At 38.0% G+C, this 71496-nt stretch overlaps 7 protein-coding genes across 8 annotated transcripts; 4 read left to right on the top strand and 3 right to left on the bottom strand.

Moving 5' to 3' along the window:
• Nucleotides 1-7869: 7869 nt before the first annotated feature.
• Nucleotides 7870-11424, top strand: LOC147851036 (jasmonate-induced oxygenase 2-like). 2 transcript variants are annotated; one of them, XM_087335583.1, is made up of 4 exons: nucleotides 7870-8320; nucleotides 8363-8870; nucleotides 9435-9807; nucleotides 10817-11424. In XM_087335583.1, exons 1-4 carry the CDS (start codon nucleotides 7957-7959, stop codon nucleotides 11099-11101), a joined length of 1530 nt encoding a protein of 509 aa, XP_087191709.1. In that variant the 5' UTR covers nucleotides 7870-7956; the 3' UTR covers nucleotides 11102-11424. The 2 variants fall into 2 exon arrangements, with proteins under 2 accessions (XP_087191709.1, XP_087191708.1); XM_087335582.1 differs by having other exon boundaries at nucleotides 7870-8870.
• A 20393-nt stretch (nucleotides 11425-31817) lies between these two features.
• Nucleotides 31818-34473, bottom strand: LOC147851035 (large ribosomal subunit protein eL31-like). The gene is made up of 2 exons (XM_087335832.1): nucleotides 34312-34473; nucleotides 31818-32201 (listed from the first exon to the last, which is right to left on the bottom strand). Exons 1-2 carry the CDS (start codon nucleotides 34392-34394, stop codon nucleotides 31925-31927), a joined length of 360 nt encoding a protein of 119 aa, XP_087191958.1. The 5' UTR covers nucleotides 34395-34473; the 3' UTR covers nucleotides 31818-31924.
• A 3487-nt stretch (nucleotides 34474-37960) lies between these two features.
• FDC2 (2Fe-2S ferredoxin-like superfamily protein) lies at nucleotides 37961-42253 on the top strand. The gene is made up of 6 exons (XM_087335930.1): nucleotides 37961-38304; nucleotides 39679-39742; nucleotides 40058-40146; nucleotides 41644-41712; nucleotides 41818-41862; nucleotides 41946-42253. The coding sequence occupies exons 1-6, from the start codon at nucleotides 38011-38013 to the stop codon at nucleotides 41988-41990; spliced, it is 606 nt and encodes a 201-aa protein (XP_087192056.1). The 5' UTR covers nucleotides 37961-38010; the 3' UTR covers nucleotides 41991-42253.
• A 760-nt stretch (nucleotides 42254-43013) lies between these two features.
• On the bottom strand, nucleotides 43014-46058 carry LOC147851033 (pentatricopeptide repeat-containing protein At3g09040, mitochondrial-like). The gene has a single exon (XM_087335676.1). The coding sequence runs from the start codon at nucleotides 46054-46056 to the stop codon at nucleotides 43471-43473; it is 2586 nt and encodes an 861-aa protein (XP_087191802.1). The 5' UTR covers nucleotides 46057-46058; the 3' UTR covers nucleotides 43014-43470.
• Nucleotides 46059-46247: 189 nt separating this feature from the next.
• LOC147851032 (protein OSB2, chloroplastic-like) lies at nucleotides 46248-46759 on the bottom strand. The gene is made up of 2 exons (XM_087335677.1): nucleotides 46558-46759; nucleotides 46248-46412 (listed from the first exon to the last, which is right to left on the bottom strand). Exons 1-2 carry the CDS (start codon nucleotides 46672-46674, stop codon nucleotides 46251-46253), a joined length of 279 nt encoding a protein of 92 aa, XP_087191803.1. The 5' UTR covers nucleotides 46675-46759; the 3' UTR covers nucleotides 46248-46250.
• Nucleotides 46760-50357: 3598 nt separating this feature from the next.
• LOC147851031 (uncharacterized) lies at nucleotides 50358-59684 on the top strand. The gene is made up of 7 exons (XM_087335920.1): nucleotides 50358-50595; nucleotides 56450-56518; nucleotides 56626-56727; nucleotides 56969-57109; nucleotides 57470-57580; nucleotides 58218-58361; nucleotides 59232-59684. Exons 1-7 carry the CDS (start codon nucleotides 50380-50382, stop codon nucleotides 59406-59408), a joined length of 960 nt encoding a protein of 319 aa, XP_087192046.1. The 5' UTR covers nucleotides 50358-50379; the 3' UTR covers nucleotides 59409-59684.
• A 3790-nt stretch (nucleotides 59685-63474) lies between these two features.
• Nucleotides 63475-70820, top strand: LOC147851030 (pre-mRNA-splicing factor of RES complex protein). The gene is made up of 9 exons (XM_087335772.1): nucleotides 63475-63688; nucleotides 64988-65125; nucleotides 66276-67125; nucleotides 67495-67559; nucleotides 67689-67753; nucleotides 68721-68824; nucleotides 69290-69362; nucleotides 69837-70020; nucleotides 70456-70820. Exons 1-9 carry the CDS (start codon nucleotides 63493-63495, stop codon nucleotides 70539-70541), a joined length of 1761 nt encoding a protein of 586 aa, XP_087191898.1. The 5' UTR covers nucleotides 63475-63492; the 3' UTR covers nucleotides 70542-70820.
• The last annotated feature ends 676 nt before the right edge of the window (nucleotides 70821-71496 follow it).

Below are 71496 nucleotides of genomic sequence, written 5' to 3'. Positions count from 1 at the left end.
CCACCGGTACTCCCCATCACACAAAAGAAAAGAGGTCGGCAGGAGACGACGCCGAAAAAGGTCACAAAGCGCCGACAGATCTTGGAGAAACACACCCCCGGATGGACCCCGCAAGAAGCAGAACAGCAGGGGGAAGGACCATCCCGACAGCAACAGGAACCGGCAACAAAGGCAAAACCGGCAGGTAAAGGCAAAGGGAAAGCGGCCGAGGAGGAACCGGTAGCGCGCAAACCAATCCATATAACGCTGCGACGGCCGGAACCGGAACCAGAGGTCTCTAAACAAAAGGTCCGTCTGGAAACCGCACCGGAGGAGGAAACTGAAATAGAAGACTCATCCGAACCACTGGTAAGACTCCCAGCAAGACAAGGTCGGGAGAAACGGGCGAAAGGACCGGCTCCACCAGTGGACAGAATTCAGCAGAGGGCGCAAGGACCATCTCCAGTAGCCGAGGCGGAAACAGCACCGGAACCCGTACCCAGGGAAGCAGCACCGACACCGGTTGGGCCGGACTTCAGAAAACCGGTCATCCCAGAGAAGAAGAAGGAACGAGCGCTAGAGCCAGAGCCAGAGAAGAGGCCGGAAAATCAGCCTGGCTTAAGTGAGCAAGGCCACCCCGAAATCGGAAGAACAAAGCCACAATGGCTGAGATGGCTTTCGGAGCAGTTATCGGGAGTAGCGGACCAGTTAGAGAAAGAAGAAACGTGTCGGCAACAGCTGACGCATACAACAACTCAGGAGTTGGTCGCGCTCCGAACACAGATCGAGGAAATGCAAGGGGAGTTGTTGCAGGCAAGGGAAGGAATTCAACAAGCACAAGCTGTCACCGAGCCGGTCGGGACAACAAGGAAGCAACCAGAACCGGAACCGGAACCGGTAGCCTTGCAAACCGGCCCTGAGACCGAAAAAATAATAGAAACCTTACGAGAGGAGTTACAAGCTCAGGATGCATTAAGGGAAAGAGAAAGGGAGCAGCAGAAAGCGGTGGAGGATGACAGACGAAAAATGGAAGAAGGCCTCCGGAAAGGTCGAGCCGCTAATGACCGACTGCAAGAAGAAAAAGAGAAGCTGCAGAAGGAGAAAGACCGACTACGTCGACATGCCGAACAAGAGATAGAACGACTGTAGGAAGAACTCCGACAACAGAAGGACCGGGACGATCGGTTAAGAGCTCAGGCAACCCGACGCCTGAAGCAGAAGACGGAGGACTTCGACCGTCTCTACCGAGATCACAAGCAGGCCGAGTCGGACAACAAAAAACGAGCAGCAGACTACGACCGGCAAATAGAGAAGCTGAAAGAGCAGCTCAAAGAGACCCGATTAGACCTAGCTAAGGCGATGGATGAGGTCAGTGCCAACAAGGAAGCATTGTCGGCGGAAATAGCCCAAGCAACAGAGAGAAGGAAGGAATTAGAGGCGCTAAGGCGGGAAAAGCTGGACCTGACCAAGATCAGGAATGAAGAAAAGGAAAAATCGACCTTCACGATCAGCAAACTGCAGAGTACCTATGAAAAGCAGAAAGCAGATTACGAGGCCCAGGCTCAGATAATGGCCGACATTATAAAATGGGCAAGGAAGGAAAAGCAGGAAGCTTATGCGCATGCTAAGGCAGGAGTTGACCGGATCAAGCTCATCATGTCAGGATGGAGTACCCGAGCTCAGGCAAGTATCAACGAAAGTACGGAAAAGCTATGGAAGGAGTGGTCACAACAGGCAGCCGAGCTGCAGACACTCCGAGCGGATGCCAAGAATCGGAAGAAGACCGGCGACAGGTTCTACAAGATGGATGAAGAAAGTATCGTCGCCATTCGGGAGGAATTGTCGGAGGATTTCTACACTTTAGCAGAAGAACACCTCAAAGAAATCCGAGGGTTGGTAGAGAGGTTGGATGACGGGCAGCTCGCAACTCAGTTGGAGTTGGAGAGATACGAGCAGGACCGGTTACGACAGGAAGCTAAGGGAAGAACGACGCCAACCACTATTGGTGAGGGAACGCGACCGGCTGAAGATGAACCAACCGACACCGAACAACCCCGACGAGGAATACCTGAAGACGAACTTGAAGAAGAGCAGGAGCGGACCGATGCCGGAGAAGAAGAAGAGCTGAGACCGGAAGACACCAGGGCAGAGGAAGGAGGCATATCAAGTCGACCAGTCGAGACCGGAGAAAGCCACACCGGTAACAGAACAGAGCCAGGAACGGAGGGAGAACAGGAAGAACCCGGACGAAGCGGTGAGGAAGCACCGGCACCACGGAATCAAGCAGAGCCGGAGCAGGAAATTTTTACGGAACAGCCTACCCAACAGGAGGTCGGAGACCAGGCAAGCAAGGAACAGGAACAGGAGGAAGAAGCACCACTTGACACTATCGAGCAAAGTGTGCTCAATATTTTGGAGGAAGACTGAGGCCGGGAGTGGATTCGAAGTGCAAGGCACTTTCCCACGGGCGTGCCATGTGTTGGCCGGTCAGAAGAGCAAGGACAAGTGGGAAGGCGGAATCGGATCGGATAATAGGAAGTAATAGTAGAATTATTATTTGGGACGGATTCGGTACAGTTGTACCGATCCGGATCCGAACCGATTCGGATGTCGGTTGCCTAAGCGCACCGATTGTAACCTTGCCGGATGCCTATAAAAGGATCCGATGATTTGTAAAGTTTTGGACGGAAGTAATACAATAGTAATTATTGTGTATTTATCTGTATCTCGTATTGTTTGCCGTCCGTGCTTAATTATAATCATCTTATGCGTGTAACCTAGCATCCAATCCTTACCACCCCTTTGGAGAAATGTCGGGTAGACACCTGTGTTGAGGCTAGTCCAGCCAGACAGACAACAAATACATTGAGTAGCGAGGATAGGGGCCTAAATTCTTATTAACCATACAACCTCATAAAATGAGTGATTTCTACAACATAAAAGTGATCGTACACAAAACTTGAGGATGATACTTATCCCGCACAATCACTACCACACTTGAGTAATGCTATTAAGATCACATGCATAGAATGAGGAATATCCATGCAAATGGATTATGGTTCCTGCTAACTTATGATAATTCTACACTACAACACATCATATAGACCATTCTCTACTTAATAAAGTTTCCCATAATATATATATGTCTAATGAAGAACCCCCGTCATATTTGATGTTGCCAATTTCATCCAATCAACTATCTTATGGGATCCCTTGCTCATTCCAAAAAATGATGTCATGGAACTGTTCAAAGCATGTTTCAACACTACATATGGGTTTTCATGCACCACATCCCTCCATCACTAACCTTTTGTTTTGGTCCTCCAACATGACAATCGAGGATTTGGATTGACTTACAACCCGACCAACTAAATTAAATTGAAGTTGAAGGGGCAATCGTGTATTTCTAAATTCTCACTACCAAGGAGCTTTTGAAGACCCCTCCCTTGTTCCTAGACTACCTTGTGAATTAGTATCATGAATAGCATGCAAGACATTCGTTGCATATTCACTGATTTCCCCTTTGTCTTATCTTTAACATAATGTTAAGCTTATCAATTCTTTGTTTACCCTTATCCATTAGACTTGGACTTAACTTTAGCAAATCAACTAATTGGTTTCCTTATCCTTGATCTCAGGACTTCAAAGTGAGATATCATTCCCACCTCTAAATGATGTTCCTTCACCCATAACCATCACAACATCAAAGAGTCCAACATCTCTCCTAAATCCTTATTTACTAACCCCTTCATTAGGGATTTCTAAATACAAAGGAGGACGATGTTGGCAATTGGCCATAAAGTGACCCCATTCACCACATCCAAAGCAAAGACCCACAAATGTGTCCCACTTTAATTTTAAAAAAAGTTATTTCATACCAACTGTGTCCATACAAACTCATCCTTGCATTTTACAAGTTGTATCCCATAACATACGAAAATTGCACTTGTTTGATGCATTTGCATATGGTGATACCAACACTTTACACATTTGACTGATCAACTCTTGTCAAAAAACAAGTCACAAAAATATGTGCTTGCAATCCATTGTCCCCCAAATCAAGCTCTCATTTTTTTAACAAAGCTTGATAATCCACGTGACATAGAACCAATACATTACATGTGCCAACAATTTATAAAAAAGCTCAAGAACATTATGCAACAACGCACTTGGATGTTCATGGAACCAGAATACAACATCAAAAACCCCTTGTGGGTCTACATTATGTTCTTAGCACAAGTCAACAATACAATTGTGTCCAACAATTGTTTAATCCAATTTATGAATGGGATTTTCCTTATAGAAATAAGATAATCACATGATTATAGAATGTATTGAAAGATTACCAAACGTTCTTAACATTGACGCCCACGTCATGCGCATCTTCATCAATGCTTTCATTTTCTTCATTTTCATTTTCCTTTTCCTTTACACAAAGTATTGGCAATCTTCCATAAATGATACCGATTAGGATCATCCTTGTGACACTCATCTACATGTATGTTCTCAACATATATCAATTTCCTCAACACATTTTAAGTTGTTTGGCACTTCCCAATTCTTCAATGATTACAATCTAGCATAATATTGCTCATTTTCGTAGCAATTGTTCCCACATCAATGTCCCCATGGATTGTGAGGAATTCATGTTCATGTCCTCTATCCTTGACGTCATATAGGACCAAGATAAAAGAGATTTTTCATGAATAAGAGAGAAATTTAATAAGAACTTACCAACTTCAAGAGAGAATTATGACAACAATGTGCTTCAATATTAAAGTCAAAATTTTGCTTTTGTGTCCTTCGAAATGTTTAATTGCTTTCTAACCGTAACATGATATACCCTTATTTTCAGTCTTCATAAACATAACCTTTAATTTAGACCTCTTAACCCTCCACTTACTATGCTTGCAAATATTTTCTATTATGTATGTATATATATTTATCAACATTGAGGTTGGGTCCTAGACAACCTAGGCATTAACCAATTTGTGAATCTAAATGATGGTGTGTTCTTGCCAAATTTGTTTCTAGCTCCACTACTATCAATCTAAGTATTTCGTTTGTAAGGTGGAGGACATGTGGAATCCTGTAATAGGATAAACGCTAATACAAATCTAGGCCAACTAACACAAGAAAACTAAAGAACATACTCTAAATAGCATGAAAGCCATGAAGACAAAATATGGTATAAAAATGAGTAATTACTAGATCAAGCAATCAATGGATTTGGGTGATGGTGTTAGAGTGACAAAATGAGAAGCCCAAAGCTAGCCTCTCATAAGACTTAAAGAACATAAGTTAAAGTACTTAGAATAACCCTTCCCAAAAGGGAAAGCTAAGGAATGAATGCAAACTTTGACCAAATTAATAGGAGCAAAAGAATATAAACAAGGAACCTAAGACATGATAATATTGTGGCGGTCACATGGGCCACACCCAAATTAGGCCCCTACCAAGCCCCCATAATTAGAAGAGCTAATTGGAGCGGGAGAACACCCTCCACGCTAAGAGCAGTCTATAAAATGTAACTTGGAACGTAATGGAAAGAAAGGAGGCTATTCTTGAGAGCATTTCACATCTTGAGCATTTCACATCTTTGGGTGTGGTCCATGTGACCGCCACAATATGATACCTAAAGGTAAGTTTGTAAATCACAAGGTACCATGAGTGTTGAACTTGTGGATGCACATGGATCCATGGACACTCAACATATGAAAAACCCAAGAGCAAGTATGGTGAACTCACCATATAAATGATCTAGGAACGCATTTAGTGATTAACATATTAGAAACACTAGGAAAATACCTTAATATAAAATATCTAGGAGCACATCTAGTGAATTAACATAATAGAAACACTAGGAAAATACCTTAATATAAAAGATCTAGGAACACATCCAGTGAATTAACATATTAGAAACACTAGGAAAATACCTTACATAGAAATCTTGAGTGTGTGTTACTACAATCATAGGCATCGAGAGACAAGGGTAAAAGAGTAAATAAAGAAAAATATGGAAAACATGAAAGTTCCCAGAGAATCTAAAGTGAATCATTTATGAAAATTATGGGACATAAGAATGCTTCTACAAAAATACAAATAAATGTGGGGAGTTGAAAGCTTCGTGGATGTATTAAAATGAAAAAGTTGAATATGCATCACCGTAAAGGGGACACATGGAGAATGAATAATCAAACAACACCACACATAGCTATATAGTAAGTCACAAATGGAATTGGTTGGCTAAAATACAACATGGGAAAGAGCCAGGATGCTTGATAGTACAACTTTGTGAATAGCACCAAGGACATCACACAAAAAAAAGTGCAAATGAATCATCACTCCAATTAGGAACAATGTGAATATGTCGATGCCTATACATCAAATTTTCTTGCCAAAAGTTTCAAGTTGGATGACTTATTAGATCCGCCTTCTAGTAGACATTTGGTGGATTGGTTTGTTGCTAAGCCTTACATCACATTTCCTTTTCATAATTGCCATATTTTTGGGTGTAGGAGTTATTTTTGGATGACATTAATTGAAGTCAATTTAAGATGTTTACGCTCTTATCTACAAAATATGAAGTTTCGGAGCAATGATTTACTAGACCGCGCAACGTGGCGTGCTACACATCATAATTGTTCCAAGTAAGAAGAAAGGTCTAAGAGCTAAGGAAACTCCATTGTTCATTCACTATCAACATCTATTTCATGAACCACAAGGAGAAATAATTATTCATATGAACTTCTACCTTTTTTAAAATATTTCTTTTTCAATGAAGTCTAGGGGGGGGGGGGATAGATAAGTTGTTAGTTTAGTCTTTCCAAACATTAATATTGAAATAGAAAAGCCGAATGATACAAAGAAAGGCGTGTACACTGTCAGTTACTTGTGTTGACAAAAAGATGCAAAAAGTTTGTGAGTGTTTTGGTCACATCAAGTGAGTACATAAAGAAAAGAACATATATCTTTTATGTATGTGATGATCAAATGTAAGGGTGGGGACTACGTCAAAATAGTGCGGCTGCTGGGAAACAGGCAAAGGCTGGTAGTAGTAGTAGCAACAACAACAGTGGTGGTGGTGGTGGTGGTGGTGGTGGTGGGGCATAAGCTTGACAAACAAGCAAACGAGGAACATATACTTTTTTCGCATTTGGCAGTTCCTTTCTGCGAATGAGTTGGCACACAAAAAGAGTACATACATATGCACATACGTACACACAGACAGACATATGAAATTAGCCGAATAGACAAAACAATATGAAGTTCGCCTGAAACAAACAACAGATAGATGAAATTTTAAGTCCCTCAAAAAAACAAACACGTCGATCGTCTGGCCCCCCAAGATTAGAAGTGAACGACACACTACTACATTTTTATTCACCGGCCAAAACCTTGGGGAACGATAATAATAATAATAATAATAATAATAAACGTTTTGCCGTGTGTGAACCCAATCTTGACTAGCTCCTTCAAAAATTTCATTTAGTATCTCATTTAATTAATTAATTAATTAATTAAAAATTATTAATATTATTAATATTATTTGAATATTATAATTGGGGCACGCAATAATTGGTGGAATTTTGGGTTTGAAGAAGAAGATTTTATTTTATTTATGGAAAAAAGAAGAAGATATATATATATATATATATATATATATATACATATATATTGTATGTATGTATGTATGTATATTATAGATAAGACAAAAGAATAAAGTAATAAATAAATAGAGAATTAAATTATATTCTTGTACACGTTGTGGACGCGCGCATTTAGCACGTGTTCAAAATCAAGGCAAACCCTTTCTCTATAAATAGTTTAGGGTTTTCCTCATTTAGCTATGTCCCATTTTTTTAATTCACTCAAAAAAATCAAAAGATCAAAAGATCTCTCTGCAGATTCTTCTTCTTCTTCTTCTTCTTCCATTGCATTTCCATTCCATTCCATCCTTTAAAAAAAAAAATTAACATGAAATCCTCCCCCTCCTCACCAATTCCATGCTGCAATCACCACCATAGCAGCCATGATGAGCAATCCATGATCAACACCCTTTCATCATCGCCTTGCGAATCCCCATCTTCGACCCTCGATTATAATGTCATTTCCGCTTCCGATCGATCATGCCGAGGATTCGACAAGATCACCTCCTCCGATCATCACGATCATGTCCACCGCATCATCGTCGATGCCAATGATTCATGTGCAGCTCGCGAATCCCCGATCGATCAAAATCAATGGCCCGAGCCTGTCCAAAGAGTCCAAATCCTCTCCGAGAGCGGGATCTCCACCATCCCTCCTCAATACATTAGGCCACTCTCAGAGAGACCTAACCCTAACCCTAACCCTAACCCTAACCCTAATTCCAATTCCCAACTTACCCAAAACCCTAACCTTATCCAAAACCTAAACCTAAACCCCAATGTGAACCAGAAGCCTAAGCTCTCTATCAAGCGGAGACCGACGAGCGTAGTAAACCCTAATTTCAACCAAATCCCTCATAATGACACCCCCAGCATCCCCATCCTTGACATGTCGGCGTTTCGGCAAGGCGGCGGTAGCGCGGAGTGCATTCAAAGGCACCATGCCTTCCTCTCGGAGCTTCGCCATGCATGCCAGACATGGGGTTTCTTCCAAATTGTCAACCATGGGGTCCCTACTTCCATCCTGCACGACATGTCGGCATTGTCACGCGGCTTCTTCCACCTCCCCATGTCCGAGAAGCAGGTGTACTCGAACAACCCGATTAGCTACGAGGGCTACGGTAGCCGTGTGGGTGTCCGTAAAGACGCGGTCCTCGACTGGGGCGACTACTATTTCCTCAAGGTCTTCCCGACCAATGACCGAGACCATAGCAAATGGCCCTCTAACCCACACCATTGGAGGTATATTGTTGGCTAACATATATATTATAATCTAATTAAGATGAATTGATCATGGTAATTAGTTTCTGAATCATTAATCCCATCCTATCTCTTGATAGTAGATTCACATTTCTTTTTGTTTAGTGATCCCACCTACAAAAAGCTTCTAGACATGGGACAAAATGTTTCATGACTTTTTAAGTCAAAAGGACGGAAAGAAGTCAAAAAAGTAGAGAATATTCCATTCCATCATCAATGATTTTAACTCAATTATGCAAAACATAAAAACTTTTAGGCCCACTTGACAAGTTTTCCTGAATGTTTATGCTTTGGCTTCCCCATCCATAATTATGGATGTGATATCCACAATGAGTCAAAAATATTTGATCCCAATGCACATAGCTAGTGATGTATTGACATTGTACCAATATTTTTAAACTATTTGATCTATGTACATTGATCTAAATGATTTAAAATTCTCCACATGCACAGTTATAAAAGATGTTAAGTCATCATTTGTAGAAGTGCATACAAATATTGATTAGTTCAAGTCATTGTCATTTCTAAAATCAAATCCTCATGTAGGGAGACGATGGAGGAATATTCGGAGAAGATGTTGGAGGTGGGGAAAGAGGTGCTCACGGCAATGTCCATGAGCTTAGGGTTGAAGAATGAACGAGAATTGGAAGAAAGGCTCGGGGACGAAATAGACGTTGGATTGCGTGTCAACTTCTATCCACCTTGTCCACAACCAGATCTCACCCTCGGTCTTTCTTCTCATTCTGACCCCGGTGCCCTCACTCTTTTGCTCCCCGATGATCAACAAATCGCGGGGCTTCAAATTCGAGCTCCGGTCTCTACTAATGAGTATTCCACACAAGGGCGACTCCAAGGTGATTGGGTTACAGTACAACCACAACCTGATGCTATTATCGTAAACCTCGGTGACCAACTACAGGTAGTTATAACCCTCTATATAATCACTATCAACATCAACATCAACATTACAAGTCCTTAAGATAAACAATTCCCACTTTGACATTTGTTAGCTCACCAACACACATAACATGGCCAAATTACTAGATGTGATAATTGTTTTGGTTCTACATTACTACACAAAACAAATTTCCTAAATAGGGGAACCAATGCCTTTCCACTAAGTAAAGACATGGTGACAACTAGGGGAGGGGAGGTTGGTCCAAGATTGTCCTTCCATGAGGTTATGGCTTGCTATTATATAAACGAGTAAACAATGTTTTTCTATAAACAAGAAACAATTGTTATTGGACCACTAGACTTGATTTAATTAAGAAATCCAAGTTCATCGTGTGTAGCCCTAGAGCAAGGTATGCAAGTGTACATATTAGACTACATAAGAAAAAAACAACTAGACTTATAATAGGGCTAAATAGCCTATGGTTACAGAAACAAGCTAGATGTATACGGCTAAATAGGCTATGGTTGCGCAAACAAACTAGACTGACTTATAGGACTAAATAGGCTATGGTTTTACCAGTAGATAGACTACAAGTATGGATCATTTACACTTAGCTTAATGTCACTTTTTCTCTAGCTGCAATAATAATAATTGAAATTGGAAAGTGAAGGAAAAATTGCAACCAAACTACTAGCCTCTACCCGTAAAACGAACTCACAAAGTTATAGAAATACACCAATGCCTAGATTTTGTAAAGTTGTGGAGGGAAAATTGCAATCAAACTACCTTGGCTCTACAAGTGAAAGGAACTCACAAAGTTATGAAAAATAAGTCAATGCCAAGATTTCGTAAAGTCATGCGTTGAATTAAAAAAAGTTTACTCACTCACCATTACTATTGTAGAAATGTTATGCCCACATTAAATGCTTTAATTCATGTACAACTTTCAATACATTAATTTATGCAGTTCATGATTTGACTTTAGATCGGATAAATGTAAACAAACTTGTTCTTGTCCTGTTTCTTACAGATTCTTACAAATGGGTGTTACAAGAGTGTCGAACACAGAGTAGTGGTCAACAATAAACATGAGAGACTATCTGTGGCATGTTTCATAAGTCCGACTAATGACACACTTGTGGCACCATTACCCGAGCTACTTGAATCAAAGAATAATGGATGTGCAATTGAGCCAGCCTATATCCCCATGACCTTTCGAGAGTATAGGTCCTTCATTCGTAAAAGTGGCACTAATGGAAAAGGGCATCTCAACTTTGTAACTTCGCCGAGTACTACCTCTCCTAAGGTCAACTAATCATGATAGAAATATACCTTACTCATTTGTCCCTCCACAAATTCCTCTTATATATGAGATTATAAATTCAACATTACATACAATATTGCAGTCGAGCACCAAATAAAGTGATGAACCACATTCCTATATTCAACGTTCAACACACAAAGACATTGTTAATGACCATGTTCAAGCACCAAAGCATACTATTACATGTAATTTATAAGAGCATAAGAACACGATGTGAGTTAAAGGCAATGGTTTGTCCTTGCCTAAATTTTTTTATGAGCCAAGATAATGCAAAATGGCATCATAGCAATATGAACTTATCATGTTTTTTGTTACTATGTAGTAAAATCCCCACTAATCCCCGTCATTAAGAACAAACCTAAATGGAAAGTGTTGCAAAACAAGCTAAAGAGTCACCTAACAAAGCGATTTGTTGCAAAAATGTCTTTAAATTTTAAATTTGTTTGCTTAGTGTGTATCCTACCAATCAAGAGACTCTTATTGGCAAAGAGATCCATTAATGACAAACAGACTCGCCTAGGTACTAAATAAAGAGTTCATCATGAAAGGATGCTTTATCAATGAAGAGATAGTTTACCAACGAAAAAAGAGCAACAACAGTCGATGAAGAGACTCATGTTGACAAAGAGACCAATTAAAAGTAAAAAGATGTTGGATTCACTATTAGAAAACATACCGTTACAAAAATTCTAAACACTTACTCGTGGTCAAGTTTCCATATATCAAGTGAACCCATTGTGAGCGAATTATAAAATACTCTTGTAACAAGAGAGGCCCCAAATGGGAAAAGTGAGAAAAAATGATTAAAACAAGCCCCATTTTGATTAATTGGGTGATTTAATCAATCTCAAGATAATGTAGTTCGAACCAAGGGAGACCTAGAACAACTAGATGATTAGGACTACTAATAATGTTGAAGAAGATTACACATGCAGAACTACCTAGTACCAAAAAACTTACTTAGATTCATCAACAATATATATTGATGCAATGCTTAAAGTTCAACGTCTAGTACGAAATTTCATTTGGGGGAACACTATTACAGACAATTCTGTAACAAAGGTAGCTTGGTCGGTTCTTATACAATCTAAACAGAAAGGAGGTCTAGGTTTGATTGATTCTTTTATGCAAAGTAAAACCTTAATTGTTAAACAAGTTGTTAGGAGTTTATTGCCAGGAGATGAGTTATGGAAAAAGCTATGGATTCGGCACTTACATAAGGTCAAGCCCTCAGTAGGAGGGCAATGGCATGATAGTCTTAGGTGGTTTTTTAATTCAGATTTTCCATTACCTAAGTCCAATGTTGGATCATTACGTTTCTTTAGTGGAATTTTTCGGGCATGGGAAAGTCTTCAGCAAGCACTTGTTTTCTTGCCACCAAAAAATTATCATCAATTCATGCGTCAACCTTTGATATGGAATCCTTTATTTACTAACAAAGCTGCATGTGTTTTGGGTTTAAGACCGAGGTTATCTTGGGCGGAAATGGATAGTGGGCCAGCCCGTACAGTTGCGGATTGGATAAAGTTTTTATAAACTTCAGCACACGATCAAAAGAATATGTTGTCTAATTTAAGACGGACAAGGATAATGTTCTCTCAATTGCCCATGGTGTATCAGGTCACAATACCAACTTTGCAGTTGGATCATTTTCAAAGTTGGTACGGTATGTTTTCGACAATTAATATACTTATAGGATCTCGTTTATATCATCATAATGACAATTTTTATTTTTATGAAGTTTTGGACAATGATAGATTGATATTAGTGGCGGAGGAGTCTCCAATTATGTCCGATGCAAAGCAGTTGCCAGTGAGAGTAATTGCTAGATTAGATAATAAAAAATTGATCGATCCTAGTCCGTTAATTGCTAACTATGCATCTCATATTTGGGTTTTACACTCTAGGCCACTCGTCAATCTGCAGTGGAACCCATCAAATTATGGTTGGAAATTGCCCATGTTTGACACAGCGAATAAGGTCCTTCCATTCTTCTCATATTCGGTGGCGTTTGGTAGAAACTTTATGTTGAATCAGACCGAGTCGGTCCCAGCAGGAAAAAAGTATTGGGAGGAAGATAATGTCTCATCATCTCATATGCGGATGTTTTGGAAACGGTTTTGGGCAACTAAATGTATGAATAAGATATTGCATTTTAGATGGTTGATGATTCATTATGCATTGCCAGTAGGTGAACTATTGAGGGGATCAGTGCGTGATCGGTCATGTGTTATGTGTAGGTCTGCATCTAAGTCATTGCATCATGTATTTTGGGAATGTGTTTTCGCTAAAAGGTTTTGGTTTCGAATTCTTCGACTTTTAGGTCGTAAGTATACCTCAGCTATCTTCACGTGGGGTGCAGTCTTTTGGGGAATGTTGGATCAACAAACGGCCTTTTATCATTGTCAACATTCTTCTTTGTCTTTACATGTGAGAAGTTTTCAAGTATATGCTATTTCAAGTTCCTTGCAGGGAATCAAGTTCTTCTCGCAAAGTTATGTTTGGCAAATTGTTTCCTCTTTGGGTTTATGGGTTCTTTTGAAAGCTAGGTGTTCCAAGATATACAATGATGAAAATACTCATGTTGTAGAACAAGTTAAGTCTTTTTGGGACTTATTGGTACATACGGTTAAAGGTGATTACGACAGTTGTAAGGAATCAGGAAACACAACTAGTCGAAAAAGAAGGAGAATTCGAAGAGTTTGGTCATCTATTCCTATCATGTTGGATGCAGAGGCTAATGTCAAGTGGAATTACATACCACCTCGTTGGTTGTTCCCACCACCAGCACCGTCCTTAGAGCAGACAACATGAATCAACATGGAAGAGGTGATTGTGGCACATAGCAAGAGTCTTTTCATAAAAGAAGCTTTTGGCGGTAATCTCCTATATGCTTGTTGCGGATAGTAAAGCAGATGCTTTACCTTAGATAGGGATGACTGATAATTATTGTCGGTGGTTGAGAAAATGTTCATAAGGAGAGGAGAGTGTGCATTCATGTTTGCTTCTGTAGGTTTAAGCTAATGGGTATACTCGATGACAACGAGCTAATTGATGTGGCCTTGAGGAAGTTGATTTTTCCGTTTTTTATTATGATGAGTGATTATGGTGTGGGAACGGAAGCATATTTTCATGACTAAGTGAGAAATTGTTTTTTTTAAACTCATTTGTTGTGTTGTCCATACAGGATTTCGTTGATAATCAGCAACATGGAGAGATGGTTGATGTCGATTGAATGAAGCAGGTTTTATTTTTCATTACGATGATTGATGATGGCGGTGGGGATTGAAGCATGTTTCCATGAAGAGAGGATAAGTGAAGATGGTGCGACGGCCGAAGCATATCATGAGGAGATGTGGAAATTGTTTACACTTAATTTGTTGTTGTTTTTCACAGGCCCTTGATGGTAATCGGTGAGATGTTTGATGCGAACTGAATGAAGCAGTTTTTTCTTTTGAGATAAGGATGAGTGGGAAGCATATTTTTGTTGACTATCATGAGTGGGTGAGGAAACTTTTAGACTGATTTTTTGTTGTTAATACAGGATTTTCGTGGACATTGGCAAGATGCTAATCGGTGAGATGGCTGATGTGAACTGAATGAAGAAATTTTTTCTATGATAAGGATGTGTGAAGATGGTTGGGGGGTCGAAGCCGACTATCATGAATGGGTGAGGAAACTTTTAGACTAATTTTTTGTTGTTAATACAAGATTTTCGTTGACATTGGCAAGATGCTAATCGGCGAGATGGCTGATGTGGATTGAATGAGGAAATTTTTTCTGTGATAAGGATGTGTGAAGATGGTGGGGGGGTCGAAGCCGGCTATCATGAGTGGGTGAGGAAACTTTTAGACTAATTTTTTGTTGTTAATACAAGATTTTCGTGGACATTGGCAATATGCTAATAGGCGAGATGGCTGATGTGGACTGAATGAAGAAATTGTTTCTGTGATAAGGATGAGTGAAGATGGTGGGGAGGTCGAAGCCGACTATCATGAGTGGGTGAGGAAACGTTTAGACTAATTTTTTGTTGTTAATACAGGATTTTCATGGACATTGGCAAGATGCCAAGATGGTATACAAAGAGTCTGACAGATCATCCCTAGATGAACGTATGTTGTTGCTATTGGAACATGCCATGGCCGTAAATGGAACTGTTGATTTACATGTTAAGGCATCGAATGGACTTCTGGTTGTTGTTGCTCAGTCACCAAAGAAATTTGCAGAAATGTGTATGTTGGGAGAGTAAGCTGGTTAAGAAAAGTACACGTGAGATAACAGGAAATCCTCTCCTATCAGGAACTGTAGTGGAAGCAGTTGGCCATATTGATCTACGGAGTTGTTTACCTCTATTTTCTGATGGTGATGAACAGTATATAGGTGTAGAAACAATATTCTCTGGGCATATCTACCATGGTGGCCCTAAAAATATACTTTTGGAAGCAGCGTTGAATGCGATATTTGCATTGAGCAGCACTATGGTGGAGGAGGTGTTGCTTTCTGTAGGTGAAGCTATTTGTTTTATATGGGGTGGTCATGATTAGGCCAAAATCTTGAGCCTAGTGTTGTTGAGACTCTTAGAGTTGCACAAGTGTTCAATAGTTTTCTAGTTAATTATGTCGCATTTTTCTTTGTAATACTGGACTTTTTTGTATATTGCCTTTGGCCACTTTATGTTAATACCAATGGAGGATCATTTTTATGGAATATATATATATTGATGCAATGGAACGCCCATCAATTATTGTGACAAGGGATGGCGTGTATTGATGCAATGGAACGTTCATCAATTATTGTGGTAAAGAAACTTTTTCTAGAGGCCTTGTAACTATGTTTAATGAAAAGTCTCAACCCATGAAACAAGAGTTTGTTCCTAAATTTAAGATATTTGAGGCAAGGACTTGATGAGACCTAGGAAAGAATAGTGGGGGTTGTCACAGACACACCAAGCGCAGACTAGGACGGAGCACAGATGATGGGGCTACGAGCGACGGATGAACTTGGAGCTAGATGTGACGAGGCTAGGAACTCTAGATGTTGTGAGCAACATGAGGGCATGAAGACAGAAATAAAGATCAAAGAGACAAAGATGAGGTGAAAGAGTGATTGACATGCATAGAAAATCACATTGAAATTATGAGTAAGAGGTTGTTATAAGACAATATTGAGCTTGGGAATGCTTTGTTAGATATGTATGCTATATGTGCCAATCTTGAAAAAACACAAAAAACAGTTGATGATATTTCAGTTCGAGATGTAAATGATATTCTTGCAAAAAAACATGTTCTCTTGTGAAATGCATCTATTACAAGATATGTTGAGCATGGATCAACGAAGATTGGTACTGTAAAGGTGGAGCAATAATTGAAGCATGAGCACAGTTTGAGAATTTATTGCTACTGGAAAGAAATGGGTGATCCTTAGGATGTTCACGAAAGTAATGCTAATAGGAAGGATCAAGGTTTTCATTTCCAACGAGGAGTGGATGTGGCAGAACAATGTAATTTAAAGAATGTTCTGCATGCTATGGTTCTCCGAAGTTGTGTGAGCATACAAGTGGTTCATTGTCTTCTTGTATACGGGGTAGTTTCAAGAGAATGGAGGGAATATAGAACCAGGTTGGAAGCTTGTTTACTCAGGATATATAAGACGTTGTGAAGCAATGGTTGAAGCTTCGATTGGACCTACGGTTTTAAGATGATAGCATACATGTTGGAGCAATCATGAATAATTATACTTGCAAAGTCTTATGTAATGAAGGCAAGTTGAGGGTCGCCATTTATCACATATGATTCGAGGAGATATTATACAACGGCTTGCCATGTTATTGGGATATATTGAGTCAGATAAGAATGAGGATGTTATACAATTCTATCCTTGAAGACCAATGTAAGGTGTCTAATTACTATGATGTCATTTTTTGGTATGATGAAAGTAGGCGGCAGGATCCATGGCTAGTCATTGGGATAGTCCTTTTTCCTCTTCTTTTTCATCTCTTTTGTAGTTTGTACTTGATAGATTTTTTAAAACTAATGGAAGGATATTTGGTTTTTAAAAACAAAAAAAAAGATGAGGCGAAACGAGAATACTAGATTGATGTGTCAATGATTAATGTGGTGTTGAATCCCTTGAAAGGGACCAAGGAGGTTACAAGTATTTATACATGTTTCGAGATTGAATATCTCTAGAATATACTCATCTAGAATATGTTGTACAATATTTCTAGAATATTCTAATTTTGAAATGTATTATACGCTAGACTATAGAATACTAAACCATTATGTACAAATGCATGCTCATATCAAAATGGTTAAACATGATATGTTGTAGGTGTGAGGGTGCAGGTTCAATCCTCACTAATTACATATTTAATAGATTCGTTGTGTCGTGACATTATCCTCCCCTTTACGGCCGCCTTTTCAAAAGCGTGGTGTAGAGGTGGATGGGAATTGGAACATGAATAGCAACAGGCATGAGCAACCATGTCGGTCCTCGCCAGGATCCGGAACAAAAACAATAGTTGGAGTGAGCGACCATGTGCGGTCCTCACAGGGAACACGAACACCAACAAGCATGAGAGACAATGTCAGTCCTCGCCGATAGTTGGAACACAAAGACCAACGGGCGTGAGCGACCATGTGGTCCTCACCAAGAACTGAACACGAACGGGCGTGAGTGACCATGTGGCCCGCACCAAAAACTGGAACACGAACGGACTTGAGCAACCATGTGTGACCCTCATCGAGAACTGGAACGTGAGCGACCATGTGCGGTTCTCATCAAAAACATGAAAGGGCATGAGTGACCATGCGGCCCTCACCGAGAACTAAACATGAATGGGCGTGAGAGACCATGCGGCCTTCACCGAGAACAGAACACGAACGGACATGAGAGACCATACGGCTCACCGAGAACTAGAACACGAACGAACGTGAGTGACCATGCAGCCCTCACTGAGAACTAGAACAACAACGGGGAAAGAGTGCAAGTGAAGTGGTCGACTCGACTTCTTCAATTGTGAGAGGGTAAATAGTCGAGGTTGACCCAAGACACGGCACAAACGGTAGTAGTAGCGAGAAACCCACGCAATCCCCACCAGGAAAGTGAGTTGTTGTGACCCCCACCGAAACTAGAAGGTGAGCGATCGAAATTGGTCCTCGCCAACGGAAAGTGGCGCGAGACTTGAACTATAACGAAAATGCAGTGCAAGCAAGCAATGATATGATCCCCACCAGGAAAGTGAGTGGTTCTGACCCCACCGGAACTAGGAAGGTGAGCGATCGAAAGCACTCCTAACCAAAACTGTGATGCAAAATGATACCCAAAAATGATGACAAGTAACTATGTTGATGACGACGATGGTTGGGCAAAGAGGTGCTGAAAATGATGACATCAAAGACAAGGATGTTGATGATGGTAACTCCGGAATCAAGGACGGTGATGATGGTAACTCTAGAAGCAAAGATGATGACGAAGACGGGTGGTGCTTCCAATTGGAAGGGATTCAAACTGTCACGAACACGCCTAGGACGGAGCACAGATGATGGGGCTACGAGCGACGGATGAACTTGGAGCTAGATGTGACGAGGCTAGGAACTCTAGATGTTGTGAGCGACATGAGGGCATGAAGACAGAAATAAAGATCAAAGAGACAAAGATGAGGCGAAACGAGAATACTAGATTGATGTGTCAATGATTAGTGTGGTGTTGAATCCCTTGAAAGGAACCAAGGAGGTTACAAGTATTTATACATGTTCCAAGATTGACTATCTCTAGAATATATTCGAGAAATATCTCTAGAATATACTCGTCTAGAATATGTCGTACAATATTTCTAGAATATACTACTGACTAGAATATTCTGATTCTGAAATGTATTATATGCTAGACTATAGAATACTAAACAATTATATACAAACGCATGCTCATATCAAAATGGCTGAGCATGACATCTTGTAGCCGTGAGGTTGCATCAGGTTCAATCCTCACTAATTACGTATTTAATAGATTCGTTGTGTTGTGACAGGGGCTAACACTAATTGTTCTAGATTTTCCAACAAAATGGCTTTAGTGATCCTTGACATCATTCTAAGATTGTGCCAAAACTAATCCATCAATGCCTCCCCATCAAATAGGATACTAAATGCAAGAACACGAAAATCCGTGGCATAAGATGAGGTTTAAATAAATTATCTCCTCATGTCAATCTTCTGATCTTGTTGATCATTGTTCTAACATTAATTGAATCTCGAAAGCATGCTTGAAACGCAGCCTGCTATTATAGTCTTCCAATAATAGCAATCCTTTCTCTAGCAATGATGCAAACGACGAAGTGTTATCGTTATTACCAACATTATGATCAATCCAACTCGAGCAAATTGGTTGGTTTATCAAGTAGGGTACATTTGAATCATTTAGCACACCTTATTAAAAAAAAATCGAAACTATGAAGATGGGAGATTGAGCTTTGGTTCTTTTGGAGGGTTTGGAGGTGCCTCTAAAGCTTTTCGTCATAGAAAAAGAAATTCTCGTTTTAGTTTGTAACCTAATTGAGATAACCCCTTTTGTTTTTGTTATGGAAAGAATGCTTGCCAAAGTTCATGAGAAAAAGGAAAGACAAAAAGAGAATTGTGGTCCCAATTGTCTAGACCAAAACTTGAATGAATAAAAAAAAACAATCAAGAAGAACAGAGAATAAGAAGAAAAGGAAATGTTGTTATGAACAAAGAAGAGGCACAAGATTTACTCGAATGGGTTGAAGATTATAATAAAAAAATAGCCTTCTTTATATATAATGCACTGTCATGTTACTCATGGTCACCACTTCACCTCATGCCTAGCTTCTACTTGGCTACCTTGCATGCACACCATTTCGCAGTCACGCATATCTTAGCAGTGTCATAGCAAGTTGTAACTATAACATAAGATGGAGTTCATGGTTTCAAGCCCCCTTACCCCAAAACTATGCCCTCTTATAACGTCATGACAATCGTCGCTACTTGTGAATCTATATGGCTCAAGTGGATCCATAGGGATTTCGATATTTATATTGATCGCCCAATTCAAGTATATTACAACCACCTTAATGGTATTTTATTTGCAAGTAACACAGTGTTGTTCCATATGCAAAAGAAACACGTTAAGGTGTACTATCACTGCATTCGAGAGTGAATCATATTCGGGGACATCAATCTTCAATATATTAGGACCAACAAAAATCAATGGATATCTTTGCTTAAGTGCTTTGTGTGGAGAAGAGTGGAAAATTTTCGAGGACCCTCTATCTATAATTACTAGATCTACAAAGCTTGAGGGGAAGTACAAAAACGATAAAAGTGATCCAAGCTCTTCTACCATTCGACAATACAATACGCTTGAGCTTCAAGGGTCATGTTGACATATCAAACTCGATTATGTGATATGTGTGTGTGATCCCACAAGTATTGGGTGTGTCGGTGTACAATGAAATCCACTCTCCCTTGTAAAGGATATAAAACCTTGCAACTCTAAGTGATATAATTCCTTTGTCACATATATAATTTGAATGGATATTTTATATCCTCACTAAATCCACGATGACAAGAAGAGAGTGATTGCAAACTAGTGAGACGGTAATTCTATACCCCTTCATTACAAACTCTTGTAAATGCTTGTTCATCGTATATTCATATTGTTAATGTAAACTCTTGTCTTTGTTATACATACTCATGTTAATCTCTCTCTTTCTTTCTCTTGTTTTTTAATCATAACTAGCCAACATTGTGACCAAGCCATACATCAAAGCCGATGTGAATAAAAATTCATGCTAAATTGCACGCTAGATCTCACCACCATGATAGCTCCAACTATTCTTTAAATTACTTTACCTTTGTGATAAATATCTCCAAAGGGTCTTCCGGTACATGATGCAACTTCTCCTCTTTCAAATTTCTCTTGATATAAGAGTTAATTATACAACTTGATTATCATATCATGCAATAGACCTTATGATAGGAATAGTCTTACAATTTTACATCACTATTACAATAATTTCATTTTTAAAGATAAGAACTTACAATATCGATAATCAAAGCACAAAAGTAACCATGACGATTTTGTAGCCTAGTCTTCAATTTTATATCTCGTGTGAACATGAAATGGTGACTAACTAAAATAAACAAAATTTGGCTCAATTTCTTCTTCATCGTCATCTACATTACTCCCTCTATTGATTCTTGATCTACATCAATTAATGAATTTCTCAATACTTTCATACATGTCATAAAGTTTGAGAGGGCTTTTCCAAAAAGGTCTAAGGAGCCCAACATGAGATGATTGACTTGTTCTTTCAATAACAATTAAGGCACCCCCATGTTATTGATGGTCACCAATGCTTGGTTTGCCTTGGAACTTCCCAAAGTCGGAGCTCTAGAAGCTCTTCCAAAAATGCATTATTGGAAAACTTTAGTGTATTGATGTCCCATCACACTTGGTATGGTTTGTGTACACATGTAAATTTTATTGCCAATTGTATTAAAGGATGCCTTGTGTCATGCTCTACATACCAAATGCATTAGTATCATGTATGGCGTCGTCTTAAGGTTAAAATCGTACATAACTTGAAATGCTTACATTGGCATCTTAGCATGCAAATTGCACCTATGATATTGCAAAGTCTACCAAAGAACTTTGTACGATACTTTTCTTATAGGAAGTTACTTGTTGTCTTTAGCTATGATTCCTTGCCCATCAATGCTTAGGGTTTGTTGAATATTACAAAAAGCTTGAACAAATGACCAAACATTTCTTAACTAGACGCTCAAACCAACAACCATCTTGTAGAGCTTTTCAAAGTCAATGCTTTAACTATGCACTTTATATCACCTAATGTCTTCTTAAACCTCACATGACTTTGGCAAGCAACATTTATTGTAATATTCCACTATAGACAATAGCTCAATAAAGCAATAAATCAATAGCTACTCTATTATAAGAGCCTAGAAGTTGAGCTTCCATCTACTATTCTAGTGACCTTAAAATTTGAATAACTCTGGATTCAAATTGTTGGATGTTGAATGTAGAAATGCTAGGATGATTGGATATGAGCATAACATAAATGGTTTATTAATCTGAGGACCAAGCCCTAGAAAGGCAACAAGGGAGCATTTATCCAATCAAGTATGACCAATGCAAGGAGTTAAGAGAAAGGGAGGCATGTGGGATAGTGGATGGATCTCCACAGAGACATGGTAGAAGAGTTCATGCACAAACGCAAAGGTAAGTGTATTGACAAGTAGCATGTGTCTCCACACCACCACATAATCATGAGGACTCATGCCAACACACCCCATGTAAGGCCCCATCCCATGTAAGGACACCCAATGGAGGCATTAAGAGAGATACCATGGTTCAACGACATGTTGAGATCGCCACATTGTAATTAGGGTAAGGTGTGGCCAAAGGAAAAGCACCTTAATTGTAACCCATTTTAACTCACTAATAATAAAGACCATCTTTAGATGGCATTCTTTCAAGGATATATTTAGTGTGCGCATGTAAGGGCATCCTCGAGGGGATCTCCATACCTATGTGAATGAGAGCATAGCTCAAGGTTGGAGTTTTCTCCCCTGGCAATCTTGAGATCTCTTGATTGAACCTCAAAACATAAACGTGAAAAATGTATCTCTGAAGTAGAACTCAAGTTGCAAAGTATTTACCGCCATTTCTAGTACAAGAATTCAACAACAAATATATCATTTACCAAAGAGGAGGTGAAAATATTGAGCAATCTCCCTCCATACATACATATATAAGTGTGTGTGTGTGTGTGTGTGTGTGTGTGTGTGTGTGTGTGTGTGTGTGTGTGTGTTAATACCAAGCCCGCCCAACGATAAAAAAAAAGAGCTTTCATAATGTTACCATCCTTTTTCATCCCAAAAAAAAGACAAAACATAGAACAAAAAATTTGTGATGATATTAGGCCATCACTACTCGCATAGCATAAGGGTGTTGATGTTGTGTTATGTTTGCCATTGTCCGAAGATCACGACCATGATGATGATGATGATGATGATGACAATGAAGAGGAGGAGATTATTAACATGTTTAGGTTCTCTCTCTCTTCCCATTTCGAGCATTCGGAGATGGTTTCTTCGATGCGACAAGATCATCCCGATCCTCTTCAAGCTTTTCACCGTCGCCCACGAATGGCCTCTTCTCCACATTCCCTTTGCTTTCGCTCCCACAAACTTCTCCTTTCAAGCTCCTACTCAATAGCTTATGTTGTAGCTTATTTCCCGACACTCTCGACACCCCGCGCGGCTTCCCCGAGTCTCTCATTTCTTCCGTCGCCTTATTACCTTCATCGGCCTTCTTCCTCGATTCCACACCCTTGGGGGATCCATCCATGGAAACCCTAGGGGATGGCATTGTCCCTAACACTTTGGTCTCGTCCTTCGGGGAGGAGAACATCCTACAAGCTTCTAGAATCTTCCTCGAGCTCGGAGCTTTCATCGAGAAGCCTTTGCTCGAAGCCAGCCCCCCATTTGAGGGTTTGGAGGAGGATTGGGCGTCATCTATCACATTCGGCGATGAAGACGGCATCATCCGAGAAGCTAATTTGGTGTCATCCTTCTGAAAGATCCGTCGAGAAACTTCGAGCAGTTTGCTTGCCGGGCTTGTTTTAGGGAGGATCGATGCGAACCGGGGAGGAGTAGTGGCAACTGGAGAATGAGGAAGATTTCTCGGAGCTTTGGCCGTCTTCTCGGTACCATGTTCATCGATAATCGGAACCTTTGGAAACATACCATTCTTAGCGATACCATCGTCATCATCATCATCACCGGCCCGAATCTTCGAGGATATACCTAATTCAGTGACATCAACGGTCCGAATCTTCGAGGATATACCTAATTCAGTCACATCATCGGCCCGAATCTTCGAGGATATACCTAATTCAGTCACATCATTGGCCTGAATCTTCGAGGAAAAACCTAATCGAGTGACATCATTGACAAACGGAGTCTTCGAAGACATACCTTGTTTTGTGTGATCGATGTCGCCGTCGTCGTTGCGTGGAATCTTCGAGATTCCTGCTCCCTCCGGTGCATGCAATGGGATGCCTAGGTCCCGAGTTTTCTCGGCAATGGCTATGACACCATTGTCGGATGGAATCTTCTTCGGAAGCTTAGTTCCATTCGCGACATCTTCGACGGGAATCTTTTTCAAGGTTCCAATTTCCTGGCCGATGTCTCCAGACAGAATCTTGGGGGTTCTACTCTTCTTGGCGGGATTCTCGGCAATTGGGATCTTAGATGCCGGGCTTCTCCGGGTGGCATTGTCAACAGTAGGGATCATTGGAGCCAGGGTTTCCTCGGCATGATCCAAGCTGGTATCTCCATGGTTAGGGTTTCTTGGAGATTGGGTTTTCCTGGCACGATGGCCCGCAAGATCATCATCTTCATGTGGCAATTTCAGATGCCGGGCTTTGTCGGCTACTTGATCGTCGGGCCGGATCGCCAGAGATCGGGTTCTCTCGGCCCGAAGGATGCCGGAATCAGCATGGTGAGGATTCTTCTTGAGAGGTTCTTTAACAAGCTCCACAGTAGTAAATCCATCACTAACTTTAGGGTTCCTTGTTGAGGGGCTCTGTGAGCGAGCTATCTGAGAGGCAAATGTGACATGCTTTACATCATTTTTCTGAGCTGCAGAGTCTTTTGTAGCAGGATTGTGGGCGTTAAATTGAAGAGGATTGATGGCTAAGACATCACCAAAAGAGCTTTGAATGAGGTCCATGAGTGTCTCTAAACTAGGTCTGTCAGAGAGAGGAATCCCTTCTTCTTTTAGCTTCTTTTCTATCCATGATCTTCCAGCTTTATCCAGCCCTTCAATCCATCCCAACCATGTAGTGTTTCCTTCCTTCTTCTCCTTCTTCTCCTTCTCCCCTGAAGAAGAAGAAGAAAGAACAGAGTAAGCAAACAGAGCAAGGCCACAGAGCAACGTAATGGAGAGGAGCACGGGTGTGAAGTAAAGGAGGAGGAGGAAGAGAAAGGAAGAAATCAAAGGGCGTTTCTTAAGGAGAAGAGGGAGAGTGGCAGTGAATAGGGTTGACGCCATAGCTAATTAAACTACCATGAAAGCTGAAGCAGAAAAACAGAACAGAGAGAGCTCAGAAGAAATAAGAAAAAAAAGGAAATGGAGGGGGTGGGGGGTGGGGATGGGGGTGAAAGAAAAACCAGAGTGAGATCAGAAATAGGGTTTTTTGAGGGAACAGAGAGAAATTTCAAAAAGATTAGATACCCTAACCCTAAAACCTCTAGATTCAATACAAAAGCTTCCACAATGCAAAACCCTAAAAAGGCAGAGAGAGACAGAGAAAATGACATAAATGCACACACACAGACATAATTTGCTTAAACCCTAGAAAAACCCCACCATTGACTGACCAGGAACCATAGTACGTACTACGTAATATGCTCGAATGCAAACATTCTTTTTTCAAACGAATGCGTATGTTATCAAAACATTCTTCCGTCTCTTTCTAAAATTTTGAATACAAAAGTATATGGTATTAATTTTTAAATTACACCATACTTCGAGGGTTTTTACCATACTCGAATGATTGAAACCTTCTTGAACGCGAATGCACGTATGGTTCATACTATGCTACGAACAACTTTCACTAGATTGAGACTTGGGGGGTGCGAGTGAACGAGACTAGGCCAATGAGCAAGGGATGGGACACAGATCAAGGTACAGGCGACCACCACCTGGGGCTCACGCTTGCAAGATTAGCGCACCAGATCGGGCTAGGGATTCATGCATTCGACCCTATGAAAACTGGCCATTCCAGTGACCAGATAGCTTCTCCATGCAATTGGAGTTTGATGGTTTTCTCGCTCTGTACATAATATATGGTTGTTTTATGACAATATGGAGGGTTCCAAGGTTGTTTGTTTCAAACCATCCCTTTGGAAGGAGTTGCATATACAAGATGATATGTTGATTTGGTCCCATAGCTCAAATTTGACCTCATCATGGACACTAGAATATATCTTCTATTCCTTGCCCTAAGTATCAGCCTAGAGGACAACATTAGCAATGAGTTGAGAGTTTCCAAGCCCAATTGGACCCACTGAACCACAGGTGAAATTGGTTGTTGGCACTCTTTGATTTGGGTAAACATAATGTAGACTACATGTTGGACGAGGTAAACTGCATGTAGCATGATGGTTGGATATTTTTAAAGACTCATGAAACCATTTGAATATATCGAGGACATGCAATATAATTTAAATAGGGTTGTATACATACCAAGAACTTTATGTAAGAATATGTAGGTTTTGTGTGTCATGGTATATAGATATCTCAATTCTTCAAGGTATAATAGCTGACCACAATGATCCAAACATGGATCATGAATCATTCAATCTTCTTAGGTCTAAGTTTGTTGGTTGTGAGTGAGCGAGTGAAATTGTAAAGGGGTGGTTATAGCTACCTCACATGCACCCAAACATGCCATGCACTCTAATGTGTCGGTTTTTGAATGTATGTATCAATCATCCAAAATCTTTGTGCATGAAAACATGTGTAGGATATCAAGACATTGTTAATCAACATTCACCATAATGAGATTGTGTAAGATGATCTTGATCTATTGGAACAAATCCACACTCTTTTAGATGAAGTTGAGCCTCATTGAAGCTAGTCCCCATAGCGTTGTGCAACGTATTCTTGCCATATCCTCCATTATGCTATATAATATCAACAACATCTGTACATGTCATGTATCTAGATACACTGTGGATTGGTTAAAAGACCATGAGTAAATGGAGACAAATATGTGTAACTTGAAAAATAATGCATGGAAATTTGGGATAAAAAGGTTATACAGTGATAAGAAGGATAAGATGATAAATTGTAATCTCGCGCTCAGAGTGTGTGAGAACCAAGACCATGGGAAAGAAAGTCGTCTAGATTATAGGAATTCAAATTTGTTCCTTTTATGACCCCCCACACATGCGGGTAGAACACGCATCCAAATTAGTGTAGGTTTCGGGAAATGGAATGTTCATGTTTTGTTTTTGAAATTAGATATTGTTCCCTCAATGTCTATGTTTCGGATTGCTCAAAGAAGACAATGGTATGTATAAACAAACACCTGCGGGGACGCACAATCAAACAAATTGCATGGATAGAGAAAGCTATATATTTTTGGGGTCAAGGAGAGCTTGTCTTGATTATTACCCCGCTATTTTTTATAATTACAATACAACCATCCTCCAAGGCATTGTTTTAATTTTAAAGCATCTTATATATAGAACAACTTCCATGGTTATACTAGGTTATCTCCTATATCTGCTTGTCTATTTGTTGTATGTATGATGTATCTATCTATCTAAGGCTATCTCCTATATCTCCTTGTCTATTTGTTCTATGTATGATGTATCTATTTATCTAAGGCCTAACAATCGGCAATGGTTCGGTTCAGTTTGAGAGGGTCCACACCGAACCGTTTAAAATTTTTGAAACCTGAACCGAACCAAGAAACCGTTAAACCCATTAAACCATAAAAACTATGGTTTCCTGGTTCGGTTTCGGTTTTCAACATAGGTCAAATTTATTATAAAACATATAATCAAAAACATATAAAGAAGAGGGCAACTTACAAAAAAAAGAAGGATTTGGCAGCAAACCCACAAACATATCAGTCATATCCACACATCTGTAGCTTATTCATATAAATCAGATCATATTTCTATAAAACAGCATTACAGGATCCAGTGTATATCATTGTACTGCAAACACCAAAAGAAGTGGCATGTACACAAAAAGAAGTGGCATGTACACAAAAACCAAAAGAAGTGGCATGTACACAAAAAGAGTTCATTCATGTACATAGATCCATAATTTTTATGTTGCGACAATTTGCTTATTTACTTTCATGATGGAAATAAAAAAACTTGCAAGATTCAAAAAGATTTTTAAGTACAAATCAGAAAATTGATATAAATTTGTGGTATTTGATTTAGCAAAGTTGCTTAATTAAGTACTTGGTGACCATCATATAACCATGAAGAAAGAAGGCAAGTAATTTGCAGTGATTTCATAAGAAGCAAATATACGCATTCCCAAAGATCCAACATTTAATCAATACCTACTTCCAATATGTGACGATAACAATAATAAACATCGTCCATGGATTCAGAGATAATATAACAAATAGTATCTAGAAATACATTCATCAGGCAAACAAAAAGCAAGGATGCAAGAGATTAGCAATATTAATTCACAGGAATGTAAAAGATTTAGGCATATACCCATCAACTCAACTATGAGATGAAAATGCATAATAAGAATTCACAGGAACATGTATGATAAACATCTAGCAATGTAAAATCATCAATAGAAAACCATGGATTCAGTGGAGTGGATTCAGTCTCCACACATACAAACATCTAGGAATATAATAGACGAGAAAACATAACAAATCAACAAAGAACGAAATTGGGAAAACCTTCATTCACAAGAATGCAAAGGATTTAGCAATACCCAATCTTGATATATAAGATGATGAAAATACAATTGGCAATGCATATGGAGCCATGCTGATGAAAATAAATATATAAAAGATCCATGGCTTTTAGCCACAAAATACAGTAGAGTATCTAACAAAGACTAATTATTGTTTTCAGTACCAAAAGCAAAGCCCTGATCTGAAAGTGTAGATAATTTTTTCTTTTCATCAAAATTGGACTAATTCAAGGCTGCTGCTTTTTGTTCTAAACATGTTTGATTTCACTTAAACAGATGTACTTCTTCTCTTATAACAGATCTACTACTACTCTCTTTCTCTTTGGCCAGATCTACTACTTTCTTTCTTTCAAGGCCAATCTGATTTTATTTCTGTTTCTTCTTTCTCTTTTTTCAATCTGCTCTAGGCAGATCGATAGCTATAGAGCTTTCCAACAACGTGAAGGACACTGACAAAACCGATAAAACACACGCTCATGACGAGGACGACAGTAGGGGTGATCTTGAGGCCAGGGGCATCGTCTGTGTAGAAACGAAGCATGTTGCTCCCTCCGCCATTGCCAAACCCACCGTTGCCATGGCCATTGCTGTTCCCACCTGCGTTTGCAGAAAGCCTTCTGCGTCGTGGCCCTCCAGGTGCTCCGCCGCCTGTAGACATCCCTGAGAAACCCTAAATTCTCTCTCACCAAACCCTAGTTCCCTCTTTCTCTTCAGACCCCAACAATCTCTTTCTCTTTGCAAACCCTAACACGCACACGCACTCTCTCTCGCTCTCGCTCTCTCTTTCTCTCTGAGCAAGACCTGGATCTGTCTCTCCCCACCCGGAAACAAACCCTAATTCTCTATCTCGCTGTTCAAACCCTAATTCTGTGCGTGCAGAGATTTCTTCACGAATCATACAACGTATAAATACATACACAAAACAGAAAGAAAGACTGGGACAAGATCCGACGTTATTTTTGGCTTTTTGCGTTTTGCGTTTTGCGTTTTTATTTTTCGCATTTTTTTTATCCGAAATTATAAATCTAGCCCTTCTCCTCTTCTTCTTCTTCTTCGTTTATCTTCTTCTTCTTCTTCTTCGTTTTCTTCTTCTTCGGAAAAACGAGAAAACTTGAAAAGGCTTCAATTTGGCTCGGGACCGTAAAAGCAGCCCTTCCGTTCCATTGCTTTTTTTGCTCGTCTCTTCTTCGTGGTCTCTTGTAACATCGAAGCATATATATATATATATATATACACACACACATATATATATAGCCGACACACGACAATACAATGCAAAAAAATACACCTTGCTCTTGCTCTACTACCCACAATACATACATACATAACAATCGACCATGGTACCACGAAACCACGGCTTAACAGCTTTACAGTATAAACAGTTCGGTTCGGTTTGGGAGTTTATTGGTTTTGTTCGGTTCAATTTGAGCCTTTATTGATTTAAACAGTTTGAAACCATGGTTCAAACGGTTTATAGACCATTTTTAAAAAATAATAATTAAAATGTGAAATTTTGAATTTTGACCTAACTTGAAAACCAAAACTGAACCACAAAAGTTAAAACCACTGTTTTAACGGTTTAATGGTTTAAAATTTAAACATTTGAATGTCTCTAAAACCATTTGGTTTGAGCTTGAATTTGTTGTAATAGTTCAATTTAAACAATTTCATGGTTCGGTTCAATTCAGTTTAAGTTCCTTTATTGATTCAATTTTTTAAGTTCCAAGTTGAATTGAATCGAACTGAACCGTTGCTGATTGTTATACATACAATTAGCTAGTTAGCCAACCAATCGTGGAGATCTTATGGGCCAAGGTCAATAATCCCTTCTCACATTTCGTTTTTGTAAGATTAGCTTGCATCGTGACAAACTCCTTTGATGGCCAAGGGGATGAGGATGCTCAAAGAGCTCAAATACAAAGCAAAACATAAAAAGTACCTACCAAAACCCAATTCCCTTTCATGCATGCATACTTCCTTCTAGAACTATGTAGGAGAGACTATCGGTCAAACAAGAACTTAGTTTCTAATACTCCAATTGTGTCGATTTCTAATATTCGACCACCAATGCAAAGGAGTGCACTTGCCCAACAACAAGTTATTGGAGAAGCAATAATGAGCTTATTGTTGAGACTCATTCAAAGGTGTATTCTTGTTTGGAACGCATATCACATATAAAGTCTAGAGCCCATACTATTGGTCTACAACTACACTATAACATTATACCCTATCAACATTTTGGCTACCAACAATGTTGGGCTTCATGTTTATTTTACCTATGTATAAAGACAAACATTAGGCTCTTTCCATAGTACAATTGACGAAGATAAACGCGTATTTATTGGTCCCATGAGTTTCTCATTTTCAAAGCCATTTACATTACACTCAAACAAGTACATGTTATTTTCCTCTTTTTCAATACCTTTGACCCCACTCTTTATACCACAACGAGGAGATTATGCTCATCACCAATAATGTGCAAGAAATGTCAAAGGTTTTCCTAGCAAATTAGAGAAGATCATTAGGGAAAACACCTTTACCCTTTGACAACGTGTTGCATAACAAGGTTTACCTATAAGCTTTTAGCTGGAGGCAAGGGTAAGCATATGCATGTGAAGAATTTGTCTTTAACGTGGTTTTTAAAAATAAAAAAGCCGAATTTGTCATGAAACGTATAGGTTTTGCATTCTCAGACATATTGATTGAAGATAATAACAAACTGCATACCACATATTGGTGTATATAATTGATACATTTAACTGAGAGTAGAGTCCATTGACCTTCACATTATAAACAGAGAAAGCCTCTAAATGCAAACTGACAAAGACACCTAAAATAGGAAGAATAATGAAGACATTTATTTACCTTAAGTCGCAAAAAAAAAAATTACGGCATTATCTGTGCCATTTATCCTCCCAAAAGAAACGTGATAGAAATGGTGTATAAGAATGATCTTTCCAATCATTTTCAAGTGAATTCCTTCATCTTTTACATTACAGAACGCTAACCGTAATCTTGCAATTAGGGTGGTTTAGATCTGTTGTAGTTGAAAACTTGGGAAGGAAGCATTGCCATTGCAGTCACTAATAATCAACTAATATGACAGTAATATAAAAACTCCAGTGATCACAAATCTCTTTAAAACCAAGTCCATCCGAGTCCATCGATTCTTCGTATTTCAAAAAGAAGAGACGAGTAAAGAAAAATGTCATGCAATTAGCAATGGAAATCAATTACTGTTCAAAACACTCGAAAGCAATTGGAATGCAGAAAAGCATTACAATCATAATCCATCTATCTACTCTAATCTTCTTCTACAACCTTAGTGCCGAGATTTCTTAATCCAGTGGAAGGCACATCAGCAATAGTAACATAGGAGTAAAGATCTTCCTTGGCATCTTCTTCGACATTGCGCTTCCGAGCAATTCGAACCCTAACCCTTCGAGGAACATTTCTCACTCCTCGGCTCCACAAGTGTTTGTTCAGCTTCACATCCACACGAACATCAGTAGTTCCCATTGCTTTCTGAGCAAACTTCTTGATCTCCTTTACAGCCTTTGGCGCCTTCTTCTTGAATGTACTGTGAACCATGGAGAAATGGCATCAGCAAAACTCTACTTTTAACAGCCCTTAATACAGCACTTTCTGAATGCATGATGAAATATATAAATGGCTTTTTATAAAAATATACAAACCCAAAAATCAACACTAAAACTTTGCAAAAATAACATGATAAAAAGGTCTAACAGCATTTTATGAATGTGATTTGAAGCATAGAGCAAGGATATCAGCTAAGCCCTATAAAAACCACTTATACAACACTTTCTTAACACATTGCTACACATAGATTGATTATACTATATCCATAACCGCTCAAAAAAATACTGACAAAACTTCTTGAATACATAGTGCAGAATTGATTCAGAATTCTTCGATACTATGCAGATACACTTATCTGTCAATACTTTTTAGATGTTATGTGAACCAGAGATTTATTCATAATCTAGAGAACTCCAGAAAGAACGAACAGAGCTTCTTCAATGCACTGTGAAGCATCACTTCATACTTAACTGTGGAGCTAAAAAGTCTAGATGACTTCGACGGACAATGCACTAGAAAGTTGCTGGAATTTATTGTGAACCAGCATGCACTGCTTACATCTTACATAGCTAAGCAACTCATAAGTTCTAGCAACACTAATAGAATCAAAATCTGAGGCATATATTGTTTCTTATAGCATTAGCGCTTGAAATGCACTAACAAAACTTATTCAATGGATTGAAAACTTCCTCTATGATAACTACAAAAATTATTAGCAAAATCCAACAGCAATATTTCAATATAGATTTGAGTATTGACATAAGCATTTCCTTGACACCATTAAAAACACACTCTAAGAAGGCAGATCTTTTTCGCTTTCATGGTTCAAGGACATCAGACATCGAATGAATTAAGCTTCGAAGAAGCTAGGAGCATTAATTCATTCACTTAAATCACTGAAAAAATAAGCTGTGTAAAATACTGATCAGTTCTGTATAACTATGGAACAAAGAAGGGTATGAAAAAAAGCAATACTTGTAGCGATAAGTATTCTTACAAACATTGATGTGATAAACTCATGTGACGTTGGAAGTCAAGACCGCAGGGACAAAAGCTATATTCATTATAGAGATAATGAACTCTAAAGGGACGAAACCAAACTAATTTAAACAAAAACGAGGTTTCATTGTAGAAACTACAAATCTAAAGAGGAGAAGAATTTGGAGTTTGAATGCAAAGAACCTTCATTACGAACCTAATTCTCCAAATAAGGGAATGAGAGAACCGAAGTGAATTCAGATAATGAGGATCCACATATCCGAACGAGAGAACAAGAAAACCGAATTAACATTCTGCTAGAAAGCAAATTTCCAAGGACTAATAGAAGTAGGCCTGGTTTCAAAACAAATGTTTCGTTTAGAAGGAAAATCCCAAAAGAGGAGAAGCTAAAACAATTTCAGATGAGGGATTCTGCTAGAAGCTGCATTGCCAAGGACGAAAAGAAGCAGTCGCTCTTGGATCAAAAAAAATTATTTTAGAAGCTACTCCTCCGACGAGGAAAAATCAGCAAGAGGCGTGAAATCCTAAACGAGGAGAAGAAGAAAAGCAATCATACACCAAAAAAAATGCTTCTTTAAGAATCTGAAGAATATGACGAAAAAGAAAAGCTGCAAATCAGTATCAGACAGTACGAATCTCCTGGTTGTACGGTGCAAGAAGAAGCAAGTCTACATACCACAATTCGAAGGTTTTGTTCCAAAATGAAGAAGAAACGGAAAGAAAATGCTTCTTATAAAAGTAAATTGATTTCAGAACAACAGAAGCTTTGGCTTACATGGACATCACGTAAATAAGAGAAGAAAGAAGCAAAACGTACTTTTCCAAATAATCAAATGTCTGTTAGAAGCTCTGTTTCTGATTAGGAGAAGAAAAAAGAAAACAAATACTCCATCACCACAAATAGAAGCTTCTTTAAGAAGATACCCGTACAGAGTTTCTGGGAAAAGGAAGTTTCCTGCTAGGAGAAGCTTCACGCATAACCAGAGAGACGAATGAATAACCGACGCATTCAGCAGGAAACGCTTCAGATGAGATGACGGCATCAAAGCAGGAGAAGAAGGAGAAGAAGGAGAAAGGAAGGAGAAGCGTACCAGCTATGGAGGCGTTTGTGAAGATTGATGGTGTATTCACGGGTGACGATCTCATCCTTGCGGCTCTTACCTTTCTCCACCATGGCGGTTGCTGTGAGGCCTTCTGATCTGCAGGAGAATCAGAAGAATCCGAAGGAGAAAGGAGAAAGGAGAAAGGAGCAGGAGGAGAAGATAGAAACCCTAATTCTCTCCTCTTCGAGGTTCTCCGTTTCACATTAGGGCGCCCATCAGACACAGCCACCCGTGTGGTAGTTAGTGGTCATGGTCATAGTCTCGCTCGGACTCAAGCTCAAGCTCAGGCCGCAGGGCTCAGGCTCCAACCCAACCACCCATGTGGTAGTGGTCATGGTCATGGTCATGGTCTCGATTGAGCTCAGGCTCAGGCTCAGGCTCAGGCTGAAGCTTAGGATCAGGATCAGGTTCGAGCTCTGGCTCTGGCTCTGGCTCTGGCTCCAGCTCAAGTAACAATGGGCACGGTTTCGGCTCAAACCGAACTGAACCGTTAAGCCATGGCTTAACGGTTTATTGGTTCAAAGATCGATAAACCGTTTGGTTTGGTTTCAAATATTATGATCCGGTTTGGTTTCGGTTCGGTTCGGTTTTGAATTTCATGGTTTAGCGGCTTATCGGGTTCGGTTCGGTTCGGTTTGGTTTTGAATTTCACGATTTAGCAGTTTCGGCTTATGTGGTTTGGTTTAAAGGTTTAGGGTTTAAACGGTTCAAATTAAATGGCTTCATAAAATTAAAACAGTTTGGTTTGGTTTTTAATATAAATAAATGGTTTGGTTTGGTTTCAAGGCCAGGAAACCGAACCGAACCGTGCCCATTGTTAGGCTCAAGCTCAAGCTCAAGATCAAGTTCCAACTCTGGCTCAAGATCAGGTTTAAGCTCGAGCTTTAGCTCCAACTCCAACTCCAACTCCAACTCTAGCTATGGATCAAACTTAGGCTCATGTGTGTCAATGTACTCATTAAACTTTGTATATTATTTGTTATCTCGCATGTTACAACACATCTCAACTAATTTGGAGTTGGCCTACTCTTTTCTTTTTTTCGTATCTTACTTGCATGCGTGTCTTCGAGTTGAGTTGCATCAATTGCAAATAGACTTGCTTGAGAGTGGGGAAGCGAATGGGCATCGAATATAATATTGTTGTCGACGAAAGACTACAAAGTTACAAAACATCGGCATTTCATACATTGTCGGCATGTTCTCGTTCTCCAACTCGCGATGAGATGAAAAGACTAAGAGAAGTGCATGCGTTACTAAATGGAGGGAGATTGGTTGTTTACAAGTAAAGTGTCTACACAAAATACCATTGTTTGTATGTATATCTACACATTTGCTTTCCTAGGACATGCTCATCGATGAAGTGCATGAACCAACAAAAACCATAGATCGGGCTTCCAAACATTTTTCATAGCAATTGTGTGAACATGAGATCTTAAAAGAGGCAACAAGACAAACAATATTTTTGCATTCCATATCATGTACAATTGTGTTAACAAAAAGCTTCGAGTGTCACATTTTAGACTCGAACCTCTAACCTATCACACACCCAATACATAAAGGTGTATTAGATAAACCATATGGAAACTCTTTTGTTAATACTTTATTATATAGTATAGCATATAGTACATTAAAAAATATTCTAGTGTTTAGTATATTCTAGATATATTCGAAAGGTATTCAATCTCGGAACTTGTATAAATATGTGTGCTCACCTAGGTTGCCAATGGCCATCATCAACACCGGTTACGGAGTTTTTCAATTCATCAACTCATCCATTCGATTTTCTTCTAGTCTCTTGTGCATATTATCTATTCATGACAATTTATTCACCTTCCCATTCTCATCTCTCTCATTAGTCATAGCCATGTGCAACCCAGCTAGTGACTTAAGCCAAATAATGGTAGCCTTACAACAACTCCAGCTTGAAAATGAAGCTCTTCGGGATTCTTTACAAGAACCTTAAGTCGGGGTATTGTAGTGGTGAGTATTTCCACACGTCATGTGGGTGACCCGGGGTTCACCTCGGCTTGAAGTTCTCATAAAGAATTCTAAAGAGCTTCATTTTCAAGCTAGAGTGGTTGTAAGATTGCCATTATTTGGCTTAAGTCACTAGTTGGATGGGCATGGCTACGACTAATGAGAGGGAGAAATACGAGAATGGGAAGGTGAACAAATTGTCATGAATAGATAATATGCACGCAAGACTAGAAGAAATCGAATGGATGAATTTATGAATTGAAAGATTCTGCAACCAGTGTTGTTCACCTTGATTGCAATCTAGGTGAACACACATATTTATATGTACAAGTTCCGAGATTGAATATCTTTAGAATATACCCGAGAAATATCTCTAGAATATACTAAAGACTATAATATTTTGGAACGTACTATATGCTAGCCTATACAATATTAAACCATATGCAAGTTCACATATAACTCAAGAGTTTCCATATGGTTTATCTAACACAACACCATGTGATGGGTGTGTGACGGGTCAGAGGTTCGAGTTTAGAATGTGACATTAAGAGCCAATAGATGAATGAGGTAACAAGACAAACCAATATTTGTGCCTTTCCAAAATTGTACAACCCTTGTCACGAAAACCATTAGGATCACCAATATCAATCTCGAAGCATAATAGGGAGCTTCTTGTTGGGATAAAAGTTCCACTCTACCCATATTGTATCTCTAGTGTGAACACTCAGTTAACCTAACTACATAAGTGGGTAACTGACTCTTTGTAACGTGGGTTTGACGAGAAACGTAAGATTAGGCTCTTGAGCAAAACTGTGAAACAGTCGACCTCTCTTTCTCTCTCTATGTGTATATCTTCTTGACAAGAATAGTGAATTAGACCTTCATCCAACACTTGTTAGCTTGATAACTCCATACAAAAGATGCTCGTACGCTTTTGAGTCAATCAGATCATCTCATCTCACAACAACTAACAAAGACACTCACAATGCCAACACTTTTGAATTGAACCGTCTCAACATCATCAAATTACTCCTAGGCCTAGATTGCTATATGTATATGAGGTTTAGCCCAAACAAAAATTTGGCAGATCTAGTTGGGTACAACAAGCTTTTGAACAAAGTTAGTTTAGCTGCAACAAAGCAACATGCAAACAATTGAGTAGACTTATGGGGGGCAAGGGTGTAAGTAGGCAAGAACAAGGAAACATGTTCAAAAGTCCATGGAATTGATGGGGTGGGTCTAACGAACTAAGGAAAGATAATACTCGAGAGCCCTTGTGTCCAAAATTTCGACAATGTTACTGAACCAATCGTGGCCTTCTCTGAGAATAGCGAGAGCCCATCCATCCATGCATCCATGCATCCATCCATCCATCCATCCATTCATTCATTCATTCACTTGGGGCAATTTCGACAATGTTACGGATCCAATCATGGCCTTTTTTGAGAATAGCAAGAGCCCATCCATCCATCCATTGATCCATTCATTCATCCATCCATTGATCCATTCATTCTCAGGTATCACGACGACACCATGTGTTCAAGACCCAATTGGACCCGATTGTTATAGTGAGAGAGAGAGAGAGAGAGAGACTAGTGAGGGAGGATAGAGTGCTTTAGAAATGAGCTCCTTGTTTTATGTATGTTAATGTATGTATGTATATCCCCAGTCTTATTGGTTTTTTGTGACCATGGTATAAAACCTTTGCCTATGGCTATGGCGATGGCTACCACATCATTGTGCCCTTCTACTACCACTACTACTTCTTCTTCATTTTTCTCACAGTTTTCATCCAACCTGAGAGAAGAATTTAGTATAGATGAGCTTAGTAGGAGGAGGAATGCAAATAGAGTTGTGGGTAAAGCAATCAGAAGTGCGATCATACATAAAGATGAAGGAGAATTGAGAACCTCTTTTGATGCTGATGCTTTGGATGTCCCTGTTCACACAGTTACTGTCCATGACAGAACAACAGGGTCTGTGCACAAGGTTCAAGTTCCCGAGGTGATGATTTTTTATTGATTTCAAAGCTTTTTTTCCATATATTTTGAACTTTTTTTTTTTCCTCTCTTGCGAAGTTTTTAATTAATCAATTAATTTAGGTTTATGCTGTTTTTATGTTGAAGATTAGGTTTTTTTAGAGATGAATTTTCTTATTGTAAGTTGCTTATTAGGGGAGGATTGGGGTTTTTAGAGATGTTTCTATGTATAGAAGTTTACTGATTTTATTCAGGCATGTTTTTTTGGTAGCATTAGGTGTTTTTTTGTGAGATACTTCTAGAAGTGGTTTGTTGATGCTTGAGAGGATGAGGGCTGTCTCAGAGATGCCCGATACTCTATTTATGGAAGTTGTGTTTTGATGCTTGTTTTGAGAGGATTAGGGTTTTTCAGAGATGCTGAAGTCTGTTTTTTCTGTAGGGTAGTATCTCTTAAGCATGTTTATATTAGACTTCTTGGTTGGATGATTACGTTATTCAGATTCCTAAATTTGTTTTCAGAAGTTTTGAGGTGCTTATTTGATGGGATGATTATGTTATTCAGATTCGTAAATTAGGGTCTCAGAGAGAATTCCAGCTGTTTTAAGAGGATACCATTATCTCAAAGATGCTCTAGTCTAGTCTTGAGATTAGTTACATGGGGCGCTTTGATTGCTAAAGAAATTTCAGCCAAGGAATCATTCCTCAACTTTTGTTCCTGATTACTCACACAAACCATAATCTTAGTCATGTAATTTACTAGGCTAGTCGTAATTAAGCAATAGCAAATTGAAGGATTAGAGATTAACACTCTTGTCTCCATCCCACCATATTCACTGAGCAGAGAGCATGCTAGAATCTTAGGTATGACGCTCATTCCATTCTATACCCGGGGGTGTCTAATGTGTACCTTGGGCAGTGATGAAAGTTGGAACAAAAATTGTACACTTGAGGGTTATAAATCCATAAACTCAAGGCCTTCTATCCAGACTCATGGACAAATCCATCCATGTTGCAAATGGACCTATATCCTATGCCTTTTTATTATAGGCAATCGATTCTACATATTTTTTCCAATGACCACAAACTTGATTGTATCTCATGGTCTATGGATTATATTACATTTTTATCATATAGATGGTTTCAAAAACTTCTTTGCAATGGTTATGGTACTAAATTTCTTGTATGTCGGAAATCAATATTACAGCTCATGGGTCATGCGAATATCGAGTATATCATATGGATAACATACATGCATTATTTCTGATATTATACTGTTTAATGTGTCCAGTGAATTGCTAGATTATTTGATTATTTCAAGGTCTTCTTGAGATGGTCTCCTTAAGTAAATGTCTCCTGATTATAATTTATTTATTTACTTTAATTTCATTGGTGTATGCAGGATCAGTACATATTGCACACAGCTGAATACCAAGATATAAACCTGCCATTTTCCTGTAGGCATGGTAAATAGCATGGTTTTCATTGCATTAAATAAATTGAGAAAACGTTCTTTAATGATGTGAGAATCTTACCTCTAGGTACAAAGTCTAGTATATCTGCTACGTGGCTAGCAGAATAAACAATAAGGAACCTCATGCACTTAGTAAATATAAATGTTTGGACAAATTTATGGATTGAGAAGCCCTAAATGTTTTTGGCTTATAAATCCTTGATATTGAGGCAAATCTTTCAGAAACTTTGGTAAATAGAATACGACAACTTTTTCGAAGTAGATCTTTCGTGATAAATAACCCCTCTGTTTTGAGTTTGATTGCTAGGTTGCTGTACTGCATGCGCTGTTCGTGTGAAATCAGGAGAGATTTACCAGCCCCGAGCCCTTGGAATTTCTCCTGAGCTGAAAGAACAGGTTTGCAATGCGCCATTTTGAAGGTGGTGTAAAATAATGCACAATCAAATAAATTGCATGCTATAACTTTTTATGTCATATAAATTAATTAAAGATATATTATGATATACTTAATGATGTTCTTCGTTGTAAGGCAGATCAATATGTAGGAAAAGGTTCAGTTACTATCATGAATCAAGATGTAGAAAAGGGCCCATTTACTGCCATGGATTGAGATTTAAAGTGTTGTCCCTAGATGTGGAGTTAAGCACAAAATAAAATCATAATAAACAAGCTATGTTGTGATACGGCACAATGTTTAAAGCATTGGCTTTATACATCATATAAGAAACTTTCGAAATATGAGCAGTTATAGATTCACTTCTTTCTTTACTCAGATGCCAGAATTCAAGGATATAAACACAATGCTGTAGTCATAAAGCGTATTCTTTGCAAACTTAAGGTCATCAGTGCAAGTCTGTGAGCAATGTTGTCTTTATTATGAAAATTCTTGTTAAATTTAGTTTTGAGATCATGGTCACTGACAATTGACTACTAAAACAATGATTCTACAACATTGAAATTGACACATTATCCAGACTACAAAGAGTGGAAATGATATCTCTTTTATGAAAGAATGGGATGCATGCAAAAGAGGAGTTATCCCTTTTGTAGAGTGGGATCTGGATCTACTTTACAAGCCATAGTCATACAAAGCTTGTCCAGCCAAGAAATTCTCTCTAACCTTAATTTGACTTCATAATCTTGGTTACATGTATGTGTCAAGAGTTTCTTTCATTGGTATACCACTTCAGGTTTTCTTAGGGAATTTTATTATGTTTCTAAAATTCTGGATGGGACTGCCCATCCACAATATTTCAGGATAATGTGAAATGCATGTACAAGAGATTGAACCTCCGGCATGCAAATGTACCTTTTGAGGGAGGATAAGCACTTCCATACATTGTATCCGAAATCCTCATTTGGATCGCCAAAGTGGTTATCATTTTTGGCAGCCTTGCTTGTAGGCACTTGGTAAATGTTTGGGTTGAGATCTCAAAGAGATGTGTTTGATATCGGTGCTGAAGAAGGTCTTATGTATGAGCATCCTCTAGAGTCAAATGTATTTAAGCAAAGCTTATTTGAATGCGAGCTATAGCTCACTTGATTTGAGCTGATATGATTTTTGAATAGATTTCATTCATTTACGGCTGAATAGCATGTATACTTGATACATACATCCATTATTCTGCTCAATATGTAGGCTGTGTGAGTTTCTTTGGTTAAGAACTAGAGCCTAATTCGCGGTTGTGTGAGCTCATTTTTTATGAGAACTAGAGCTCATCAAGAGGAAGGGCCGAAGAATATCTTGATTTGAGTCAATAGACCGATGGTTCGGCATCATCTTCATTTATGTATTTTTGAATTTGGTCAATAACCTTGGGTATGAAGTTTTGAATTATCTAAGCATCACAATTTGTTGGGTTTAAGAACAAAAAGTTATTTATGTATTTTCAGGGATATGCTCTTCTTTGTGTTGGATATCCACTCTCAGACCTCGAGGTGGAGACTCAAGATGAAGATGAGGTCATCCAATTACATTTGTTTTGTTTACTTGGTCATCCAATTTTTGTGTTCGGCTGTAAGTAGATCACCTATATATTGCGCTGATAGTTTACTATCTTTTTCCAGGTATATTGGTTACAGTTTGGGCAATATTTTGCTGGGGGCCCAGTGGTGAGTGCTATATGTTTTAGATAACTGTTTAAAAGTACCTTTGGGATGTTTTGAATTTAAATAGAGTGTATCTTTACCATCAGGAACGAGATGATTATGCATTGGAGCTGGCTGTTGCAGATGAATAGAGAGACAATAGCCCTTAAAAGAGTGCATCATGCCCATGGCCTCTTTGTCATACAGTCCATGTATAAAAGGTTTCAGGGCAAACTGTTCTGAATTTTTTCCTGGAGCACCCTATTTCAATTTTATCTATATCATATTTGGGTTCATAAAAGTGTGATTTCAAGGGTAAATGTTGGTAAAAAGAAAGAGTTCTAGAACACATTTCTGTGGAAGTATGGATTCATAGTTGCATTTGGCTAGTTACATACTTTTATTATTTACATTATCATTTAGTTAATTCTTTTTGTTATTACACTTATCTCACATTGACCCATTTATGTGCACGTAAAAACATGATCAATTGCAAGGATTGGAGCCTTTTCTGGCTTGAAGATTATCAAAACACCATGAGTGCTAGTGATAGAATGACCAAACATTCACCAAGAATGGTAGCCTTATTCAAAAAGCTCCTGGTTAGCAATGCGTTTTATTCTCGTTAATAACTCATGTTATCTCATGATTTTTGTATTTTTGTTTGCTTGAAAGAGGGAATAAAAGGAGAATGAGGATAGGAATAAGCATAAGATGAAATTAAGAGACGTAGGGTTATAACTTCGAAGACCTCCAAAATATATGCATTTAGAGAGAATTATGTACAAGGTATTTCTCATTCAATTCAGCAAAGAGAAGAACCAAAGATATATTAACATCTTTTTAAGAGGTCAAAATGGCTTATAAGACCAAACAAGAGATTACATTTGTTGTCATGTCTTTATGAAATGCCAAACCAAAATAAATAAATGTAAATGAAATTGATTAAAGAATCTTGTTATCTATGCATGCAAGATTCTCAAATAGAATATATTGTAATTTTTGTCTTCAAAAGATCTCTAGCATAGGTTGATCTAGAATGGAGAGGCCTCTAAAGCGAGGGGAGCACCTACAATGGTGGGAGAAAATGGTCTTTATCCTCCAATGCAAGAGCAATGAGATTGTGATCCACAAAGTTGAGGTCCACATGTTGGACAAATTGCTATTGCCCAATCTATTGTAACTCCATTGCAATGTCTTGGTCAATAATCCATTCGTGTAGCCTTTGATTGACTTGTGGCATGAGTAGTTAAGTTTCATTCATGGTTAAGGTTGGGATGGTTCCATGGTCCAATGAAACAAAATGGCACCCTTCGCTTACACATTTTCTCAAAAACAATTGAGTAAATGCTTCATGAGAGGATTATTCCCTGGCTTGGATCTCAAATCATAATATCGTGCTTCACAATTTCCATTTGCATAATGTATCAATGTGAAGTTGGGCATGATACAGTGGTTACTGCATAAATATGCTCCTTCGATCAGAACACAAAGGGTCATCATCATTTGATAACTTCCTCACTTGGATCTTTGGTACCATTTGTATAAATGATATAAAGACACTTCACAAGTATTCCTCTTCTTGTGCTTTTTTCACATCTATGAATATTTGCTGGATATATATATACGTTTTCAAAATGTTTGATGTCCCCACATACTTGAATCAAGCCGATGCACTATTTTCTTGCTTTTCTGGTTAGCATATTTCAGTCTCATGGCTTCAGCTTTCTCTGCATCCTCTTGCATGCCAGCGAGAGTGAAAAGATCAACTAGAACAACATAGGCTGCAGCACAACTACTATCCAACTGCATGGCCTGATCAAAAGCCAATTTCCCAAGCTCCACATTTCCCCATTTCCTACAAGCACCCAATAACGCAAGCCAAACCACGGGGTCATCAGAAGATGGCATTGCTTTAATCACTGACAATGCTTTCTCAAAGAGACCAGCAGATCCAAAAGCCATGATCATGCAAGTATGGTGTTCTATATTTGGAGTAATGCCATATTTACTTACCATATCTTTAAAAATCAATCGGATCTCATTCAATAGCGCCGAATGACAACATGCTTTGAGAACACATAGCAATGTTACTTCATTTGGAGAAAGACCCTCACTTTGCAGGTGTTTAAAACACCTCAATGCTTCATTACCTTGTTTTTTTTCAGCATATCCTGAAATTAGTGCATTCCAAGAGACGATATCACGGACAGGAAGTTCCCAAAGGACTCCTTGGGCTTTTGTAAGCAAACCGCATTTCGCATACATGTCCACCAAAGCATTGCCAAGAACCGTATCCTTCTCCAATAAGCCCCTATCCACAATCTCATCATGAATTTTTTTCCCTTTGTCTATAGCTCCTATGATGCCACATGCTTGCAATATGCATATAAAGCTGACTGCATCAGGGCTAAAACCCTCCTTCCGCATATGTTCGAAAAGGTTCATTGCTTTGTGATATTGCCCTTGTTGGGCATACCCTGCAATTAGTGAATTCCACGATATTATGTCACGAGAAGGAAGCTCTTTGAAAACCTCTTGTGCTTTTGCAAGAGCACCACATTTGCAATACATATCCACCAAAGCATTTCCAAGCATCACATTCTTCTCCAAAAATCCTTTGCTCACAATTTCATCATGGACTTGTTTGCCCTTGTCTAAAGAATGTGCGCTGCCACAAGCCTTGAGGATGCAAACAAAAGTCACTTCATCGGGAGAGAGACCTTGGCTTTGCATATGTTCAAAACATTCTAGTGCCTCATTAACTTGCCCTTGTTGACCATACCCTGCAAGGAGAGCAGACCAAGAGACTATGTCCTTCACAGGAAGCTCTTCTAGAACTTGTTGAGCTTTTGCGAGGATCCCACATTTGGCATACATATCCACCAGAGCGGTGCCAAGCAGAACATTGTTTGGCAACAATCCCCTACTAATGATTTCATCATGAATTTGTTTGCCCTTGTTTACAGCCCCTGTATTTCCACATGCCTTCAAGATGGAAATCAATGTAACCACATTGGGCGAGAGACCTTCGTTTTGCATTTTTTCGAAACACTTAAGAGCTTCTTGGCCTTGCCCTTGTTCTGCATACCCTGCAATAATTGCAGACCAAGTAACTACATCACGATCAGGAAGCTTTTCAAGCACTGCTTGAGCTTTTACAAGCACACCACATTTAGCATACATATCCACCAAAGCATTACCGAGAACACTATTCTTTTCCAGCAATCCACGACTTACAATTTCTTCATGAATTTGTTTGCCCTTGTCTATAGCTCTCGTTTTGGCACATGCATTCAAAATACAAATAAATGTGACTGGATCAGGTGAGATGCCCTCACTTTGCATCTGTTCAAAACAGTTCAACGCATAATGATCTTGCCCCTCTAGAGCATACCCTGCAACTAATGAGTTCCAAGATATTGCATTTCGAAAGGGGAGATCTTCAAGCACTTGATGTGCTTTTGTTAGAGCACCACATTTAGCATACATATCGATCACAGCATTCCCAATTGCTATATCTTTTCCCAACAAACCTTTGGCCACAATCTCATCATGGAAAAGTTTTCCTTTATCCACATCTCTTGAGACACCACATGCCTTCAAGACTGAGAGAAAAGTGACCAAATCGGAAGAGAAGCCCTCACTTTGCATCCATTCGAAACAAATTAATGCTTCATGGCCTTGCCCTTCTTGAGCGTACCCTGCAATTAATGCATTCCAAGTTACCACATCTCGGACAGGAAGCTCTATAAGAACTTTCTTTGCTTTTTCAAGCTCACCACATTTTATATACATATCTACTAAAGCAGTACCGAGCACAACATCCTTTTCTAGTAAGCCCATATTGATGATCTCTTCATGGATTTGCTTTCCCATTTGTACATTTTTAGTCTTGCCGCATGCCTTTAAGATGCATGTGAAAGTGACGACGTCGGGTGAGATGCCCTCATTTTGCATTTGCTCAAAGCAATCTATAGCTTCTCGAGATTGTCTATGTTGGCAATATCCTGAAATCAAAGAATTCCAAGAAACTACACATCTGAATGAAAGCTCTTCAAGAACTTGTCTTGCTTCTTGAAGGTTTCCACATTTGGCATACATGTTGATCAAAGCACTCCCTAGGTAAGAGCTCCCTTTATCAAGTAAACCCATTTTTAGAATATGGGCATGTAATTTAGCACCTTTACATAGATCTTTCTTCTTTGTACAACTCATAAGCAAGGAAACGTAAGTAGAATCAAAACCTTCCTTAGGATTTTCATACCTAATCTCTTCTTCTTTTTCTTCTTTTTCGTACCTAGTTTTAAGCAACCCATATTAGAGATCCTTCTTCTTTGTACGAGCCATAATAAGTAAAATTGAAATGTTCCCTTATCATTTCCATCGATTTTCTCTTCCTATCCCTCTTCTTATTCTTCTTCCACGTACCTGGTTTTTAGCTCTCTATGGGTTTCCATCTCTGCTCTTCTGATGAGCTCCTCAGAAACCCAACAAGGATTAAACAACCCATCAATCCATAGAGACTGAGAAGAAGAGATTTTGTGCCTGAAATCAGGGGAGACTGCGCTACACTGCATCAAGAATAAACAAATAAATGGATAAATAAAAATTTTAAAAACACAAAAAACAAAAATTAAAAAACGAAAGAGAAATCAAACTAAAAATAATAGACCAGAAGAAGAAGAAGAAGAATGTCGTCTACTTTCTGTTCCTCACCTTTGTACTTCTGTTGTCATGCCACAAAAGGGGGTCCCTGAAGTATTGTTTCCACAAATCCTCAATCCTTCCATTGTGAACCTTCTGAGTAGCCATAGCCAATCTTACTCTACGCATGCAAATGCCTCCTCCATCGAAAAACAAAAAGACCCATGTCAGAGGAGAAGCGTTTTACAAAACCCCCAAAACTACCCCTGTATTTTCATTATTTTCACCCAATGCCCTTGGTCCTTCACCTCCCTCCATGTGCACATTCATGCATGACATGCATGCATAAGACACATTCTGACTTGGAATCATACCTGCGGATTAAAGATTGGGGTGAAAGAAAGCCCACTGAGGAGGCGTACTATTCAATTCATTTTATCAAAAATGTGATAGTCATCGAAGTCTCTAATGAATGTGATCGATTTTCAGCGATGGCAACAAGGTATATGTACGAAGGAGGATAAAAACCAACAATTCAAGATGGATGGAGGCCCAAAACAATATGGAGGGGGAAAAGGCTTTAGAAAGTGCTGACATCGCGAGCCAATAGACGTTGTTGATGTTGTAACATATGTGACTCCAACATATAAGGGCTTAGATAAGGCTAATCGACACAAAATGTTTTGTTGTAATGCATACATTATCGCCATTGTGAAATCAAGTGAAGTTGACACCCTCTCAAAGTTCAAATGTGTTCAAGATACGATGGGGATCAAATGTCGAGTATGCATAGTTTCTGAGTCATGTTGGGAAAACCCACGATGGTTTCATAAGAAAGTGGATCTAGATGCACATTTATTGAATGAACATGGCATTAGGACCATGCTTCCAAGAGGGTTGAAGATAGTGGAAGAGGATGAAGTGTTGGAAGGTAGTTTGAAATACTTTAGCCACTACAAACGAGAGAGATCAATCAAGCGCGTTTTGAATGTTGATCTCAAATATAATAGAGTTCGCCAATCCCACTTGAGAACAATCAAGATAAAAGCACTTGATGAATACAATGCAATCCCTAAAGAACTCCAAACCTTCACGGAGTCAACTTTTTGAACAAAACCTTACATGCCACGAGATCAACAAATACAATTCCACAAAAGAGAAGCGAATGGAGAAGATTAAGGCCAATTTGCAAAAGGTTACGATTCTTATGTAAGTATTGTATTTTGGGTTGACCTGTTTTTAATAATTCTCATCAAACTAATAATATGTTTCCAATTTGAGCAATTGTAGTGTAGGGATGAGAAGGTGTAAATGGGCAAAGAAGATGGAAAAATCTCAGTTGCCAATGGGCATAAGACACATTCTAACTTGTAAACATACCAGCTGATTAGAGCCAAAATCCCAATGAGATGGCCAAAGGTGGACCCGACCTTATGTGTATGGATTACATATGAGTTAGAGGAGGACTTTGAAGATGTGGCCTACATTTAGATTGTGTATGGGAAAGTCATGAATGTCTTTCCTCTTTTCATGTATAGGAATTTGATGACTTTCCCATATGCAATCTGAACATAGTCCACATCCTGAAAATCCTCCTTTGACTTAGATGGAATACCTACACATAAACATAACATCGGGTCCACCTTTGGCCATCTCATTCGGATTTTGGCTCTAATTAATGAGTATGATTCCAAGTCAAAATGTATCTTATGCTCACTAGCAGTTGAGATGTTCCCATCTACTTTGTCCATTTGCACCTTCTCAACCCCACACTACAATTGCTCTAATTGGAAACATATTATTAGTTTGATGAGAATTATTAAAAATCGCTCGGCCCAATATACAATACTCATGTGAGAATTGTAACCATTTGCAATATTGGCCTTAATCTTCTCCACCCGCTTCTCTTTTGTAGAATCGTATTCATGTAAGGTTTTCTGCAAATTCAGACTCTATGCAGGTTCGGGGTTCTTTAGGGATTGCATTATATTCCTCAAGTGCTTTTATCTTGATTGTTCTCGAGTGGGATTAGCGAACTCCATTATATTTGAGATCAACATAGAAAAGGCGCTTGATTGATCTCTCTCGTTTGTAGTTGTTGAAGTATTTCAGACTACCTTATGACGCTTCCTCCTCATTGACTATCTTCAACCCCCTTGGAAGCACGGTCCTAATGCCATGTTCATTCATTCAATAAATGTGCCTCTAGATCCACTTTCTTAAGACACCATTGTGGGTTTTCCCGACATGATTCTACAACTATGCATACTCGACAATTGATCCCCATTGGATCTCAAACACACTTGAATATTGAGAGGGTGTCAACTCCACTTGATTTCATAATGGCGGTAATGTATAATATGCATTACAACGAAACATTTTGTATCAATTAGCTTGATCTAAACCCTTACCTATTGGAGTCACATATGTCACAACATCAACATTTGTCACATCTGTTGGCTCACGGTGGGTGTATTGGCCCGCGATGTTTGCACGGTCTAAAGCCTTTGTCCCCTCCATATTGTTTTTGGCCTCGATCCATCTTGAATTGTTGGTTTTTGTCCTCCTTCGGACATAACCCTTGTTGTCATTGCTGAAAATAGAACACATTCATTAGAACGTTCGATAACTATCACATTTTTTATAAAATGAATTGAATAGTACCCCTCCTCGTTAGGTTTTCTTTCACCCCAATCTCCATCAACATCAAGGAATTTTAAAGATCAAGCAACCATCTATGAAATTTGGTTGAGAAATATCTACTCATAAATTATTCGCCATCACTTTCAATAGCTAAAAAATTTACCTACAAAGCTACAAACTAGTTCAGAGGACATTAAACTTCTGCCAGAGAAGAACAAATATTTAGGTATCGTGACTCTTTCTAGCTTTGCATCAATCAAACAATGGTGTGCATCTTTTTCTACCTTTACATCAAAAGAGGACCTTGACAAGGAAGATGGATTAAACATGGAAGAGCGGCAAGGTATGGAGATCTGAAGACGAAGAAAACAAAGAAAACAAAGAAGGAGAAGAAGAAGCGTCAAAATCTCCACCAAAATCTCCACCGACAGACGAAGCATACAATTTTAGGGTTTATAACAATCCTTTTGCATACACAACATACTGATAAAAATGAAGTTGTAAATCTCAATACAAGACTCAACATATCTTTCCTAAATCATGAAACAGAGATAAATACAGATGAGCAAAAGAAGAAAGTACATACTTACCAGGTGGAGGTGCAACTGGTCAAGCGCAAACATAACAGGTTTCAAATATCCAAAAATAGGGGGGGGGGGGGGGGGGAAGTTAGACTGCGGGGTTTTGGAAGCGACACAGTTGTGCCCGGGTTAGGTCAGAAGGATTGGGTTAGGTGCTCAGGCCGAGTTAGGTTTACAGGATTAGAAGGACCGGGTTATGTATATACATATTGATATGGTTTATGAAGTATGTATTTATATTTAAGAAAGAAGTGAAGGTTATATTATAGTACGTATGTATTTGTAGTACATATTGATATGGTTTATGAAGTATGTATTTATAGTACGTAAAATTCGTGTTCGTCTAGCATAACATTCGTTGGAAAAAGAATGAGAATGTTATTCAAACATTCTTGTGTGTGTGTGTTTATTTTTTCCCATTTTTTTAAATGTTTTTTTCCATTTTTTATTTTTTAGGCTTTTACTTACCTCATAATAAATAGTTAATCCAAAAGTATGGTATTTATCATTCGTTGAGGGTGTTTTACTAACGCGAATGATTGAATCATTCGAGAATGCGAATGCACGTATGGTTCGTAGTACATACTATATACATACAACATACATATATGATGATATACACAACACTTTTTGTGCTTTATTTGTGTGTGTTGTGTTTGGGAACATAGCCATGAGTATGAGTATCTCCTCCATAGCTTCTGTACCATTCCAACTTTCTTCTTCTCTTCATCACAAGAACAACAACAGCAATCAGGTTTCTTCTTCTTCTTCTTCACCATCATCGTCATTGTTGCTGAACAAGCTCAGATATGGAAGCAATGGCCTCTCTAGAACCACAAAATACCTCCTTCTGCCTCTATGCGCTTCCACAGACGACATTGCTCAGGTTGTGCTTTTGTTTAGCTATTCTCAATTCATTACGAGGTTTTCTAGTGTTAACGATTCAGAAGAATTCTTTTCGCATCTATTTCATTTTACTTTTTAGCATGTTTTTTCTTTTATGTATATATATATATATATATATATATCTATATCTATAGAGAGAGAGAGAGAGAGAGAGAGTATAATAGCATGTATATATATTCCGAGCACCATTGGGATATATCTATCTATCTATCTATCTATCTATCTATCTATCTATATATATATATATATATATACATAAATATGTATGTATGTAGAGAGATAGAGAATAGGAACAGAGGAATTTGTCATTCTGAAGTCTGTTGATGTGAAGGATTAAATGGAGTTTAGAAAAAGTTGGATCATTTTGCTAGGACTGAGCACCATTGAGGTTTGATAGATTAATTGATGGGCATATATATTAATATAAATAACTAAATCCATGAAGGGATATTTAGATAAATTACTAAATACACAGATGGATAGATAGATAACTAACTAAATACATGGATGGATTGAGGAATTCATAAATTGATATACTGCTGTGAATAGGTATATAAATAAATTGATGAATTATATAGACCGGTGTAATTCTGGCGGTTTGCTGATGGTAATGAAGCATTGAAGTGTTTTAAAACACATACAAAGCGAGTGTCTTTGTCCAAATGAAGTAACATAGCTATGTGTTCTCAAAGCCAAAAGCACAATAAGAAATACTTGTGAAGTGTTCCTGTACTATTTATACAGATGGTGACCAAAGATCCAAGCGAGGAAGTCATCCAATGATGATGACCCCTCATGTTCTGATTGAATGAGCATATTTATACATATTAGAAGTAACCATTATATCATGGAAACCTTCCCATTGATACATTATGCAAAGGGAAATTGTGAAGCACAAGATTATAATCGGAGATCCAAGTGAGGGAGTCATCCACGCATGAAGCATTTATTCAACTGTTTTTGAGAAATGGTGTAAGCGAAGGGTGCCATTCTCTTTCCTTGGGCCATGGAACCATCCCAACCTAATTTGCCATATTTTCTCCTTTCATCTCCTTTCGTTCCCTCTTTGCTCGGTTGGCCAATCCAAGCAAAGAAAATTCCTTTGAGAAGTACTACAGAACACAAAGATCATGACATTATATGACCTATGAACAAGAATAAAAACACATTGCCAACCAGGAGCTTTTTGGATAAGGATACCAGTCGTCACAATAGTCTGGTGAATGTATAGGTCATTCCATATCACTATCTTTCATGGTGTTTTGGTAACCTTCATGACATACAAGGCGCTGATCCTTTTAGTTGATAATGTTTTTAAGTGTGCATAAATGGGTAAATGTGTGAGATAAGTGTAATGAAGAAAAGAATTAACTAATTGATAAGTAGATAATAGACAAATACAAGTATGAATCCACACTACCAGATAAATGCGTTCTAAAACTCTTTCTTTTTATTAGCATTTTCACTTGAAATCACACTTTCATGAACCCAAATATGATATAGATAAAACTAAAATAAAGGGCTTCAGGTAAAAAATTCAGAACAGTTTGCCCTGCAACCTTTTATACATGGACTGAATAATAAGAGGCCACGGGCACAATGCTCTCTTTTAAAAACTATTGTCTCTCTATTCATCTGCAACAGCCAGCTCCAATGCATAATCATCTTGCTCCTGATGGTAAAGATCTATTATCATCTGCAAAGGCCAATATAGCCTATGAAACTGAGAGTTAAGAAAAGGATTACATGGGTTTCAGTGGGTTGTGAGAGATTTCATATTGAATTTACAGAGGAGGATAAGAAGAAGAATTAGGATGGAGGCTTGCACAAATTCAAAGATGTTTTTGGATTGCAATTTGTAAAGAATCTAACTCTTGTAGAGTTGGGGTATGCGGAAGTGTGAGAGTGGGTGTGTGAGCAAGAGAAGGAATTAGAGAAAATAACCAGAAAAAATAAAATACACAATAGAGGGATGACAACTTATGCACCGAAGAGAAAACTATATTAATCAACTAAAGATCATCAACGAAACACAATGGGCCAAGGGGGTTTTATATACAAGTCCTCAAGGGTCTGCCACATTAAATGTGGTTGGTGGAATCTAATCAAGATATCTGCTGAAGTACGATTCTATCATAAGAATATCTTATATTCTTTGACCACATTTACACTTGACAACTACATGGATTACAATAAAGTGTGCTTATGCACTTTTTCACACATTGTGCTTTTCTTCATAAGCACATGTTCACACGAGTTGAGCTTGATTCTCAACACAATTAATTTGATGTATGCCCTTTTGGTTTTTATTGTGAAACTGTTACACTTAACGTGTATCCTATGAAAGCTTTGGTGTGAACATTGTTATAATAGTGTGAACCCAGTTAAGTAACTGTTGGGTGTGAACACACTTAGAATAGTTTGAACCTAGTTAGGTAGTTGTTAGGTGTGAATATAGCTATAATCGTGTGAACCTAATATAGTAACTTTGGGTCTATAAGTCCTGTAGAAACTGGTTATATAAATCAGATTCTACATCTTTGTAATAAGTGTGCTCGTTTTTCCCTAATCTACTGATATTCTCTTAAGTCTTCTAAGTGATCTTGCTGTATGAGAGTTAGTCTAGATCCCTGATTTTTCTACAGAAACTTGGTTTGACTCATGTTATTTGTACATGTGGATATATTGGAGATGGTTCACTTTCTTAAAGACCAAATTAATGAGAATGCAAAAGAAAAGCTGAATAATTACACCACTCACTTGATAACGGACTTCGGCTGAATTTGCCTATGTCTCCAGATCAATTGCAGACCTTTTTATCAAAGGAGTTACACTGTGTACAACTCCTATCCTGAATACTACTGAAGAATCACTCTTATTTTCCTCATTAAATGTTTGCCAAATTTTTTCGTCTCTAAGCTCTCCCTCTATTTGTTACCCTAAATTTTGGAGGAACTACAAAGACATCTAAACACCTTCAAATCATTTTGTACGAACAAAGGTTTGTTAGTAAAACTAAGTAAAGCTAAAAGGAAGGTGTTTAACACCATTGAAGCATGAGAGTAGCGAGATCAGAAGCAGAAATTTTCTTGGGAGAGGAAAGATAGCATAGACACAATCCTACCCATACCTAGGAGCAACATTCACAAGGCCTCAGTTCAACGTATGAAAGGTTGCTCGCGTTTGACTTTCTCGTGGATATGAAGCCGTTGGTGCCCATGAAGGACAATGTGCACTCATACAATTCCAAGAGCAAATTGTGGCTATATGATACACCTGTCAAACTGACTCTTCTCATGGAATAGAAACCTTAGGATCGAGTCTTCACAAGGCAAATAATTGGAAAGATTTTGAGAACTTTAGTATCAATGCTTGCCTGCATGAAAAGGAGCAAAGCATCGGTGCCCCATGATATAATTCAGGTGAAGATTGGAGCAGCCCTAATAATCACTGATGCATTATTCGAATCAGTGACTGGTATCCAATAGCTTTAAGAGCTCCCTAAATGTAAGATACTCAAGCTTGGCGTTTATGGGTTTACGGTTGGTATGCTAAAAGGCACCCATCTAAACATTACCAAAGTGAAAAACAATAGAGTGATCTGAATTGATAGTATCAAACTGGATACTGGAAGAGCATGGGGATCTGCCCTACAACATCTCTTGGTAGGAAGATGGCCTACCAAGGATACAACAAATTGGTGTACCAAGTGAAGTAGAAGCGTGATAGTTCCAAGAGATACAAAGCCTGACTAGTTGTCCAAGGCTTCCAACAGAAGGAAGGAGTTGATCATACCGAAATTTTAGCACCAGCTCTGAAACTCAATACTATTAGGGCCGGGTTGAGTATATGTTGCTAGTGAAGAGCTTTATCTTGGGCAATTGGATGTAAAGACTACATTTCTTCATAGAGACTTAGAAGAGAAAATATATATGCACCAATTAAAATGTTTAACAGGGAACAAAACATGGTATGCAAACTCAAGAATTTTTTTTTCAGTTTATGCGCATGGTACAGAAAGTTCAACATGGTACAAGAAAAACTCTAGATAACATGGTACAGAAAGTTTGACATGGAAAGTTTCCAGAGGTGCAATCCTGTCATTGCTGTTACTTCCCAGGATATATTTTGAGTTATGTATTTTGCTACTTCATGTAACGATATGTTAGTAGCTGATTCAAATAAATGAGGCCTGGAGCTTGAAGCAGAGTTGTCAAGACAATTTTACATGAAGGAAATGGGTTCAGAAAAAGGGATCACATGAGATAAGCAAAGAGGGGGTACATCAACCATGTTTTGCAGAGTTCATTAACCATGTTTTGCAAGGACTCAACATGGGTGACGCCAAGCGAGCCAGTCAGCACACCATTGGCACGTTATTTAAGGTTCCTTATGCCTCAGCTATTGGAATTTTGATGTATGCAACGGTCTGTATAAGGACAGACAATGACCATGCAGTGGTAGTTGTTAGCAGGTTTATGTCAAATTGACGATTAGATTGGATTAGATCTGTCTGCCTCCCAATGAGATAAAACTCATTGGGAAGCAGTCATAAGGATTTTGTGGTATCTATGAGGCACCATGGAGAAGTATTGGTATTTTGGCAAAGAAAGAAAGAAATGTGAATGTCTTTTAGGCGGCCAAAATGGCCTATAAGGCCAAACAAGAGATTACATCTTAAAATGCTGTCTCATCTTTGAGAACAGCAAACCAAAATTAATATAACCAAGTAAAAGAAGTAAAATTACAAGTATATGTAGATACAGGGTTTGGAGGTGAGTCAATCTCAGAAGAAGCACAATCAGCTATGCATTCACTGTTGGAACCACAAAAGACTGCTCTTTTATCCACTACAAAGGCAGAATATGTACCAGGAACTGAAGCTAGTAAAGCGATGATATAGATTCAAGCTTTGTTAACTGAGTTGGACTTCATTATCACTTCGTCAGGTCTTTGTTGGAAGATGAAGTGTTAATAATGGTGAAGAACCAGGGAGCCAAAATCCAGTATATATGTTGGCAAAAGTGGTGACCATTGACAAACTAAAGCTGTGTTCAGCTTTAGTTGGCCAGCTAGAGTAATGAGACCATAAAGACTTGCTACGTTGATGAAAGTGTGAAGAGAGATTGAAATCAGTCTTCAAGTTTGAGATTGTCAAAGATATCAGCTGCAGATACCAAATGCCAAAAGCAGCCATCAAAAGGTCAATAAAGCATCTTATTGAAAAAGGAAAAGAAATCTGAAATTGTTTTGTGAAAACATGGGCCGCTAAATTCTTGAGGCCACCTACCATATATATATACACCCAGCATTCAGCAAATGTTTTACATACAGAATTGTTGAACCAACATTGAGCAAACAACTGCCACATTGCATCAAAGAAGTGGATTTTCAACGGGAACAAATTTTTAGGAGACACTGTACACTGACACGGAATTGTGTCACTGAATATATAGCAATTGAATCTATGCTATGATTTTTACTTTTTGTATTGTGGGGAAATGTGTCAATATGAATGTCTGTAAAGCTGTCTTTTCTAGGAGCCAGCTGTTAAGAGTGCATGATCTCAAACTAAGATTATGAAGAGTTTCTATTGTGAACCCAACATCAAAACCCCATTCCTTGAGACTTGAACCCACAATTGCAAGTTGCAAAGCATTGGCTTTAGTGCTACAGGATTGTATATTTATATATTTGAATTTGAAAACTGCAGTAAGGAAACTTAGTGAATCTGTAAAAAATGCTCTTCTGAAGGAATTAGCTCTTGTTATTTAAATCAATGTGAACTCTGGCTGCTTGAATAAATCACGACCCTGCCATGTGTATTTCATCAGCCTACAAATACTGTTGGGAACAATCGGCGAGTTTCAGTACCCTCAACAGTCGAGGAGAGCATAGACCAGGTTATCCCTTGAATAAAAAAGATACTAGAAAAATGTACAGATCTTGTAGTGAGTAACAGTATTTCTATCATGATGTGAGTTTAAATTTCTATATGGATGGTTTATAGGCAATGCGTGCATGCAACCAAGCTTGGAAAGATGAACTGACAAGACTTCAACTAGAGATTCTACTGCCATTAATCGGTGCTACAGACCTCGATGATTGGCCGGTATGTGTGTGAGAGAAGCAGATCTTTATCACAGGTCCAGAGACATTATGCTTGATAGAAAAACATCAAAATACCCCTAGCTTGTTTTGGTGATTTCCCTGAATATCCATATCCTTTCAAAAACTCACCAGTACTCTGTGGTTCAAGATCTATCACTGCAGACGGGTATTCTGGTAAAGTTTTGGAAACCCCTTAATGTGTTGGTTTGGATTTTTAATTTTAATTTTATTTCAATCTTTAGGGTGGGATACAACAGCAGTTCAAAGCTGCAACACCAGTTGTCTCAAGCTTATTGAAAGGTCTCACTCAAACACCCGAAGACAGTTTTAAGACATATATCATTGACGATGGCGATGCAGTTGGAGTTTGGGAATCAGACAGGGTATCTCTCTCTTCTCACAAATGCATAAAATCACCATTTAGGATGAATGCCAGAGGTTTGGGCCTAAAGATTTATAAAATTTAGATAGAGTTTCCACACATTTCTTACCTTGAATAAAAGAAAATTTTGAGTTTAATCTAAGAAGATACTGGATTAGTACCACCTTTCAAAATGCATATATGTGTGAATGCACACACATGTGTGTGTGTATATATATATTATGATAGATTGTGTTGGTTAACAGTGAGATGTTTGTAATAGTTTCTTTATGATACAAAAGTTTCATTTCAATTGCAAACATGGAGAAGTTGTCCTTTATGACCATTTTATTATATGTGATCACCCCTTTGTGTTTGCCAGGTTGTATTAGTTTTGTTCCCAAATGCTGAAAGTTTAGAGAAAGTGAAGGAATTGGCAGATGTCAAAGATAGATTGCTGCTATTGGTAAATGCACAATGGCAATCTGGACAGGTACAATCCATCATTTTTTGGTATTTTTAATTCTTGTTTTTCATGCTAACTCCTTAGGAATCCTTATTTTCTAATAGTCATATGATGATAATGTTGAATGAATGAATGAGGATAGCTATATTCATCCATGGGATAGATTTCGATACAAAATGCTTTGTTTGTCAGAGGTTTATCCATCCCCCCAAGGGGGTGGGGTAATTAAAAAAGAGCAATGAGGGGAGACAGAAAACAGTAATATAGTATTTTTTATTAATTGTGGAACCCTGAACTTTTATAAAGGTGAGTCTTTTATAGGATTTTTGGTACATGCTCTTCCATCAGTCATTCAATACATGGTCGGGGAGAATAGGAAAGGTACATCTAGCTTTATTATATGACAGAGATGCTCGAGGAATAGGACATCAAACTGTGATTAACTGTGATGGCTAGGGCTGTAATATTATCCTCCCTTATCCTTAGACCTACAAATGCAGAAACAAAAACATAGACCTTGTGTAAATGCTACAATTGGTCAAGTAATCACAATAAACTTCTTGAGCTAATTTTTAGAACAAAAGAAGAAATATACTTATGCATACTTTGCTTTTTTGATGATGGCTGAAATTAATAAAACGAACTTCAACCTGGGTCATGTCAGGTTATCTCTGATTTTGGATTTGGAGAACAACGAAAAGTAAGGGAGGAATTTCTTGCGAGTTTTTCTACGGTGTACTACTTGAAACAAATGAGAATCATGGGGGAGGATGTGAGACTATTGAAATGCTATCCAGGAAGGTGGCAGGCAAGTTTAACTTAATTTACACACATATGTTTCTTACAACTCAAATGAATTATCCTTAGTTCTTTGCTTGCCATTAGCAATCAGTGATGCTAGTTATGATGGTAGTCAACAAAAAGTCTCTCTTAACTGCAGAGGGGTATTCTGGTAAAAGCTGAAAAAAGAATTAGAAATACTTATGGATACATGTCAGATATTGTAAGAAATTTTATGACAGACTGTGTTGCTTAATTAGCACACTTCATGGCACAAATACATCGATAATAATCCATCTATTATAAGATTAATTCGGGTTAATACATCATTGCTATGCTCATGCTTGTAACTACATTCTTCATATGATCTGTCATCTTATCCCAACGCCCTTCATATGATCTTTCTTATTTGTGTATATAACTACACAACTACTTATTTATTTTACCGGATATGCACAATTATGTACGGATACTCATAAGTTAATGTGCAACTATATCTTATTCCACCTAATGCTATGGCTACCAGTCTCCCGTCTTTTTTGCGTCACTTGCTCTGGCACAGGTTTGATGCCCACTCACGAGTCATTCCCAGCCCGAGTTGATCTCGACTATTGTATTTTGTACCATGTTCTTTCTTCTTTTACCGTAGCTTGTTTTGTCATTACGTTTTTTAAAAAGTAGAAATATCTTGTCCCATTCAACAAAGGCCTGCTTATAATGATCAATTTTAAATAGATTACTAATATCAGTAGAAATTCCTTTTAGCTTGTTTTCAAGGGCTGAGCATGACATATGAGATCAAATCATGCAGTTGAAGTTCAATTCTTAAGTTTCAATTGTGTGGTATAAATATAATTGTGAGGAAAATGTCGATAATTGTAAATGTTGGATCTGTCAGGTGTTTGTAATTGATTCAAATGGGGCCAGTGATTGTATTGCCGTTGAGGAAGAGAAACCTTCCTATAAAAGGCTTCAAGATGTATTGAAAAGCAGATTGGGTTCAAAAGCTAGCCAGGGATGGTTTGAGAGGCTTCTTGGAGAACTAAAATTCAATCAAGACTCTTTGAAGGGGTAAGTGATGGAGGTATAGACTTCACGTCTGAATGAATGTTTTTTGCCATTTTGATTATGCTATACCATTGGTTAGCTATCAATGCAAATACTCATCATAAACCCTAAACCCTAAAAAAAAAAAATTGTTAAAGGAACAAGAATAGCTCCAATGATGCATGTAAACAAAGATGGCATATTTGTCTAGTGAGCATCTATTTTTTATATATATAAATGTATATAAACTAGATGTACTATATTTCATGATCGATCGAGTTTCATATATCCCATATTTCTTTAATTCTTCCATAATATGTTTATTTACTTTGAAGATGAAAAACTCCATCATCTGAATGAAGGCCATGATCTTATGCCAATGAAATCTACCGGATGAAGAAAATGAGGTAGAATGTAAAGACACATGTGCTGACAAGAGATTGACAATCATGATACGCGTGAAACCTGGAAAACTTTATCAAACATTGATCATTCTGATATACAACAAAGTGGGAATATTCTCCAAACTTAAATCTGGTTGTCCTGATTAATAACTTATCATCACAACTTAATTAATCCAATTATTGAATTAAATGGGTTATATGACACAATAAATCTAGTATTATTATTCATGAGGCATGGGATGTCTTAGAACTATATTTGTTGTTACCAAGGAAACCATGAGACTTACAATGTTTGCCTCTACCTAAAAGGTCTTATGAAGTGGAACAAAATGGTATGCCTATTTCTCCTAGAGTTTCTTTTTATTCGTGCTTAAGAGTTTACATTCTCGTTTAGTCAGCGTTGTCATCGATCATAAAATAACACAAGTAGCTTCCACCCCCTCTACACACTTAGGTCTTGAACCACCAAGCCAACAATCAAAGAGATAGATTAGTATTTGTCTTCATATTTTGTTATGTAGTTAATAGATAGGTTCACCTTGTAACACAATCACAATAGTAGTGCTTAAAGAGTTGTGCCAAAAATTGGATTGTGAGTCAAGAAAATTTGTTTTTCTCTAGTGCAATGCCAAACTCAACTATTGAATGTTGATGTAGTGACATGAATTGTAATCTAGAGCAATGGTGTTGTCTTCTATGAAGATGAGATGCTTGGGCACTTGTTGAAGGATAGCAAGATACAAAGGGTAAAGCTCACAAAGTTGTCGAATGAAATGTTGAAGGCCTCCACCTTGAGGTATGAGTACATTGACTAAAGGACAAGAGTCGAGTTATGCAAAGTTGTCAGGTTGGTTCATTTGTCAAGAGTCAGGACCAATCAATGGAGGCTTTTAGAATGACGAAGAATCAACTAATAGATCATCGGAGACAAAAGCACAACATCATAAGATCGTGGAGGATTTTGATAAAGGATTAAGTGGATCTAGAGAGATGCAAGGAAATGACAATCATAGTTTTAAAAAAGAACTAACAATTTAATGAAAACTCTAAAAGTTAGGTGATAATCACATTTGCCGATTCGGTTTGCTTTGGGTGAAGACCACGTGATGTTGACAAACTAGGAGGATCATATATACTATAGAGAAGAAATGAAGGTCAAAGACAATGGAGCCTCATCGTGAAGAACAAAGATGGAGGTGATTAAGAAGAATCAAACATGAGACCCATCATATATACTTGATGGAAACAAGGATTTACCATGACAATGGATTTATTGGCAAAAGTTCACACCTAGTTGCCCTAGGTGAGTGTAAATGGAGCCTACATGTGTGTAGAGGGAGTTGCATGCACGTATGTAGAGTACTTTTGTAAACTCCCAACCGTGTGTTGGCTTTTGTTGTTCAATTGATGTAGATAAGAGACACTAGAGGGAAGGCTAATTGTGCTAGCCTAGCTTGAACCCTCCAAGCCCAAGTCATTTTTTGCATTCTTTGTTATAATATTTTGGGATCTTTTAAGACTTAAGGGATTAGGTCAAATCCAGGGATACCTTAACCCAACACATATGGTTTCTCGATGATTTAACCTCATAAAAGGTATGTGTGTTCTCAAGCTTGGGTGGGGATAATATGTTATTTTCTAGAAAAGATCATCTACTATGGGGGGTTTCAATCTTCATGGTGGCATGTTGTCAATAGTGCTCAGTCCTTTAAATGGTCCACAATTATCATGGATCAACACTTAGGGCACTCTTATGAATGAAATTTGAGATTGGTCAAGTGGCAATTGATGGAGTATAAATAATATAGCAATTTTCTACTAACATGAGTACCCACATCCTCATGGCTCCTACATTTGAATGAAGTCTTAAGTTTGAGTTTGAATGTATACAAAGCTTGGTTAATAGTGAAGGTATCTCTTACATGTTGCATTAATCAATGTATAGAATGTGTTGTTAATGGGAAATATTGTTATATTCATTGGTTTTAAGAATCCCATGAGATGTAATATTTACAAAACTAAAATATTGGTCATAGGTCCAATGTATATAATTTGTTATAATTATCATGTTATAATTTGTGGGAAACAACCCTTTATTAGGTGAAAAGGTTAATAGCTAATGGGTTTGTAATGTGAAAGGTACCATCAAAGGTTTCCAACTTGTATAAAATGCCAAGAGCTCTCATGTAAAATGGGTCTTTGGCACCTTGAGTTTGGGGCCACCTTTTGCCTTTGAATCTCTTCCCTTTGCATTCACTAAGATCCACTTTTCTCCGTGTAGCTATTCCACACCAATTAATTGAGGTATACATGTTTTTTACTTAGTAATTATTTTTAATTGGAACACTTCACATGTTTCTTATTTAGTAATTGTCGTTTTAAAAAGGAAATATATTTCTTATTTAGTGTTGGGAGTTTAACCTAATGATATTATGAGCCTTCCATGGTTGCATGGAGTTAAAAGGTGAGTACTTTTATGTGTTGAAGTATGTTGTGCTCTTTGCCATTTCAGAGTGATCTCCCCAATCCCTTACTTAGCACACAATGAGGGAGATGATCCCTTAGGGCTTCATATCAACCCTTGGAAATGCAACATTCCAACATATGGGTCGTGTTGGTCCCTTTAGGGAAATTCAATTCAAGAGCCATGTCTTGGATGCATCATAACAATCTTATTGTCCATACTACATAGCATGTGAAAGGGTTCTTTTGGTGCACAATGTCAAGCAAGTTGCATATGGCATGGCTTTAAAATATAGGTTTCAATTTGGGCATCTTGTGGATTTGAAAGGGTAGACGATTATAAAGTTATGAAGGTTTGCAAGCTTTTATTGTTTGAAGTAGTTTTAGAGGTCGTATTATATTGGAAAGTCTATTGTGAGATTGTAGAGTCTTGGCACTATTCAAGTTGTAAAGTCTTGAGAGGTTGCATCCATAGTTAATGCACTGCAATTTGTATGTATAAGAAAGAGTTCCCCACACATTGATCTTAAGATAAATGGTAGTCGTGGGAACATCGATTTATTTTCTTGTTATTATGGTGTTCTATTGTTTATCTCATCACTTCACCTAGTTTCTCTTGTTTCCTATACATTGCTTTTGTGTCTCACCTCAAGCTCATGTCTACACTTAGGGCAATCGCCGTTTTCAACTTTCCTCATTTGAACCCATTTGCATCTTCCCAATCGCATCGAATCTCTTGTTCACCCACACCTTCACTTGTCCATTCATCTACATCTCCATAAGTATTGCCTAAAGTTTTCTCATCTTGTGTGATCCTTCATCGTCTCTTATTTGATTGCATTTGCCCATCTACTCATCCTCTCATCTATCATCTCTAACTCTATTTGTCCCCTCTAGTTCATTTCATGCTCCTGCACTCATCTCCTTGCTTGCACGTTTGCACAACCCACCTTTTGTGCACAATGATCGAGGAATATGTTGGGGTAACACCATTAATTTGGGTTGATATGTTGCTTCGGTTCGGTTCAAACCGAACCGTTACCGATTGTGACAGTAATCAGGAAGAGTTCCAATCGATTAGCTGGCCAAAAGGGTATCTATTGGAATTTGTCAAAAACCAAAAGCATGAAGAATCCTACAATGAGGGTATTTTTGAGAATTTTCAAAACGCAGAAATTCTCACTTTGTGTCTGTGCGTTCGTTTAATGTATTTTTGCGGGAGGAGTGTCTGCAGAGAATCGAGCTATGGCGTCCTCTATGCAAGAGTATCTGAAGCGATATACGAGCGACGCCGACACAACCGCCAATTCGAAGAAGAAGAAGAAGAAGAAGATCAAGAGGCCTCCAAACCCTGTCTCTTCTTCTATTAGACTCGTGGATGCAGATCCTGTATGGCAAAAGGAATTGAAAGAAGAAAGCTCTGAATCTGAAGAAGAACAAGGTAGGTCGACATCATTTATTCTTCTTCATCTTATTGGTTCTTCTTGAATTTCCTTTTATTTCCTTCGTATTTCATTTTCTTCTTTTTATCTCCAATTTTCATCTATTTCCCTTCATATCTATTTTTCCATTTGTTTTTCTTCATGTTATCGACTCTTCTCCGGTTTCATTCCTTTACATTTCATGTTTTCAGCTTAGTTTCAGCTTTGCATTTCATTTGTTTTTCCTTGATAATGAAGCCAAATGGTTTCATTACTCTAGACAAGTACAGGGAGACGCACATGTTATAGGCTTTCACAAAACACAACAATAGGCATGCCCGGTCATCATCTCCTCAACTGAGGATAGACATTAGGTGATATGCACCACCAGCTTTGTGATCCAAGAAATTGAATCTAAGGAACATTATGTATATCATTGTCCCTTTGCAGAAGGATTTGGACCTCCCTATAGAGTAATGGAGTACAATGAGCAAATATGCTTTATGCTCTTTTTTCTATAGAGAAAGAGACATAGAAAAAGCCCCTCGAGGGAGAGTTCGGAACTCTCTGAGCCACCTAAGTAGTGAGATTTAATAGATTTCTTTCCCACGAATACTACTAGGACACTTCTCATAGTTTAGAAGTTCATAATGTAGAAGCAAATATCCTGGCCAAAATTGATTCTTGACTTGGGAGTCATGATAACTAGAATAATTTATTTTTGTCGTGGGCTTTGCTGTGGCCAACTGGAACTGCCATTCTGACATGTATATCTTTACAAGATGAAAAACCATCATCACACATCATCAGAGGCACCCTCGTTGTTCCTCCAGGCTTTCCTTATTTTATCACCTCAGCATGTATATTTTCAGAGGACATCAATTTCAATTCCAATAATCATGTACAGAATCTCATTGTTGAGGTTGTTCATAATTACATTTCAAGCCATTTGGTTTAGGAAGCTGGCATTCCCTCCTTTACTCACATTCACCGGTTAACATAAACAATCTTAACCTTTGTCAGGTCTCAAGGACATTTTGGTCTTTTAGAGACATTAATATATCTTTTCTTTTTCCCTTCATATTCTGTGGTTCATGTGGCCCTTTATTTATTTTCCTTCAGATTTCTATGAGTCTTCTCTCTTTTCATTGTTTTCCTTAAATGTGCTTGTGTGCTTGAAAGACATTAATATTTCTTTCTTTCTGTTTTCATTTTTTTCCTATTATGTTTTATTTTTTCCCTTCCTGTTTGTTTGGGTTCTCTCTTCCATCTTTCCCATCATATTTCTTCATGTTTTGTGCCTTCATTTTGTGTTGAAGATGATGCGCCCTTAGTCATCAAGGATGTGGAAGTGAAGAGAATGCAAAGGATGGAGGCTCTGAAAATGCATCGCCCATATATCTCAACAGCAGATGATGGAAGTGGGTGGGTTTCAGTAAATACTACCACAGAACAAGGTACTTATGGAGCTTTTCTTTCCCTTTTGTCTCTTCTAGGAGATATGCATATAAGCGAAGGGAGACAATGATTTTGAGCTTTTTACTTTTCTTTTCGTAAGTATTAGGAGTCTATGAACAAGGTTAGAATTTCTGTATAAATACAAGCTCATTTCAAGGAACTTGTTCAGCTTTTTGTTCTTGAGGGCGTTGTGAGTAAATCCATGACCTTAGGGAGTCAGTATTAGCAAGGATCCTCACCACTTCTACTCATGGTAGAATTGAGAGGAGAGGAAGAGGAAGGAGGAGCTTACATGAGGGTAGCTAGTCCTTTCTACAACCATGATATCGTTGGTCTATATGTATAGACAATAGTTCCCCAAACAATGTCTGATCATATGGCCATACAAGAATTTGATGGCTCAACGAATTGATTCCTTATGAACATGTGTATGTTCATGATACCGTGCAAAAGGTTGAGTGAGTTTATAAAACCAACAAAATACCATGGAATTTATGGTGTTTATTTATTTACTTATTGCTAAGTATACTTTTCATGCATGATACATGTGTGGTCGTAACATAGAGTCAAAGCTTGCTCAGTTTGGAAAATATAGTGCGCAGAAAATTTCAGTGTCATGCATGTAATAATAGGAAATGATGAGAAATTACCACAAAAACTTTAAGAATTTAGCTGGAAAATTACATTAATAAATTATTTCCATCCAGTAAGATCAAAAGTTGGACTGATATTTTAATGAAGGGAGCATTCTTTTTCTCAAAGCCGATATGAAATGAAATGTTACATAACGTGTTCAAAATGTGGAAATGACCCATGACAACAAATAAATTGCATCTAGATAAGATTTGATACAATTTCAGATTACAAAAATAAAAATGGAGAAAGAAATATCTAACTATGGCAAATAGAACAGAAATGGAAATGGATAATGACCCATGAGACCAAATGAATTGCATCCAGATGACATTTGATACAATTTCAAATTACAATGATAAAAAAGGAGAAGCAAACTTCTAACTTTGGCAAATAGAACAGAAATGGAATGCATCAAGCATGTATAATATGAATTTGCTGAGAGTCTGGGTGTGCATCTAATCATGTTTTCCTGGTCCTATACCTTGTGTCATAAGAGGTTACCTCTGTTCACAGATTTCTCCGCTCCACGGCAGCCTCACTCAGGTGAAACATCCCCCCAGGATTCAGGAAATCATGACCGTGAGCATGGTGGTATGGACTTATCGCCCCCGAGAAGGAAAGTTTCTTCAACCCGCAATGATTCACACTATTTATCCCCACCTAGAAGAAAAGGTAGCAATATGGAGTTATCACCTCCTAGAAGACATAGGTCTTCAGGACAGAAGTTCGAGGGTTCATCAACTCCTACAAAAGTGCAAAGTCCGGATCTATCTCCACCTAGGAAGAAGATTCAACATCCAAGAGTTGACTTGTCACCTCCAAGAAGAAAAGCTGATAGCCCAGATTTATCACCACCAAGAAAGAGGACTTCAGCTTCAAGAATCGATAATTCTAGCTTATCACCTCTGAGGAGAAAAACCACCACCGACTTATCACCTCCTAGAAAGAAGCACACATCTTCAGATAAGATATCGTCTCCACTAAGAAGAACTCGTAGCCCAGATTTATCTCCACCAAGAAAGAGGGTTTTAGCTTCAAGAATGGGCAGCCCTAGCTTATCACCACCAAGAAGAAAGATAACTTCACATAAGACTTTAAAGGATGTATCTGATGATATATCTCCTCCAAGGAAGTCTAGTCGTCTAGACTTGTCTCCTCAGAGAAAGGGACATATCTCATCAGAAACAAGATTGGGAGATTCACGGATTGTAGGAAAAACAGTTACCCATGACTTGTCACCGCCCAGAAAATCACGCCATGATTCGAGAAAGGATATTATGGCAGATGGAACGGCTGCAGGCTTGCGGACTGGGGGGCAGTTGGCCAGAGAAATTGAGATGAAGAAACAGGAAGAATCTAGAAGGTACCTTCTTGATAACTGTCTAATTATTCTGACTGCGATGGTTCTATTTAACATTGATTGCTTCAGACTTTTTGGTGATGTTATTATTTGTATGATTGTAAATATTCCTTCTTACTTAGTCCATGATCTCCTCATGATGGAATCTGTCCATCAGAATCTGGAAAGTAATAGAAATCCAGTGTGTTGGTTTATGTACATTATATTACTTGTATTAGATGTGTTTGCATGAAATTTTCTCTAGGCTAGGGTACCAATGACTTTACAAAGACTACAAGAGTGTAATTTCTTATTCTTACAAAATTGTGTACACTGTTTGAGTTTGTATCTACTCACCAAAAAGAGGTGTCATAACTAGTTTCCCTTTATCAGGTTCAAGGAAATAGATGCATCTATTACCGGGCGTCGTGCAAACACTGTTTATCGAGATAAACATGGTTTGTACCTTCTTGATTATATTTGTACTGCTATTGGATAATGAGCAAGCTGTGTGGAGCAAGAAGTATGCATATTTGGTAATGCATAAAGTTATATCTGGTAACATAATATTAAATTTAACTATGCAGGAAGACGTTTGGAGAGCGTGGAGGAACTGCTCAAGCTCCAGCAAGAGGAAAAGGCACCTAAGGAGGTATCTGCTGAATAGTTTCTAATATTTCTATGATTTGATAAGGTTTCAAGTATTTAAACTTGGAAAAAGATGACATCTTATTGTGATGAGTTATATAACATATTGTGTTTGAAGATTTATATATTTTTTTGTTCTTGTTTGCATTTCAAAGCATGGAAAAACTAATATAGAGTAAATGGGGTATAGAAATTCTGTGAATATTGGGTCAATTTTTGAAGGGTGAATCCATGTGGAATGACATCCAAACCTTCAGAAGTATGTTGTTAAACTATCAGTATTTAGTAAATCTCAAAAATGTGAGAATGTTTCAAACTTTCAACTACGATACAAAGCCAAAGGCACTAATATTGACAACCTTAAATTAGAGAATCCTAGAAAATTGAATAGGCGTTCCTCATGGCTCTCATTGTCCTTTGTCTTACCTAAAGAACTGTACAAAAGCAATGAACATCATTCACCAGTGGAAAACAATGGGGAATGTTAATGTGAAAATGCCGCCACCAATCATTGGGCAGTCTTATGTAAAAATAGAGGATGATCCATAAAATAGCCATTTGTTTTTTGTCTTGCAGATATTGACAAATCAAAATTTGTAGTTATATATGTTGCATGACCAGTATGCAACCTCTTGCAAATATCTTTTGATTTAAGAAATGTGAAACATCCGTCAAGAACAGGTTCTTTTCATCAATGTTCCTTTCCCACTTGTATTCTCAGGATGAGGTTTTTTTAGGTTGCATGTACACCCACCAAGCTTAAAAGCCGTTACTTGAACCATCCAAAAATGAGTACAGACAGTGGTTAGTATGTACTGAGTTGACTGATGAAATGTGTAGTCTTAACCTTATTTTATAGTTTATCTTGGAGATCATGTCATCTTGAAATTATGTTCTTAATATTGCTCATGTTTCTTTACTTTCAACTTTCAGGAATGTTGCAATGATGACAATTCTTTATTTTGTTTCAGGAGAAGCCACTGGAATGGGGGAAAGGTTTGGCACAAAAAAGAGAAGCAGAGATCAGAATTTCTGAGATTGAGGCAGAGAAGTCAAAACCCTTTGCGAGGACAAGGTAAATCTACTTGCACAACAGATCTGTTTTGGTGAATGCTAGAAGTGTTAAAGATCTGTGCTTTCAAAATAAAAATCGGAATGCGCTGTTTGTGTTTCTGTCTGTAGTTCTTAGTGATAAGATGTTTGTAACTTTACTATGATGACGATTTCCTCGTTGGAAATTTGTGGATGGCTGTTTTAGTCAAGGTTACTCGTTGGAAATTTGCATATGAATGTTTTAGTCAAGGTTCTGAACTCTAGGCTTGGCCGCATACAAAGCTCTATTGCATGGGACATCATAATATGTACCATGTCAAAAAATTTAGAAATAAGCTGTAGTGCTGATTGGTTTCATTTTGGGATAAATGGGCTTTTCATTATTATTTTTATCTCCCTGTAAATTACAGTGGCCATGGGGAAAGCCTAAATGTAGGAACATGTATTTTCATAGTCAGTGGTTAAGTTTTTTCTTCTCTTTTTTCAGGGATGACCCAGACCTTGACAAGCACTTGAAAGAACAAGTTCGATGGGGAGACCCAATGGCACACTTGGTCAAGGTTTGTGAAAATTCAATGAAACAGCTATTAGCTAATGCTCCTTTTTGGAGAATATTTTCTCTTTATTGTGGGTTGGGGGTAGATCTATTGCCATTGGTAGCAACCAAGCTGGTTGAATTCCTGACCTCATTTTATAATATCTACTGGTGGAGAGTTTTTGGAAAGTTGAGTTATTCCCCTTCCCAGCAACATGCCTCAAACATTTCTTGGATATATACCAGATAATTTCAAAGTTTGCAGATTTTATCCATGATAGCCCTCTGTGTAAGTAAATTATGTACTAAGAGGTATTAAGATATGTTTTGGAAACATAAGAGATATTCTGGTAAATGACCAAAAAGTCAGAGATAGTCTGGTAGTGACCAGGTTTAGGTGTATTTTTACCCTAAAAGCTAGGGGTATTTTGTTTTTTTTTCTAAATTAGGAATCCCATTGATCTGTAAAAGAGCACATATTTTATTTTTGTTTCCACAGAAGAAATCGACAAGTGAACATGGACTTGTGGATCTGGGAGCAAGTGAGAAAATGAAAGAATCGGGATTTATTGTCCCTCAGTCGGTTCCGAGTCATAGCTGGTTGAAAAGGGGCATCACTCCTCCACCAAATCGATATAATATCCGGCCAGGCCGTCACTGGGATGGTGTCGATCGGAGTACTGGTATATATCCAGTGCTTATAAATATGCAATTTGTTTCTAATTTTACTTTTTATCTGCATTTTAGGGAAAGCCTTTTTAAATCATTGCTTTAAACAGTAGGTTAAAGGTGCAATCTTTTTCATGAAATCACACAGATAAACTGCCTCTCTTCTGTTTAGATCAAGCGTAAAATAGAGAGATTTTAATATATAGATCGTGTGAAGGAAAAAATGTAGATGTATTGATCGATTTGTGTTGGCCTGAGCATAATTGTAGGATTATTAGACTTCCCTATGTAAGATGTTTTAAATGACAGTCTTACTTTGAATGTGCATATATTCTGTATGCATGATTTTCCTGTGTTAAGATCCTATGTGCACTTACATGAATCTTTATATATATGATTTGTTCATGTCAAATCATAATTACAGTTGACATATTTTTAACCTTTTTCAGGATTTGAGAGAGATATGTATAAAAGGCTGAACGAGAGGAAGGCAAACGAAGTGGAAGCATATATGTGGTCTGTTGCAGACATGTGAAAAGCTGCGTTCTGTTAAAAATTCAAACTATATAGCTGAGCAATAGAGGGAGGACTAATGGTCTATTTTCCAAACCATATGCCAAAAAAGATTCAAAGGTTTCACTCTCCTTCTCAGACATGTTGTGCATCAAATCGAGCTTTGTCATGAGAGCACAAAATTTGTTACAATGTAAACACAAAATTTTCCTTTTTTTGTGTTTCAGTAGTATTCCTAAATTTCTTGTAATTGTAAGACAGCTATATGGGATAAGGAATACTAAAAATTTGTTTGATACAATTCTTGTGCAACTTTTTCTTTTCTTTTTTGTCACAATGCGTGCAAATAAAATCACATTTCTTTCTTTATTTTTTTAGTTGTATTCTTAGTTTCTTGACAATAGTTCTCAGAATGCCTTTTTTGAGCCTTGTGCTCCTAATTTGGTTGATGGTTATTCTTTGCTTCTTTAAGAGAAGCATGCTTCAATTCATTTATAAAGTCAATAGAACTGCTGGCCATAATCTCAAATGTCAATGAAATTGTCTCAAATTTGGTACATTGAATTGAATCAAGGTGAAATTGTGCTCACTAATTTAAGTTGTATTAATCAAAATTAACCTGGTCCTTCAATTGCTGTAGGCATGTACAATTTAATAGGCATAGGCCTGGTTTGGTTTGGTTCAGTCTCTTGGCCTTGAAACCTAACGAGCCATTCATATCTAACAAAGACCAAACCAAACCGTTTAAGAACTACAAAGCTATTTTGACCGAAGCATTAGAACCAAGTTATTTAATCCTAAACTGTTTAAGGAAAAAGTTGAAATCAAAATGAACCATTTAATAAAAAATCTAAACCAAACCATCTAAGTCAAATTAATTAAACAATTAAATAGTAATAAAAACATTAAAACAAATAATCATTAAATTCGTCAAGCATTTAAGTTAATGTAATTAAATCATTAAACAAAAAACATTA

The sequence above is a fragment of the Azolla caroliniana genome, unplaced genomic scaffold (genome assembly GCF_043228905.1).
Source record: "Azolla caroliniana isolate FFs.n. ecotype wild unplaced genomic scaffold, voAzoCaro1.0.p SCAF_20, whole genome shotgun sequence".
Classification (NCBI taxonomy): domain Eukaryota; kingdom Viridiplantae; phylum Streptophyta; class Polypodiopsida; order Salviniales; family Salviniaceae; genus Azolla; species Azolla caroliniana.
Note: the sequence above shows the minus strand (reverse complement) of the source record. Positions and strands in the feature narration are given on the sequence as shown.

Bases quoted from the DNA above. Each gene is read 5' to 3' on its own strand.
- LOC147851036 (XM_087335582.1), top strand. From the start codon at position 7,957: ATGAAATCCTCCCCCTCCTCACCAATTCCATGCTGCAATCACCACCAT. The intron at 8,871-9,434 runs GTATATTGTTGG...ATCCTCATGTAG, and splicing joins TCTAACCCACACCATTGGAG to GGAGACGATGGAGGAATATT. The intron at 9,808-10,816 runs GTAGTTATAACC...TGTTTCTTACAG, and splicing joins ACCTCGGTGACCAACTACAG to ATTCTTACAAATGGGTGTTA.
- LOC147851035 (XM_087335832.1), bottom strand. From the start codon at position 34,394: ATGGTGGAGAAAGGTAAGAGCCGCAAGGATGAGATCGTCACCCGTGAA. The intron at 32,202-34,311 runs GTACGCTTCTCC...CATGGTTCACAG, and splicing joins CACAAACGCCTCCATAGCTG to TACATTCAAGAAGAAGGCGC.
- FDC2 (XM_087335930.1), top strand. From the start codon at position 38,011: ATGGCTATGGCGATGGCTACCACATCATTGTGCCCTTCTACTACCACT. The intron at 40,147-41,643 runs GTTTGCAATGCG...ATGTATTTTCAG, and splicing joins CTCCTGAGCTGAAAGAACAG to GGATATGCTCTTCTTTGTGT. The intron at 41,863-41,945 runs GTGAGTGCTATA...CTTTACCATCAG, and splicing joins ATTTTGCTGGGGGCCCAGTG to GAACGAGATGATTATGCATT.
- LOC147851033 (XM_087335676.1), bottom strand. From the start codon at position 46,056: ATGAGTTGTACAAAGAAGAAAGATCTATGTAAAGGTGCTAAATTACAT.
- LOC147851032 (XM_087335677.1), bottom strand. From the start codon at position 46,674: ATGCGTAGAGTAAGATTGGCTATGGCTACTCAGAAGGTTCACAATGGA. The intron at 46,413-46,557 runs GTGAGGAACAGA...TTCTTGATGCAG, and splicing joins ATGACAACAGAAGTACAAAG to TGTAGCGCAGTCTCCCCTGA.
- LOC147851031 (XM_087335920.1), top strand. From the start codon at position 50,380: ATGAGTATGAGTATCTCCTCCATAGCTTCTGTACCATTCCAACTTTCT. The intron at 50,596-56,449 runs GTTGTGCTTTTG...GTATTTCATCAG, and splicing joins CCACAGACGACATTGCTCAG to CCTACAAATACTGTTGGGAA. The intron at 56,728-56,968 runs GTATGTGTGTGA...TTCAATCTTTAG, and splicing joins CAGACCTCGATGATTGGCCG to GGTGGGATACAACAGCAGTT.
- LOC147851030 (XM_087335772.1), top strand. From the start codon at position 63,493: ATGGCGTCCTCTATGCAAGAGTATCTGAAGCGATATACGAGCGACGCC. The intron at 65,126-66,275 runs GTACTTATGGAG...CTCTGTTCACAG, and splicing joins AAATACTACCACAGAACAAG to ATTTCTCCGCTCCACGGCAG. The intron at 67,560-67,688 runs GTTTGTACCTTC...TTAACTATGCAG, and splicing joins TGTTTATCGAGATAAACATG to GAAGACGTTTGGAGAGCGTG.